Here is a 72,089-nt window from a genome sequence, read left to right on the forward strand (position 1 = left end):
CCCAAACTCCTGTTTTCTTTAAAAAAACATTTTTTGACTATATTACATTTTTTTAAAAAACAAAACATAAAAAAATGCATTTGAAAAAAAAATGTTCTATCCTTTTGACTCAAACCTTTTGTCATTCGATCCTTTGTATTCGATCAAATGACTGGACACCAACTTTGAGAAGGAAGGGGACAGTAGTGATATGGCAGTTATTAGTCAGGATGGTGGGGTCTAAAATGGGTTTTTTGAGCAGTAGGGTAACCCAAGCTTCTTTGATATTGGGCGGGATAGTATTGGTGCTGAAGGAGGCATTGACAAAATTGGCAATGGTTGTAGCTAGTATGGGAGCGCATTCCTTGACTAATTTTGCAGGGAAAGAGTTTCCTTTACAATTCGATGGTTTTAGTGACGCTATTGTTTTTAGTACTTGTTCAGTGGTTACTGTAGTGAAGATCGTAGATACGAATAGCGAGTGTTAGGCAAGATTGTATGTAGTAACCCTGTGGGAGACTACACCAGCCTTGTCCTCTTGGCAACAGGTAACCCTAACTTTGGTATAAGTCTGTACTACACAAGTTGGCACAGTGACTGAGTAGCCAGGCTTATCTCAAGAGGGGTCAATGTGAGTTGTAGGGTTGCAACATAGAGTTTCACAGTGACAAGTATTCAAATAACACTTATACTCAAGGTTTCTTCATAACAATAATTATTGATTAATATACCAGTCAGTTTTAAAATAAGCCTTCTTTAGAAGAATACAATTGGCAACAATAAACTCATTCAGTTCAGTAAAGTAAGTAGATACCCTTTTGGGGTGGCACACAGAATTTCCTCCACCCTCAGGTGACTTCAATAACTAGGACACTGTGGACATTAATATATCACTTATTATACTTTAACTGTAATACTGATGTTGTGAAAAAAAGGAAAAGGTTAGGGAAGGAAACAATGGTTAACACGTTTCTCAAAGAGGTAAGCAGTTTTGGACCTCCCAATGCAATGTAGATTAACCCTTTCCCAGCTATACCAGTAAGGTATGTATGACATTTTGGAGGGATAGTTAAAAAACAAAGTCAGAGGTTAGAAGAGTCTTCAGGGAGCCAAGAGAGCCAATGTCACTTGAGCAAAGTCTAGAGGAGCTGAGTCACCTCTTGAAGGTAAATAACAGTCGTGCACAATGTTATAAAGAGTTTTGTTGAAAAAGAAATCCTTTATTGTGCCACAAGCTGGGAGGCTTGTGTAGGGCAAAGATGCAAAAGGCAGCCAATGCAAGTCTCAAATGAGATTAAGCAAGCTACACAGATTAGAGGTAAGTAGCCCTTAGTTCACAGTACCTTAGCTCTGAATAAATGCTCCCAGCTGGCTTCTATTCCTGTTGTAGGTCCTGCAGATCCTGCTGTTCCTGGGCCTCAGTCGTGGATAGAAGAGGGAAGACGTCTGGGGACTCCTGCACTATGATTCGAAGATTGGCAGCAGCACTGGGCAAAGTTCAGATCAGCAGCACTTCGCGGTTTCAGCTTCTTGCGAATAGCACTACCACGGTACTCAGACACTTGATGGACATTCCTTGTTCTGGGGTCCAGCACTCATTTGAGGTGGCAGGCTTGGTCAATCCTGCTTCGAGGGAGTCTGAAGATCTTCCTGGAGCTCGGGTCCTGCTTAAAAACAATGCACTTGGTTCTGGTGTTCCTGTCCCCTGCCACTCGGTTCCTGCAGCAGCAATGGAAGTACAGCCAGCAGAGAGAGGGGTTCCAGTCGAGTTAATCTTGGGGTCGATTGGTCCCATCATCCCAAGGGGAGAATTCGTCCTTTGCAAGGCTTCTCTAGTCGAGGCGAATTTGGAGCTTCACCACTGCAGTAGGGTTTCACTGGGCAAACCAACAGTCCAGGAGTTGCAGCAAGCTTCTTTTCCAGGTTCTTCTTCAGATTCCTTTGTCCAGTGGTCGACTCTGCCTTCCTTGCAAAAGACCTCGACTTTTATGCATTTCACTCCCATTCATTTGCAGTCTAGCTGTCACTCACACAGCAGGGTTTCAGGAACCTCTCTTGCTTCCTGACCTGCCAGACATGCTGTCAGGGTCCATCCATGGAGACTGTGGCATCAGTGGAAGTTACCGTCACGAAGACACGTTTAGGAACGGTCTAGTCCTCATCCAAGATGGCGGACGCTACTACATAAGCAGGCTCCGCACATCCTTCGGTGCGTTGTATCTGTGCATTTCTTCTGATACCTTCGCTCCCCAGCCTTCTACGTCCACCTATTGTTTTCATCTCTCGCTAAGTCCGCCTTCTGCCGTCCTTATTGCTTTCTATCCATAGCTTTCCTAGCGTTCTTTCTTTCCTTCTTCCGACTTGCGGTCTCGGTCTGCCTCTCCTCTGCGTCCCTTCGCGTTCAACTCTGTGCCTATTTACTACGTTGTTTTTCGGCTTTCACTGTTCCTACTTGCGGTCTTCGGTCCGCCCCTCCTTAGCGTCCCTTCGTGTTCAATCCTGAGCATATCTATTACTTGTCTTTTGCTTTCACAGTTCCTACTTGCGGTCTCCGGCCCGCTCCTCTTGCGTCCCTTCGCGTTCTGACCTGATCCCACCCTATACCTACCATTATTCTGGTTAACCTTCCTTACCTTTAGTCCTGTGATTCTCCCTTGCACCCTCTACTTTCGTGGACTCCTTTCAGCTACTTATCTTTGCGGTTTGGATCTCATTCCACGAATTACGCCTGCCGAACTTGGATCCTTACTTACCTGTACCCGCTGCAGTCCACAACATCTGTACAGCTTAACAGGACAAAATACTCACCGAACTCCACCTTGTATCTTGGATTCATCTGGATTATACCATCAGTGTTTACCCATCAAGTGATCTACCTCCTGGAACTGCTTCACAGGGTTTTTTGTCCCGTGGTTTGGCTTTTTCCCTGTCGCAGAGCCTGGCTCCTCGGGGCCCCCCCCCTAGACAGGTTCTGCATCCTGTCGAGGTGGCCTCCGAGGGAGCCAGACCCTATTTACATGACAGGAAGACCCGAGAGAGACCCACCAAGGAGAAGTCCAAGACTCCACGAAAGCAGTCTTCACCAACAAAGGAAGACCCAGAGCAGACATCAGGTAAGGAGCAGGCGGAAGGAGGGGATAGTTCTGACAGAATACAACGCCCAACTAGATCTATGGCCTCCATTGAACAATATCAAGAGCTGGTAGCCGCAGTTCAGAGCCTCACCCTTGAGGTCCAATCTCTCAAGACTGAAAATGCAGCACTGCGCCAACAGGTGGTCCTACATAGAGATGACCAAGGAGACTTACCTTCTATGCCCCTGTCTTTTGGCAAGTATGATGGCCATCCAGGGGGGCACAAGGACTATTTAGACGCCTGTCAAGTATATTTTGCCTTCCGACCCCACGCTTTCGAAACTGCCAAGGCCAGGGTGGAATTCCTGATAGCCAATCTTAATGGGAATGCCTTGGCCTGGGCCACTCCATTGGTGACAGAGAATGATCCCTCCTTGACGAACTACGATCAGTTCGTTGAACGCTTTAAGGGAAGGTTCGATCGTCCTGAAGTGCTCTACACATCATTAGAAGCTATTCTTGATGTTAAGCACGGAAATACTGATGTACAAACTTATATTTCTCGCTTTCTGAGGTGGCAGCACGGTCGGATTGGTCAGACTCCGCCAAACAGACGATATTTCAGAGAGGTCTCCATGACGAATTGAAAGATGAACTAGCCCGAGTAGCCAGGCCAGCGTCCTTTCAAGATCTCATCACACTCACTCTGCAGTTAGAGTATCGACTAAATGAACGCCGCCAAGAAAGACGACCCCGTCAAAGCCTTCCATCTCCCAGCCTAGTTCCTCACATACCAAGGGTAGAGACCCCCTCGGAAGAACCTATGCAGATTGGGGCAGCCCGTGGCCCGTTGAAGCCCGCGGAACGAAGGAGACGAAGAGATTTGGGACTTTGTTTATATTGCGGCTCTTCTAAACATCTGCTTAGAGATTGCCCTGAGGTTCCCCCACGAAGGAAGGAAAACTCCAACCCTCGGGCCTTTGCAAGGAAGGTCTCGAGGGAACAAGACACAGTCCTTGCAACCTTACCAGACAGTTAGAAATGAGAGAAGATAACAGTCTGATGGTATTCCGAGTCAGACTCTGGATAACTGAATCTATTCAAACTGAAGAATACTTGACTGCGGGGCGGCAGGAAACTTCATGGATGCAGAATGGGCTAGGGAACATCATGTTTCTATCAGACGGAAGGAAAGACCTATTCCAGTTGAAGGTGTGGATGGTACTCCCCTTTCCTCTGGCCCCATCCTATTCGAAACTGTGCCTTTACGCCTGGCCTTGGGAGAACATAATGAACTTATGGTCTTTGATCTCATTAAGGCAGCGCATTTTCCCTTGGTGATAGGGATCCCATGGCTGAGGAGGCACAATCCACAGATCAATTGGACCACCAACTGCCTCCGTTTCGACTCTGCGTACTGTGTGTGCACATCACTGTAAGATGCAGGACTATGACTCGACACCAGTCATAGAGAGCGGACCATCCCGACTCAAAGTAGTCTCATCGGTTCCCAGACAGTATTAGGAGTACGCAGAAGTATTTGAAGACCAAACACCCAAACTCTTACCCCCTCACAGACCAGAGGACTGTGTAATAGAACTCACTCCAGGGTCGGCCGTCCCTTTTGGTAGGATGTACCCTTTGTCCCTTCCGGAAAGACAGGCTCTCAGATCCTATCTGGATGACAATCTACAGAACGGACTCATTCAAGAATCCAGATCATCAGGAGGGGCCTCGTTTTTTATTCCTAAGAAGGATTCTATCGAACTACGACCTTGTATAGACTACAGGGGGTTGAACAGGATTACCATTCTAGACCGCTACCCCATGCCCTTGATTCGTGATATACTAGAAGCAGTCAGGGGGGCCTCGTTCTTCACCAAATTGGACCTCAGAGGGGCTTATCACCTCCTCAGAGTGAGGAGTGGAGATGAATGGAAGATGGCATTTCAAACTCCTTTTGGGTTATATGAATATAGGGTGATGCCCTTTGGCTTGGTGAATGCCCCCGCGGTCTTCCAGTGGTTCATTGACAAGCTCTTCTCAGACATGTTGTATGTGTCTGTGGTAATTTACTTGGACGGCATCCTCATTTTTTCTCAAAAACTCCAGGAACATCGGAAATAGGTCAAGAAGGTACTACACAGACTCCGAGAGAATCATCTCTTGGTTAAGCCGGAGAAGTGCCAGTTTGAAGTGAATTCGGTGTCATATTTGGGTTTTATCCTCTGGAATGAGGGTATCAAGATGGAACCAGGAAAGATAAGGGCCATACTAGAATGGAAACCACCAAGAAGTGTTAAAGAGATCCAGACGTTCTTGGGTTTAGCCAATTTCTATAGGCGGTTTATCCCAAATTTCTCTAACCTGATATTACCCATTACTGGTTTACTCAAGAAGGGAGTTAAATATGTATGGGGTTCTGAACAAGAAGTAGCCTTCTCACGCCTTAAGGAAATATTCACTTCAGCTCCTATTTTGATACAACCTGATCAAACAAGGCCCTTCATACTGGAGACTGATGCCTCTGGGGGAGCTGTAGGAGCCATTCTCCTACACGAAGCTGATGACGGACTCACTCATCCTATGGCATATTACTCTAGAACGTTAACCAAGAGTGAATGTAATTACTCGGTTCTGGAAAGAGAACTATTGGCCATAAAATTGGCATGCCAAGAGTGGAGACACCTGCTTCAGGGAACCGCTCACCCTTTTCAGATACGAACGGATCACTGGAACCTAAGAGTACTGCAGCAGATGGAGTGCACCAATGCCAGACGTGCCCGTTGGGCATATTTCTTTTCCCAGTATGACTTCACCATCTCGTACATACCTGGAACCGAAAACAAGGTGGCCGATGCACTCTCCAGATGTAATGAAGAAGAAACAGACCACAGTCAGAACCATGATCTCTTATTCCTTAACCTTAAGATCATGGCAGGGGTTACATCATTTCTTCAGGAGCTCACCACTCAATACAATCTACTGCCAGCTTTCCCCACCGCAGTAACTCAGGCCGATGACGGATTGTACTACCATGGTACAGGGTTATTCCTCCCATCTACAGAGCTACAGGAACAGATCCTTACATGGTGCCATGATACCCCTCTTGCAGGTCACCCAGGTATCAGGAAGACCCAAGATCTTATAAGCAGACGGTTTTGGTGGCCGGAACTACACAAGGATGTGGAAAGATATGTATCTTCTTGTCCAGTTTGTGCTGCCAACAAGTACCAAACAGGGAAGCCTCTGGGCAAACTACAATAACCAATACTACCGACCAGGCCTTGGGAACATATCTCTATGGATTTCATTGTAGATCGGCCAGAATCCGAAGGAAAGACTGCCATCATGGTGACTGTGGATACTTGCAGTAAGATGGCTCATTTTTCTGCATTGGAGGGCCTTCCTTCAGCACCCAAGACGGCTTCAGTTTTTCTCGAAGACGTGGTACGTCTTCATGGTTTACCCCGGACGATAATCTCTGACAGGGGTTCCCAATTCACCTCCAAATTTTGGACACTGCTATGCCAACAACTGAGAATTGATCGAGCACTGTCATCTGGTTTTCACCCATAAAGCAACGGCCAGACTGAAAGGCTCAGTGCCGGATTGGAACAGTATTTAAGATGCTTTTGTAGCAATCAACAGGAGAAGTGGTCTTCTTTCCTCGCACAGGCTGAGTTTGCCTATAATAACAATTATCATACTTCCATCCGAATGAGTCCCTTCTATTGTACATACGGATACCATCCCCAACAGATGCCCTGGACCGGAATGTTGTCAACTAAATCTCCAACCCTAGATGACAGATTGTCCGAACTCACAAGGATACACAAGCTGGCTAAGGAGGCTCTGGAAGACAGTCAGCAGTCACAAAAGAGATGGGCAGATCGAGGTAGACGATCCAATCCTGAATTGAAGATCGGCCAAAAGGTTTGGTTATCAACAAGGTATTTACCTAGATGGGTACATACCAGCAAATTCGCCCCACGATATCTTGGTCCCTATCCAATTTCAAGACAAATAAATCCAATAGCCTTTGAATTATAATTGCCTAAGGCTCTCTGGAGGATACACCCTGTTTTCCACACATCGCTACTCAACCAATATAAGAATGATCCATTTCTACGCAAGACTCCGAAGACCAAGACACCAACTATTAGAGAACCACTAGAGTACGAGGTAGACTACTTGGTAGATTCACGTTATCACCGGGGAGGTCTTCAGTATCTTGTCCACTGGAAGGGTTATTCCACAGATGAGCAAACCTGGGAACCCAGTCATCACCTACATGCCCCCAGGTTGCTGAGAAAGTTCCATTTAAAACACCCGGATAAACCAGGGGGTTCCCGTAGTGAGAGAGGTTATACTGTCAGGATCCGTCCATGGAGACTGTGGCATCAGTGGAAGTTACCGTCACGAAGACACGTTTAGGAACGGTCTAGTCCTCATCCAAGATGGCGGACGCTACTACATAAGAAGGCTCCGCGCATGCTTTGGTGCGTTGTATCTGTGCATTTCTTCTGATACCTTCGCTCCCCAACCCTCTACGTCCACCTATTGTTTTCATCTCTCGCTAAGTCAGCCTTCTGCCGTCCTTATTGCTTTCTATCCCTAGCTTTCCTAGCGTTCTTTCTTTCCTTCTTCCAACTTGCGGTCTCGGTCTGCCTCTCCTCCGCGTCCCTTCACGTTCAAACCTGTGCCTATTTACTACGTTGTTTTTCGGCTTTCACTGTTCCTACTTGCGGTCTCTGGTCCGCTCCTCCTTAGCGTCCCTTCGCGTTCAATCCTGAGCATATCTATTACTTGTCTTTTGCTTTCACAGTTCCTACTTGCGGTCTCCGGTCCGCTCCTCTCGCGTCCCTTCGCGTTCTGACCTGATCCCGCCCTATACCTACCATTATTCTGGTTAACCTTCCTTACCTTTAGTCCTGTGATTCTCCCTTGCTCCCTCTACTTTCGTGGACTCCTTTCAGCTACTTATCTTTGAGGTTTGGACCTCATTCCACGAATTACACCTGTCGAACTTGAATCCTTACTTACCTGTACCCGCTGCAGTCCACAACATCTGTACAGCTTACCAGGACAAAATACTCACCGAACTCCACCTTGTATCTTGGATTCATCTGGATTATACCATCGGTGTTTACCCATCACATGATCTACCTCCCGGAACTGCTTCACAGGGTTTTTTGTGCCGTGGTTTGGCTTTTACCCTGTCGCGGGGCCTGGCTCCTCGGGCCCCCCCCCCTAGACAGGTTCCGCATCCTGTCGAGATGGCCTCCGAGGGAGCCAGACCCTATTTACATGACAGGAAGACCCGAGAGAGACCCACCAAGGAGAAGTCCAAGACTCCACGAAAGCAGTCTTCACCAACAAAGGAAGACCCAGAGCAGACATCAAGTGAGGAGCAGGCGGAAGGAGGGGATAGTTGTGACACATGCTGTAGTCAGATGCAGGCTTCACCAGTGAATCCTGACAAAGACAAAATGAACAAAGGGACCAAACCTGGTTTGGCGCGCTGATTAAATCTCAAGAAGGACCTTTCCAACAAGAAATGGCAAAAAAAGAAGATCGGGCCATTTTGACAAAACGGGGCCCCCATGGGTGCTTTACTGTAGCTGCAAACTGTCAAGAATCGGGGTCCGCGTAAACTATGAATACCTCTGTCCCCAAACATCAGTCAGTGAGATATAAATAAATAACTTGCTGACCGGTTATTGAGGCCACAGGTGACTGGAACAAGAGCACCGGGTTCCCAGGTAGCTTCAATGGAAACAGGCAATTTTAGTGTTAGGTAATGCAGGACAGTACAAACAGTTATTTTTTTTTTTATTATTATTATTTAAGTGTATTTGGTTTATTTCAAACCTTTCACATCAGTAAAACATTGCGTTTCATGAAGAGATCTGTCGTAATGAAATCACATCAAACTCGACAAAGCAACGGTCCAAGGAATAAGTAAAAGGTAAGAGGTAGCAAAAAAATAACTAAAAATTAACTCAAGAATAACTAGAAAAACCAGAGAAGCTGAACTAATTTAAAACCCCCATTCGGATTCGAGTGGAGTACTTAAAATAGATTTCGATTGACAACAATATTAATTAAGATAAAATTATTAGATCAATGATTTGGGGTAACAAGTGAATATCTAACATTAACTCAACACATCCTTTCAGTCGTTCAAATTCATTGTTTACGATGTGTTTCCCTCATCGATATGGTCTAGCCTTTTTAGGGTATTTTCTAAGAATTTGACCGTTGCAAAGTTTATTTTTGGGGATTGGCAACTGTAGATTTCTCCGCATCTAGATCGCATAAGTCAGAGATGTTGCTTGCTAGAAACAAGTTTCGCAGGTCTCTTAATTCTGTGCAAAATAACACTAAATGAATTAGAGATTCTTCGCTTCTTTTGCACAGTCTGCATTTTGTACATATTTCCTCTTTCGTATATCTTGCTTTTGTTGTCTTGTTTTGTAGAATATTCAGTCTGAAACGTAATAACAGATCCCTTTGTTTCGAATTTGGGAACTTTTTCAAATAGGAGCCTGCCAAATTCCCACTGGAAATTGGAATTAGAGAAAGAAAGGGTTTGCTCTCAAACTGCGCACACACATAGAATAATAAACAATTGCAAATTAAATGAGTGGTTTTAATCAGAATTGGTGCAGCCTGACACGTGTTTCGAGCTTCCCGCTCTTCTACTGAGGCTGCTTGTGCAAAATTATAAAACATTGATGTACAATGAAAACATTTGTTAAGCATGATTCAATAGCAAAACAAACCAGTCCCCAGACCCAGGGCAAGGAGGCAGTTAGGGTTTGCCAAACCAACACATTGAGTATATGGTTTAAAGTAACAGACAGTTGCAACGAATGCACATATCAAATCAACCCAATTCAAAGAAAGAAAATGAAAACACAAAAAGTGCGTAATTCGGTGGAAAAAACATAACACATTATAAAACAATGAAAAGAGGGAGGAGAGAGAAAAAAGACAAAAGAACAACAACATTATTCAGTGAGAGAAGATGCTCATGGTAATCAGCCAGAAATACATGTATAAGGCCACTGACTGTTAAAATTGTACCTTAATCTTGGCTAGTGTGTATTGTGAATACTAGAGAAAAATGCAAAATTAAAAAATGTTTTATCAAGTGGCAACTTAATGAATCGAATACGATAAAAAGAGGGGTTGCAAATATATTGCGTCATAGAAAATTGTTTTAATATTATATATATAGTTTTATCCCACTTACCAAAGGTAGAAGTTGAGTAATCTGACAAAGTTAGGCGTGGGCTCCCTATAAAGCAAAAGACGGGATGGCTATTTATGTAGGAATCTGACTGACTAGATTTCCACCTAGCAGTCATTTGAAAATAAAGAAATGACATACCATTATTTTGCAGTTGCACGAATGAATTTTCAGTAAATTATTATCTTGCTGCAGCACAGGCAGGAAACGAAGAATGCAGGTGCGGCAAGAGCCAAAGAAAACAAAGCAACAAAAGGTCAATTAGCTAATTGAGTGGTTTATCTCTGTGGACATCTGAAGCAGCAAGAATTCTTGCTGGAAGGGTACGTGTACAAATTGTCAACGTTGACTCACCAGTACTTTCACTGCTATGTGGGGAACTGGAGCCAAACGGGAACCCTCTGTGTGCCGAGTATAACTCGGAGATGTGAGGGAAGCAACAGTGAAAACGCCCGTGCACAGGCGAGTCACCACAGAGTTAATGGGAAAACAAGAGCGCCATGATGGACTAGTGTAGATATCATGTAAAGGAAATCATTAAGGCTACTCCATATAGACAAGGATATGTTTGAGGTGTGCGTATGCCGGAAATAAATTGCGCATGGTAAATGCACAAATAGAATTGGAATTACAAAAAAATAAATAAAAAATAAATAAATAAATAAATAAATAAAAAAAAATTTTAAAAAAAAATTGCGAGACAGAAGGACATAGATCCGGAAGACATTAGTTAATTAATTGGAGTATGAAGTCACTTGAGCTGTCCACGTGTGCCTGCATCTATAATAAAGAGTGTTGCATGTACTGAAAAAGATGCTAAATAAAGGAAGTGCGCCTCGACCTGACTGGATATGCAAGGATTGTGTTAAAACGGTTGCGCCCATGCTAGCAAGTGTATTCATTAAAAAAAAAAAAAAAAAAAAGGGGGGGGGGCGCTGCACCCGGGTAGATAGCATGATAGTTGAGTAATGACATGTAAATAGCGGCTGATTACCATTGACATCCATACAAATAATCGGTACCTATTGGCATGACATGTGCGAAGACCTTAAAAAACACACGTGTACCATAACTTTTAAACAACATGTAATCACAAAAAGACAGATAGTTCATGGTCTGTGTTCAGGCCAAACTCTACAGTACGGTATTGACAAATCAATCGGGCTTCCAATTGTCTAAGTTTGAGTATCTGGTTGCCTCCACGTTGTGGAAGTGACACCTTCATCATCCCAGCAAATTTGATCATTGTCTTGTTATCCATTTGATGGGATCTTTGCCAATGCAAAGCTAGGGGATATTTGGAGTCAGATTGAGTAATTGAGTACAGATGTTCCCTGATACGAATTTTCAGCGGGCGTATTGTACTGCCAATATAGAATAGGCCGCAGACACATTTAATACAGTAAATGCAGAATTTCGAATTACAATTAATAAAAGACAAAATCTTATGTGTACCTAAGTGTCCGAAGTCGATGGAGGTAGTCTCCAGTGCATGTGAACACGTGGAGCAGCCCCCACACTTGTAAAAACCAGGGCGTGGGGGCTGGTGTAACCAAGTATGTTGCTTGGGTGGGATTGACATGAATGAAGGAGAAAGTATGTTCTTGAGGTTGTTTGCCTTAGTATAGATAAAACTTGGTGAGTTGTCCACCCAAGGAGTAATATCACGATCAAGTTGTAGGATGTGCCAATGCCGTTTGATTATATTGTAAAGCAGCGAACTATCGGAATTAAATCTAGTAATAAATTTGAGTTTCTGAGAATGAACAGTCTCGTTCCTTATTTTCGGAGTGAGTAGATCGCATCTCTTCATGGTCCGTACATCATGTTCTGCTTTTACTACTGAACGTACGTCATAGCCTCTAGCTATAAACCTTTGGCGTATCAATGAACATTCCTGGTCGAAGTCTTTCGTAAGCAGACAATTCCGTCTTGCCCGAATGAATTCGCCTTTGGGTATATTGGAAACTACAGTTTTCCTATGACAGCTAGTAGCATGCAGAACTGCATTCACGGATGTAGATTTTCTAAAAGTTTTAGCTGAATACATTCTAACTAGAGATGATGATATTAAGGCTCTATTTGCCCCTAGGGGCTCGACATTGAACCCTTTCAAAAGGATGACCTCTGAAGTAGAGGACTTACGATCTAAATTTATTAAGCTTGAACGCCTTAGCATCAGAGAGATCAACAAATTTTGGGAAAAGACTACCCTTACCCATTATTTACAAGAAAATAAAATACCTAGAGGCCTACGTATATTAATTCTTCCGGACTTTGAAGACCCCTTAGATAATGACCTCGCCACGGACTGGGAAAGCAACCTATCCACCAGTTCCAATAATATGCTCAAGTTACTTATTGAACATGCTAAAAGAGAACATGCCAGAATTGTCGTCCAAATCGATAGTTTGAAAGAAGAAATTGCTCTCTATGATGCACCCAGCACTACGATCGACAAGAACTATAAAACTTTATATACTCGTTTACGCAAACATCAGGATGAAGTCAAACTACGCAAATCACGGAAATTCTCACGAGATGATAGAGATTACCGTGATAACAGGGTATATACTTATCAACCTAAATATGATCAAGTATCTCGGTCTCGTACGAGTAGTCTGGCTTCATCCCTTGCTAGCTCTGAAGTCGATAGCGACAGTGACAAACCATCTTCTGAGACTAATTCGGAAACAGGTATTGCTACTTCTGAGCCTAATCTCTCTGATGCTACCGAGTCCAGAGAAGGGGAACAAATACCCATTATTCTGCCCACGCCTTTTTTAGAACAAATACGCAGGTACAAAAAAGGCAACCGCCAAGCCGCATTAGCTGCGGCCAAACAGGTTCGATTTCAATTACCTCCACCCGTCAATATTTCAACCCCAGACCCAAGCCCAGGGGCACAAGGGGCGGCCAACCAACCAGGCGCAAACGCCCCGATCGCCCAACGCAGAGTCACCCGGGCATCATACCAACAGACTCTCAGGAATCAAATCAGATAGATTTAATTCATAACTTGAGTAGTTATTCGCTCTCCTCTGACGAACGTTCAGTCCTTAACCGAGGGCTCTCTTTTGCGCCTACTGGTCTCAATGAATATGTTCAAATTCAGATTGATTTATTCAAATTTGTTCGTAAATTAAAACTAAAGAAATTTTTTGCTACACAAGTTAAGCTTTATACAAGTAAGCCCCAAGAACCACAACCATCTGACATCACATTACAAACCATGTTGAGCACTCATGTACTCATGTCTATTGATGAATATGGATTAGACCCGAACATGAATATAATGAACTTGATGCATGACCTCAATATTGAACAACAAACTTTGAAAATAAAAGAATTATCAAACAAATCGAAGTTCACTCCTGTATTTCCTAAAGATAACTTGATTGATACTTTCCACCAAGTCGTAACCAATGACATCCACAAATTACAAGACTCTGTCAAACAAAAGAACACGAGATTTAACCTCTCTATCAAAGAACAACAAGCTCTGCACACTCTGGCTTCAATTGATACGATTATCATAAAGGAGGCAGATAAGGGAGGCAATGTTGTGATTCTGGACAAAGTAGACTACATCACAATGGGCCTCGCCCACCTTGATTCTCCTGGTTGTTACGAAATTTTACCTGGTAACCCTACGACCTCCCTCCGTGCAACAATCAAATTAGTGGTGGACAAATGGCTTACAGCAGGCCTGTTAACCGATGTGGAAAGACAATTCTTAATTGTTGATGGGCCAACAATGCCAACTGCTTATTTCCTGCCAAAAATTCACAAACCGTTTGTTAAAATACCAGAAGGGAGACCTATACTGAGTGGAGGTGGTGGTATCCTGGAGCCCACCTCCCTGTACATCAATGAATGCATTTCACCATTAGTCAACAACATACCTACTTTCATTCGTGACACAATGCACATTCTCCAGATGCTTAACCAACTGCCTATGTTACCTAATCTTGTCCTGGTTACACTTGATGTAAAAGCGCTTTACACATCCATTAATCATCAGCAAGCAATCAGCAGTATAGACTTTATCTTTCGTGCTCATTCAGCCTCGTTTTTCGAACATATCGAAATGATCAAAGATTTACTATCTGTTGCCCTTACCAACAATGTATTTCTTTTCAATAACACTTACTACAGACAGTTGATCGGAGTTGCAATGGGGGCAAGTTATGCCCCAGCGTTAGCTAATATTTTCATGCATAATTATGAACAACAACTCGTTTTCTCTAACCAGCTTTTCACGCCACATATTCACATGTGGAAACGTTATATCGATGATGTGCTTTTGGTTTGGAATGGTTCTATTGAGCTTTTAAATGAATTTGTTGCTTATCTCAATTCCAACAATTGTGGCATTCAATTTACACACACGTATAGCCCCATATGTGTTAATTTCTTAGACCTTACTATCAGTATCTCAGATAATCAGTTTGTAACTAAAACTTTTAGAAAATCTACATCCGTGAATGCAGTTCTGCATGCTACTAGCTGTCATAGGAAAACTGTAGTTTCCAATATACCCAAAGGCGAATTCATTCGGGCAAGACGGAATTGTCTGCTTACGAAAGACTTCGACCAGGAATGTTCATTGATACGCCAAAGGTTTATAGCTAGAGGCTATGACGTACGTTCAGTAGTAAAAGCAGAACATGATGTACGGACCATGAAGAGATGCGATCTACTCACTCCGAAAATAAGGAACGAGACTGTTCATTCTCAGAAACTCAAATTTATTACTAGATTTAATTCCGATAGTTCGCTGCTTTACAATATAATCAAACGGCATTGGCACATCCTACAACTTGATCGTGATATTACTCCTTGGGTGGACAACTCACCAAGTTTTATCTATACTAAGGCAAACAACCTCAAGAACATACTTTCTCCTTCATTCATGTCAATCCCACCCAAGCAACATACTTGGTTACACCAGCCCCCACGCCCTGGTTTTTACAAGTGTGGGGGCTGCTCCACGTGTTCACATGCACTGGAGACTACCTCCATCGACTTCGGACACTTAGGTACACATAAGATTTTGTCTTTTATTAATTGTAATTCGAAATTCTGCATTTACTGTATTAAATGTGTCTGCGGCCTATTCTATATTGGCAGTACAATACGCCCGCTGAAAATTCGTATCAGGGAACATCTGTACTCAATTACTCAATCTGACTCCAAATATCCCCTAGCTTTGCATTGGCAAAGATCCCATCAAATGGATAACAAGACAATGATCAAATTTGCTGGGATGATGAAGGTGTCACTTCCACAACGTGGAGGCAACCAGATACTCAAACTTAGACAATTGGAAGCCCGATTGATTTGTCAATACCGTACTGTAGAGTTTGGCCTGAACACAGACCATGAACTATCTGTCTTTTTGTGATTACATGTTGTTTAAAAGTTATGGTACACGTGTGTTTTTTAAGGTCTTCGCACATGTCATGCCAATAGGTACCGATTATTTGTATGGATGTCAATGGTAATCAGCCGCTGTTTACATGTCATTACTCAACTATCATGCTATCTACCTGGGTGCAGCGCCCCCCCCCCTTTTTTTTTTTTTTTTTTTAATGAATACACTTGCTAGCATGGGCGCAACCGTTTTAACACAATCCTTGCATATCCAGTCAGGTCGAGGCGCACTTCCTTTATTTAGCATCTTTTTCAGTACATGCAACACTCTTTATTATAGATGCAGGCACACGTGGACAGCTCAAGTGACTTCATACTCCAATTAATTAACTAATGTCTTCCGGATCTATGTCCTTCTGTCTCGCAATTTTTTTTTAAAATTTTTTATTTATTTATTTATTTATTTATTTTTTATTTATTTTTTTGTAATTCCAATTCTATTTGTGCATTTACCATGCGCAATTTATTTCCGGCATACGCACACCTCAAACATATCCTTGTCTATATGGAGTAGCCTTAATGATTTCCTTTACATGATATCTACACTAGTCCATCATGGCGCTCTTGTTTTCCCATTAACTCTGTGGTGACTCGCCTGTGCACGGGCGTTTTCACTGTTGCTTCCCTCACATCTCCGAGTTATACTCGGCACACAGAGGGTTCCCGTTTGGCTCCAGTTCCCCACATAGCAGTGAAAGTACTGGTGAGTCAACGTTGACAATTTGTACACGTACCCTTCCAGCAAGAATTCTTGCTGCTTCAGATGTCCACAGAGATAAACCACTCAATTAGCTAATTGACCTTTTGTTGCTTTGTTTTCTTTGGCTCTTGCCGCACCTGCATTCTTCGTTTCCTGCCTGTGCTGCAGCAAGATAATAATTTACTGAAAATTCATTCGTGCAACTGCAAAATAATGGTATGTCATTTCTTTATTTTCAAATGACTGCTAGGTGGAAATCTAGTCAGTCAGATTCCTACATAAATAGCCATCCCGTCTTTTGCTTTATAGGGAGCCCACGCCTAACTTTGTCAGATTACTCAACTTCTACCTTTGGTAAGTGGGATAAAACTATATATATAATATTAAAACAATTTTCTATGACGCAATATATTTGCAACCCCTCTTTTTATCGTATTCGATTCTTTAAGTTGCCACTTGATAAAACATTTTTTAATTTTGCATTTTTCTCTAGTATTCACAATACACACTAGCCAAGATTAAGGTACAATTTTAACAGTCAGTGGCCTTATACATGTATTTCTGGCTGATTACCATGAGCATCTTCTCTCACTGAATAATGTTGTTGTTCTTTTGTCTTTTTTCTCTCTCCTCCCTCTTTTCATTGTTTTATAATGTGTTATGTTTTTTCCACCGAATTACGCACTTTTTGTGTTTTCATTTTCTTTCTTTGAATTGGGTTGATTTGATATGTGCATTCGTTGCAACTGTCTGTTACTTTAAACCATATACTCAATGTGTTGGTTTGGCAAACCCTAACTGCCTCCTTGCCCTGGGTCTGGGGACTGGTTTGTTTTGCTATTGAATCATGCTTAACAAATGTTTTCGTTGTACATCAATGTTTTATAATTTTGCACAAGCAGCCTCAGTAGAAGAGCGGGAAGCTCGAAACACGTGTCAGGCTGCACCAATTCTGATTAAAACCACTCATTTAATTTGCAATTGTTTATTATTCTATGTGTGTGCGCAGTTTGAGAGCAAACCCTTTCTTTCTCTAATTCCAATTTCCAGTGGGAATTTGGCAGGCTCCTACTCAAGCTCTCAGCCGCAGCCCTATCACAGCCACATAAGTTACCGTTCTATGCGCTGTATCCTGCTGGCCTTTTCTGCCACTTTTTCTTCAAACTTTTTCAAATAGTCTGGTAAGATAGACATCACACCACAATTGGATTTCAGAAGTGTATGTGTTTTTGACAAAGCTCGTTTCATTTCAGTATTCGACCAGTCCTCAGCCCAAAGCGCTCTTTTTACAGCTGTTGGTTTCTCCGCTAGTGTTTGAGTTTTAATGCCAAATTCTGTCAGGGTTTGTTCGTTTCCATTTTTCCAATCTTCTACTACTTTTTCTTCATAGTTGTTGGATTTGCCCAGTATTTCAAATTGGGGAGGTGTCAAATTAATCATTGTTTTTCTGTACAGCATCAATTGATTGTACCGGATGTGTATATATATTGATGTTAGGCCTAGTTCATGGCGAATTACCGAGATTGAGATCGCTTTTGGTATCGGGAGGACGGTTTTCCAAAAAAGACCTTCTAGAGTGGTCCAGAATTTCTCTGGGATATTTGTACCAGTTTCTGCTCCATATATTAGTGTAGGAATTACTTTGAGCTTATAGAATGTTATCACTGGACAGAGAGATAATTTTCCGTATCTTTTGTTGATGATGATTGCTTGGGCTGTTTAATTTTTGTCTTTAGCATCTTTTTCCAGGGCTCTTCATTTTTTATTCTGCTTATTTGTAAACCCAAGTATCTCATTTCATCACATGGTTTTATCCAGATTTCGTTCAATTTCCATTCTTCATTTTTAGTCTTTTTCCATCTTTTATCACCGATTATTATTATTTCGGTTTTATCTGCATTTATTTCTAGGTCATTATTTTTTATGTATTTTTCAACCTGATTTAATGCTCGTTGCAGACCAATTTGTGTATGGTCTAAGATTATCAGGTCGTCAGCATAGAGCAGATGGTTGACTGGTTTACAGTTTAATCTCGGTGGAAAAGTCCTGATGTTTTCAAAGCATTGTTGCAGATCTTCGATATAGAAGCAGAATAAAGTGGCTGCTAGCGGGCATCCTTGTTTAAGGCCTTTTGCTGTTTTTATATCCTCAGATAAGTTTCCGCCTTGATCTAATTTAATTCTTATTGAAGTTTCGGCGTACAGTTCTTTGATCGCTTTTAAGAGATCAGAGGGGCACCCTTTAGAGGCCAGTTTTTCCCAGAGCCGACTTCTGTTCACACTATCGAAGGCTTGTCGAAGATCTATACTGGCTATATACAGTTTTTGTTTATTTGTGTAGGCCCTTCTTTTCATCAGACCTAGGATCAGGAGATTTAAATTGCACCCCACATTTTCGACAAAGCCTGATTGTCTTTTGTCATAGGTATTCGAGGCCTTTATCCAGGTCTTTAGTTGTTTTAGCAAAATAGTGGCAAAAATGTTCCCAACACAATCTAACAGGGCGATTGGTCGGTAATTTTTAGGATCCATTCTATTGCCTTTTTTAAAAATAGGGATGATGATAGCCAACTTCCATGATCTTGGTATTTGGCCTTGCTTCACAATTCTCTTAAAGAGTCTTTCGCAGAAAGTTGCCCATTTTTCTGGATCTTCTTTTAGCACTGCATTTGACAAGCCATCTGGACCTGGGGCTCTTGAAGAGCTTGCTCTCAAAATCAAGGACTTTATCTCTTCCTTATCGAATTCAATTTCCCAAGGACATGGTGGTTCTTCTTTAATATTGTCCTTATCCGGAGTTTCTGTCTCGTTGAATAGTTTTGTGAAATGTTCTGACCAAACATTTTCTGGTATTGGATTCGTGAGCGCTGCCATTGATTGTTTCTCATTTAGCAGGTCCCATAATGATCTACTATTTGCATTGGATATTGCTTTCTGCATGACTTCAGCATCTTGTTGGAGCAGTTGTGATTTGTGAGCTTTCTGCCAGTTTTTGTATTTTTGTTTTCTTTTTTGCATCAGTTCTTTCAGGTCTTTGTTCTTTTCATTTTTTAATGCACATATGTCTTTCCTTAGAAGTTTCTTTTGTATCACTACTTCTGGGTCATATACATGTAACTTTCTGACTCTTGGTTTTATATTTTTTCCAAGGCTTTGTTTAAATATCTGTAATGATGTCTCATATTCTACGGACATTTTTTCTTTAGATTGCCACTTTTCTAGGTTCTTTAGTACAACATCAAAGTCGCTTTTTTTCAGCCTTAGGCGATTTAGGCCATGTTCTAACTCTATTTTCGTATCCCATATTTGATTTGTTCGAGTTTCCCAGTGTAAAAATTCAGCAATGATTGGTTCATGATCACTGTAGTTCGAAGGTGATATCCTAAAGCTTTGTGCCTTTGCTAGTAATCGTTTGCACACAAACATATAGTCAAGTATATTACTCATATTGCCATTTGACCACGTCTTTGCAGGTGGGGTATCACCCTTCATATTACCATTAAGTCTGTGCAATCTTCTTGCTTCCATTTCTTCATTCCATATTTTCCCACGTTTACGTTTATAGTCGTTTTTGTTTGTGTCAGTTTGGGGAGCTTTGTTTTCTTCGAAGCAATTCGCATTCAGATCGCCACAGATGATAATATTTAGGTCTTTGTGTGCTTCTGTTTTTCCATCTAAGTATTCCATTATTTGGTCTATGAAGTGTTCATCTTCATTTTTTGAGGGGTTCCAATAGACATTTAGTATTAACATTTTTTGGTTGGCTTTTGGAGCTTCTAGCTGAAATTGTATGACTGTTGCTTGTGTATGCGAATTAACATTTTTAGATTCAATCGCCTGTATTCCTGACCCATTTTTAATTAGGGTTAAGAGACCTGCAGGTGGTCTTCCAATCGAGCTTCCTTTAGCGGGATTGCATAACACAGTGAATCCTTCCTTAAAAGGGGCTATTTTTAGCCAGGATTCCTGTATGCATATAATATCTAGCTCGTTTAGAAGAGGATTGAAATCATTAAAAAGATGTCGAAAACCTCTGGTGTTCCAGCTTCCTATTTTCCATTGGTTAGTGTGAGTTTGTTTGAGTGGCTACAGTTTTGGTTTGGTGACGAGAGAGCCTGCTAACCAATTCCAATATTTCAGATCTTCTTTTGTCGTTTGTTGCATATTTATTAGTTCGCTTGTTTTTCCATTTCTTCTTATTGTTATTTTTATTTTATTTAAATGCTCTTTTTCGCGCATTTGTATTTGTTCTTTATTTCCATTTTCCATCACTGTACTGTATGGTGGTTCTATAGTCAATCCTGATTTGTTTTTATTTTCACTCATGTTACTCTGGTCATGTTGATAATTCTCTCTTTGATTTGCCTTTCTATTTTCGATTCTCGAATTGATAAGGTGCGAGCCTTCATCTCCAGAGAATGTTCTCTCAAAGTGTACGGTGTTCTTTTTTTTTCACTGGTTCCAGGCTCTTCATATATAGTTTGAGCATCAGCTAGTTCAGAGATCGTAAATCCCAATGCTCTGAAATTCTCATAGGCCTCTAGCATAATCGAAGAAAGTATCGCTGAGTTTGTCACAATTTCTACCAAGTCAACACGCGCTTCATCCGGAAAGCTTACTGACAATAGTTCCTCTGATTTTATTGTTTTTAATTGAGGGATGTATTGAAGAAGTCTCATAATTGCTGATCGGTTTAATGTCAGTCCATCCGAATTTTTTACCGTTTTTTCAATTATTACAACCGTGTTTTTCGGTGGTTTTGGTTTTTGCTTCATCCATTTGGAATTCAGGCCGGTGTTTCTGAAATGTCCTTGTTTTCCATTCAGGGGCCATGGCTCCTTTCTTATATCATTTTGTTGTGCATTTTTCGGTAAGGTGAATTGCAGTTCTTTTTGTGAAGAATATCCCTTCGGTTCTTTTGATTCGAAGTATTTAGCTGTGCATTTTTTTAGTTTATCGCTTAGGGTTAGAAAATCTTCTTCATCAAGTGCCTTGGGATCAATGCTTACTTCTTTGGCTTCGTATGCATTGAAATCCATGATCACTCGTTCCTGTATTTCATCTGTTTGGACATTTTCATCATCGTATACCGAACAGTCTAGGAGTTCTTGTATACTTCCGTCTTGTGAACTATCTTCTTCTGATGACACAGAGACTGTTGGGATCTTTTTAGGGATCAGCTGGTTAGGTGACTCTATGAGTTTACTGCAAGAGGCGGCGCTAAGCAGCTCTTTTTCCACTATGTCTTTTACATTTCGTAAAAAGCTCCTTGATCCACATTGCTTCTTCTTTTCTTTGCTGGTCACGTTTTTTGTTTTACTTAAACTTTTTTGGCTTTTCTTTTGTGTGTTATTTGTGTTTACTACTTCTGACTTCTTATTTGCATTTGGATCGAATATTGGGAAAGCACTTGTTTTTGCTTTCTCTCCATTTTCAGTCGATTTTTCAGCAGTCTCAGATGTGGTATTTTGGCCAATTTCATTTTCAGTTTGTGTTGGAATAAGGATTATTCTTGCATTCAGAGGCACGATGTCAGAGGCTCCTGGATGTATTGATTCAAGTCCCGTCACATGTGGAGCACATTGGGCCTCGCTCTGTTCCTCGCATGTGCGAGGCCGCATAAGGCTCAGTCTTGGTTCAGTCCTTTTTATTGAGGGGCTAAAGTTGTAACAATTTCTCGAATTCCTTCTAAGAAATGATGTTTGTCGGTTTTAGCTTCTTTTAGTAAATCAATCAAGATTTTTAGGAGCACTCCGTCCATTTCTTTCTCTCGACATCGCTTTTCTTTAATTTGCTCCATGACTGATTCCACGTAAATCATTTTGCTATTCATTAAAGCAATCATTGTTGATTGGTCTCGTTGGTTTTCATTTAAAGCTTCATAAAGTTTTAGGAAAGGGGCCAATGTTATTGATACAGATGCTATGATTGCTTCCTGTGTCTCTTTTAACCACCTAACTTAATTTGTTGATCCATGGATAGTACTGTTTGTACGTCTTTGTAAATTTGTTCTTTTCTTTCTATCGCTCTCATTTAGACTGGACTCTGAAGAGGATGAAGAATTGTCCTCTGATGTCATGGTTTCTATTGGGCCTTTTTTTGTGTGTGGTAAGAAGTTTTTAATTTGATCTTGTAATGCTTTTATTTCCAGATCACGATTTTTGTTTATCGCTCTCTCTTCAAAAGTCCTTTGTCTGTGATTTTCTAGTTCGAGCATTATTTTAGTTGCAGTGTCACTAGTCGCAGGTTCTTTATTAACAGAATATGCAGGATCCTCCGGTGTATTGTGCAGAGAGATTTTCTCTGGTGAGTAGATTCGAGGGCGCTTAGGTGCCCAAGAATCATTTACTTCATTCTCTGTGCTTCGTTTTGGAGTAGATTCTTTCTGATTTATTTCCACTGCACTTTTCTGTGCGTTAGTATTCATAGCATTCAATTTTTCTATGGTTGGGTTTATCGTCTGTGTGTCTATGATCTCTACTATGTTGTTTAATAGGTCATCGTCTGTTATTTCAGTGGTCACGTTTCCTATGAGAGGTGTATGGCTTTCTTTTGGCGCGGTTCTTGCACTGGCATCTTCGTTGCTCTTTTTAGTCATTTCGATTTTGTCACTATTTGCAATTTTGCTTTTTTCCAAGGGTGCAATTTTTCCATTAAAGTGCCATCTAAGAGTGCCAATCTCTGATGTAGAATAGCACCTTTTTTTTGTCTGCTTCTTCAGGTTTTGCATGCCGTAAGCTTCCAGTCCTTTATCTTTGCCACCATCTGCACCAGTGACCAACTTTTTTATGCTGATACTTTTTTTTGGAACTTTAGGATGTGTGTTTTCTTTTGAAGATTCAGGCACTTTATTTTCGTTTAGGACATTTGTTGGTGGGGGGGGGGTTGAGAGGCTGCTTGAGCTATCTCCGGAGATATTTGAAAGGTCAAGTTATTTGTTTCAGCTAGGCCTGTTTGCCTGTGCTTTTCTGTAGCTGGGAGCCTTTCATTTTGGCTTTCCTCGTCTCCGGACACAAGAGAGTTAATTCCTCTCTCTGCGTCCGCAGCACACAAAGCCAGTTCGGGCTCCTGAATGACTCCGCCCACGCCTGGTAACGAGCCGCACGGCCCCTCGCAACTATGGGGCTCAGCGTTTGCCTCTTTAGGGCTATCCGCTTTAGCTGGCCGGGAGGCCGCGGCAGAGCACAAGGGCTCCGTGCACGGCTCACAGCTAGTCTCCTCTCTCCCGCGGGGAGCCACATGGACGACGCCCGCGCCAACACTCGCCATTGACTCGGCGATCGCAGGCGGCTCTTCCACGCCCCTGACTACAACCCGGCCCGCTTCTCTCGCTGGCCGCGCCGCTCACCGACCACAGCCTCGGCGAACACCTCATCGCAGAGGGCGCCGGAGCCACGGCGACAGTCACACGCCTCTTCAAAACATGCCGGCGACCCTCCAGGCGCTGCACAAGCATCCGGAGAAGGTGGGGAGCAATTGTTTAGCGGGATTGGGGAGGTGTTTCCATTTGTGATGGTATTACAAACTTTATTGAGGCTTGAATTAGATGGCAGTTTTTTGCATTGTTACCCAATGCCTTTTATGCCAGTCTTTGTACTAGATGGGATAAGAATAGTGGCTAATGATGCGTTAAGAGACTGTTTTTCTGCCAAGACATCTAATGCACGTACCTTACTCCGTGTTCTTGAGTGCATGTCTCCTGATGTCTCAAGGTCCATTTGCTCGCACATCGGTGAACACTCGGCAAACACTCCGCTACGCTTCGCGTCTGTGGGTGGTTCTTAAGGGTTCCAGTTGTAGAAACAAAGAACAGACTCCAACAGAGCTTCTCCTTCTCCTTCTTTGCTGCCAAACACTCGGCAAACACTCCGCTACGCTCCGCGTCTGTGGGTGGTTCTTAAGGGTTCCAGTTGTAGAAACAAAGAACAGACTCCAACAGAGCTTCTCCTTCTCCTTCTTTGCTGCCAAACACTCGGCAAACACTCCGCTACGCTCTGCGTCTGTGGGTGGTTCTTAAGGGTTCCAGTTGTAGAAACAAAGAACAGACTCCAACATAGCTTCTCCTTCTCCTTCTTTGCTGCCAAACACTCGGCAAAAACTCCGCTACGCTCCGCGTCTGTGGGTGGTTCTTAAGGGTTCCAGTTGTAGAAACAAAGAACAGACTCCAACAGAGCTTCTCCTTCTTCTTCTTTGCTGCCAAACACTCGGCAAACACTCCGCTATGCTCCGCGTCTGTGGGTGGTTCTTAAGGGTTCCAGTTGTAGAAACAAAGAACAGAATCCAACAGAGCTTCTCCTTCTCCTTCTTTGCTGCCAAACACTCGGCAAACACTCCGCAAACAGTTATGTGTTGTAATACCAATAACAGCCACCTACCAGTGGGCTACTTGGGAGATGTATACCTGGAGAGGGAAGGTGGACCTGTCCCCTCCTAGGTGATGCAAGGCTTGTTTCCACAAGATGGCGGAGTGCAACTGTAACATAAAGGGACAGTTGGATTAGGTCCCAGAAGGCACTTGCTGGGTAGTCACCCTAGATCTATATTCCAGAAGGATGGCCCCAATGGTAGTAAGAAGAGCCAACGTGGTACCAATGAAAACAGGATATGATGCTGAGAGCAAACAAAGTTCAAGAGTGCAAGTCGTAGGAAAATCGTAATAACAAGGCAGTCCGTGAGGCTGTGCAAGGGTCGAGCAGTTTGTGTAATCCAGGAGAGACGAGAGCCGTTGCCGAGGGTTAAACATTAAGGAAATCCTGAACAGAAAACCAAAGGTCGAAGTCCATAAGTACAGAATCGAAAACACCACTTGCCGGAAGGAATCATAGCTGAGATGCGCAGTGGTCTGCAATAGGCATTCTCTTAAGCAGTTGATATGGGGGCATGACTACGTGAGCAGGTCCGCGCCAGAGCTGGGCGATCACGTGAGCGGTCCTGCATCACATGAGCATGCCTTCGCAATCAGCGAGTGTTACACTGGGCCTCATTACGAGGCCTGCAGTAAAGGGTTAACGTCACCGGTAAGGATGCCGGTGCTGTTAACCCCCTACCGCCGCATTCCGAGGTCCCTTAGCGGGTCCCACTACGGCCGGCTGGTTTTACCAGCAGTCCTTAGCAGGAGCCGCTAAGGGAACAGGGAGCTAATAACGGGCCCGCTATTTGCGGGCCCGTTATTAGCTCCTTCCCCATTCCCATTGAGCCCTATGGGGGCTCGAATGGGAATGGGGAATGGTTTTCAGAATGGGGACTTACCGGGTCCTCCAAGGTTGGACTGACCCGGTAAGTCCCTATTCCGACTACCCGGACCCGGACACATCTTTGGAGGCAGCCATGGTGCTAAAAGCATCATGGCTGCCTCCAAAGTCGTAATGACCCCCACTGTCTCCATGGTGACTGCCAGCGCAGCCAGAGCCGCCATGGAATCTGTCTCTGTGTGGTCGGAGCGTACCGAGCCATCCGGAAACCATGTCTCAGCTGGATTGGGCGTGGCTGACCCTTGAGAATAGAATTGTGTACTGTGTGCCTGCTAGTGATGCCCTGATTTGGCGAGTGTGTGACTGTGTGCTGAATTGCTGATTGCGTGACACAAACGCAGCTTGGGGTAAAAACACACAATGGTAGGAAAAAGTATACCACTGCCACCAGCCATTAATTGTAGAAAGGGTAACATAAAAATGTTACATGAGAAGATAGACAAAGGGGATACTAAGTAATCCCTCCAGCACCCTATTGTAAGACTGTGTGCTGGGTCTATAAAGTTACACATGTAAGTAAAGTCAATTTCACTTCACTGTTCTTGGAAACAGTAGTCATCCAAGACAAGGTATTTAAACCTTAGCAGAAATCCAAAGGACTTCTCTGTGACACTGCACTGAGGGTGCAGTGTGTCACAATATAAAAAGATGATGCCTATGGAGTTTGTCAGACTTTAAAACCAAAGGAAACACAGAGCTCAAATCAAAGAAACATACATGAGAGAGTGGGGAAAAGGTCTCACTCTCTCCAGGATAAAAATGTAAAGTCCAGCTGGGGGTCTGTAAGGTAGAATGGAATTGGCACATTCCTGAGAATTCTCTCTAAGAGCGAGGCTGTCTGGCCTGGTACCAAAGGTGAAACAGACAAGGCTAGTTATCTATTCTTCAAGGCAGTGAACGTGAGAAGCTAAATCATCCCTTGTTAAGGTGCAAAGAAAGAACACCAAGCGTGCCAAGTTTTATTCTTTTAAGACATGTAAATGCTGAAAAATGGTCCAAATCGTGGTCTCCTGTCACGTGAGCCAAGGATGGAAATAGAGTTGAGCTTGAGCTTGGAGTTCTAGAACAATGATAGTGCATGCTCGCACTCCCTTACATTACCAGAGACAAGAATACTCTGCAAGGCCAAGTTCAAAGACAATCTTCATGGCAGAAGACATGGGTGATGAGAGACGCTGGGCTAATTGGGTGAGGAGGTAAAGTCAAGTCCACCTCCTGGCACCTGGGTCTGAGATTACGTGCTGCTAAGTAAACAGAATGTTCCAGACATGGCATGAGTGTGCCAACCAATTGTAGAGGGCCATGTAATGAAGGGCCTTATAGTTTGAGTGCCAGTGATATAACGTGTACTTAATATTATTGACGATGACATGTTTTAGAGGTAGGCATAAGTTGTCCACCTGACAGTAGATATCCAATCAAAATCCCACCCCTTATAGAAAGTATACTTAGTTGTTCCCCTATGAGCCTATCACACCTCCTCGTAGCTTTTTCTCATTTGCCAAGTAGTATGACATCACTTATGATGAATTTTTAGTATATAAATGTGTTTTTATGTCAAATGTATTGAGAGCTCGAGCGAATGTCCGTTGATGTCCGTTGTAACTGCCTGTTTTAGATAATTGATATTAAAACAGCAACCTTTGCCATCTTCCTGAGTTGGTTCGATTATTTGGTGTCACAGTTATTCTGCATCCCCATTCATTGCATGCATGTTATCCAAAGGGCTCTAAGTTCAAAGTGGTAGGACAAGGACTAGGAGGCCATGTCCCTCCATAAGGCATTACCAGCATCACAATCATCAATTGTAAATGTAGTATTTTTTCTTTTCTCTTTGTAGATTTATATAGACACAAGTGAAAATCTGGCTGTTATTATTTTATCCAATTCTCCTTTTCCTTGCAGGTGTAGGGGACATAAATGTAATTAATTTTATTTTATGTGTTGGTCATTTGCTAGGCGCTTATACAATTACCAAAACTGTTTCAAAGCGACCACAGGGCAACAGGGTGGGGACAGAGGAAGGTAGAGAATGAATTACAACAATGATAAATAATGTAATTAATAGTACAAACAAATAATGAGAATAAAAAGGGAGGGGAGACAAACCTACTATGCCTTCTGAGTGTTCAGAACGTGCAAGTGCAAAGGGGAGGAGGGTGAGGGATAGGTTCTGTGATGCTCATGGAGAAGTGCTCAGGGTAAGTGCTAAGAGGAGAAGAATGTAAGTGCAACCACCCGTGGGTAGCGTAAGTAAGTGCAGTAGAAGACAGTGGCTGGGATGAGAGATGTGAGAGATGTGGGGGGTCAGGGCCGACACACTGTGTACCTGCAATGCCTGTTCTCTTCACTTACATGATCAGGAACCAGCTCTGGAGGGTGCTCTTTTTTTCAACTTTATTTTTTGGGAGCGCAGGACACCCCTGCAACCCCAGAAGCCATCACAGTGAACAAGGGCGTGGGGGACAAATCCCCAAACCCCGCTCCCCTTGTTCACTGTAATGGCACCGAATAGGAGACTCGATTGAAATTTTCATACAGCTGAAATTTGATAAAATCTCCCATATTTTTCTTTATTCGATCAATTATACGGATTACAATTGGTGGCATAGGTTTACAGGAGTCAGTTAGCATATTTTCAGAGCAGGAGCAATGGTCTGACACATGATTTGAGGCCGGGGAAAGTCACAAATGAGTAGTGGAGTTAGCCCCTATCTCAAGCCTTATGTGATTGTGTCCCTGATGAGTTTTGACCCTTAGCTGTTGCACAATTATATGTGCACAACAAAAGAGGTGATGCTGGAAGGTTTGGAATTAATCCTTACCTCTGGCATTGCTCTCGGCAACCCCCCAGACCATAGTTCGTCAGCCTAGCAAGCCATTACAGAACGGGGAAATACCATATACAAATCAGGCTTGGTCCTACCCCAAAAGGGGCCGTCCAGCCTGAACTGCTAGATCACATCCATTCTGCACAAGACCACAAGCATCACCAGGCATGTTTCGGCCTCTAGGCACAATTATCTGTTCCTTTTGTTTCCAATTGTGATGCTACTACTGGGTTTGCCTACCATTTTGCCTCACCTATTGTGCTGACAAGTGTGAATATGCTCGTTTCAATTTACCAGCATGAGCACTATGATATGTGACCCCAGTGTGATTTTGTTCTCATGTATTACCACTAAGATTTGCCTAATTGGTTTACTCCACTGGGTTGTGCTCCATATGTGATTTAATCCTAAATCTGTTCCAACATTCTCTTCCACTAGGTTTGTCTCTTGGCTCTGCCCACTGGACTATGTACCACTGCTGGGCTATTTATTTCTGCCTATTGCATCCTAATATATTTTTGCCCCCCAACAAGATCTAGCCCCTGGGTTGTGTACTGTTATGATCCTGCAATTAGATTTCTCTATCTGTACTTCGGGCTGAGGCAATCCCGAGCGTATGGCAACAAAGCTTGCCTTGCTGTACAGTGGCTCAATATGTCAGGTTATGCATCCTTAACATTGAGCAGCATAAGCAAGACAGTCCTGCACCTTCAATAAAGGGGTAGTTTGGTAAGAAATTGTATTGGCCCAATCGATCGGGCATGTATTTTAGAGCATACATTGATCGTTCTTAAAAAATGTTCAATGCAACTTACCCGAGTTTTTCTCACTTTAACACATATGAAAATGACAGGTCGGGTACCGCCATCTTGTGCTTATCTTATCCGTTGACCCATCGCACTAAGCTCAAGTGCCCTTGTGCAATAATTTGGATCACCTGCCTCTAATGCTGACATCACTAGATGCTCTCAATCAGCTCCACCTATTTTAATGACGTTAATGGGCAGCGTAGCCAAACGTACCCTGTTATCACCAGCATCATAACGTTATCTAATGCAGAACCAGGAACATAAACACACACATCCACAACAGATGCAAAATATTTGTTTCTTTTCACAAAAATGATAAAAATAGTCAGTAGCGTAACAAGTACTTTTAATTTTGACATAACGCTGAAAGAGGTCATTAAGTCCACAAAAACATGGGTACGTTTCGCAATAGAGGATATGGCTAGCGAAGATTGCATGCGTCTCATTTTTTGTTTAAATGTGAATAGTGATCTTATAATGCTGATTCCGTTCATCGATCGATTAATCCCAGTCTTTGCATTCTTCACAGGAAGTTATCTTCCATCATGGATTTCTGATAGACGCACATGGTTTCCATTACAAAGAACAAATTAGTGGTTTAAATTTCAAATGCAACACTTTCACATCCGCACGTTTGTAGAACCTATAGGCTGCCATGTTGCTCCTTATCACTGCAATCGCAAAAGGATAGATTGGTATCTGGTGATCATCCTACAAAATGGTTATCACAGATGCGTTGTTGATGATTATTGTCCAATGGCGGTTAAAGAAGTCGTCGACCGGTAAACTGTACCCATGACAGGCGCACATCGGTATAATATAACTATGGAAAATCCAGAAGGCAAATATATTTTCACTACCCACATTATAATTTTATATACACAGTACATATTTATGTTAACTATCAATTTAGTGTTACAATTAACACGTACAATGTCTATTATTTGCATCAAATTGAGCATTCATCCGTCATAATGTAAATCATGTAGCATGCAGCATACTTGCCATCCTCACTTGCATAAACATTATTTAAAACTGTGCTTACATTATGCCTTGTGTTTCCATTCTCCTTATGTGACTAACCACTTTGAAAGACAGGTGTCACTAATAGAAACTTAACATTCCTATGTCAGGTTTCAATATAATGAATCTTATCTCTTCTTTGTGGATATTTGAGACCTTTTGGCCTTCCAATTGTTAGTGCTGTAGATCCAATGACACATAACAATATGACCCTTCATCCAGCATTCACAGCGTGTCAGAGGGAGTTTCGCTTTGGGAAAACATGCCACAAAATTGAGCAATATTAATCACAAGCTGTGCAGTGAAAAACAATGAAATATTTCAAGTATCTGACATATGAAAATATTTACTTCCATTTCAACTGTATAAATGCGCCTGGTCCCACAAATATACATATTCTTTCAAAGATGACCCTATGCGAGGTGCAGACAGACTCGGATTTCCCTATACTTCAATAGGGCAATGCCAGAAAAATAAAGAATAATAATAATAATAGTGTGGGGCAGGTTTTTTTTGCCAAAGTGGGACACTTTTTTTCTAAAATAAACAGATTTCGAATACAAAAGCGGTAGGTTAATATATAGAGACGGCACAAATGGACCGGGAAGGGAGGAGGGGGGGCGATTTCACACCAGGCTGGGTGGACTGTTGAAGCCAGGGCAACATGTGCAATGTGGCATGATCCCAGTGAAGGAGCACAGTTCCCATTCAGAATACCAGGGAGGCAAGAAACTTTATGTCAGTCAGTGGGTCAACAGTGGCTTCAAGCCAGGCACAAATCTAATTCATAGAATTGCACCCATAGGCATACATAGCGCTTACATTGGTCTTTCCTATTCTCAACATGGGTGCCGCCAAGTCCATTCTAAATTTACAGTGCATACTACACCTATTGCAGAGGGAGCTACTAAAAACCCTGCCTCCGCTGGAGCGCTAGCTTTGCGTCTTCTCCGCTGACAGCGGGTAAAGCTTCCACCGATCTCCTGACAGAACCTGTTACAAGAAAAAAATGAAGTTAAGAGATATTAGTATATTAGTTTCCACAGAAAATCAACAGAATCCCATGGTTTAATAGAAAAGACTTACCGAACCAAAGTTTTTCGGAACTGTTTCTTCAGACAGCTGTAATTTTCGTAGTCTCCACATCTTCTGTCAGAAGTTCCATCACAGCTGCAGCATCTTCCTCACAGCAGTCTTCGTTCACGGTTGCATTGCCTTCATTCAGAAGTTTTCCTCAGCTGACTCTTCATCGCTCAAAGGTATTTCATCCACAGCTTTCCGAAAACCTGCAAAACAAAAGGTATTTTGTTAATTAATGAACTCATAGAAATAAGAAAGAAGAAGTTTAAGCATACATTGCTTACCTGAAGTCCCAGCAAGTTTTTCTTTGCTAAATTATTACCACGCAAAGAAGAAGTTTAAGCATACGTTGCTTACCTGAAGTCCCAGCAAGTTTTCTTTGCTTAGTTATTACCGTGCAAAGAAGAAGTTTAATCATACGTTGCTTACCTGAAGTCCAAGCAAGTTTTTTTTCTTTGCTTAGTTATTACCACGCTCGTCTCTGAAGGCTGCAATTAATCAGTTAAGACAAACTCACGTTTATTAAACGTTTCTTCAATCCGAGTATAGTCAGCCATACCGCAGCATCTAACCTTTCTCTGAGAACCAAGAACCTGCAAAATAAAAGGGAACATTTTAGAAAGAGAGACCTCTCCAACATAGGGACAGCTCAGAATCTGATGAACTATATATTTTTGCCCAAAACTTACCCAAGATAACGCTAAAGAAGACAAGGACATTATTCTGACAAGAATCTTTAGAATACTGCCGCCTCTCAAGTTAAAAGATTTTAAATCAACGCGCCCCTGTAGAATACAAGGATGGAGAGCTCCACAAAACATAAACACAGGTGAGCAAGGAGGGATTTATCAAAGGCACACTGCAATACATTTTTTCTCAACAATTAGAAATTACAGTAGTTCTATTGTTATTAGTGTTGTGTTCACAGAATAAGAGCCCAGATAACAGTTCATCTAGCTGAGAAGGCATTACGCTGCCGCAGAGTCCCAGGTAAGCATTACACAATGAGCAACAATAAAAAGAAAAACAAGTTTACAACACAAAAATTCCAGCATGCCTCGAATGAGTGAAGTTTTGAAAGGCTTACTGGTTTCTGAGTATATCTATTCCAGCAATTATATTGATTTCTACATTGATGCATGCTTGACTAGTTGTCCTCCACATGTGGGCCTCCACAGTAAGATGTAAATGTGCAAAGGCCGCAGGCACACATTCATATTGCACATTGGCAAGACATATTCCTTCGCTCGTTATTTCAATGTTGGCTAACACTGTGACACATAAACCTTTGGTCTTTTGCTATCTGCAACCACTTATCAAGATTCCTACTTTCCAGCGAGGTTAGACTTAATTTATTTTATTTATTTAATGGTTATTTGTAAGCTCCTATACAACACTTTTTGTTTCAAGGTGCCACAAGACAGAAAAGGGGGGGCAGGGAAGAAAGAACAAATAATGGTCCTACTAGGCCTTGTGTCGTTTGGATCCTGCAAAAGCAGTAACAAGAAAAGCAGGGGAGGGGGCAGATGTGGTATACAAGTAAAGGGGGGAAGAGGAGGGGAAGACGAGGGCCAAAGGGGCTAGGCAAGTGCTAAGGGGAGGGCAGGTGGGCAAGTGCCATGGAAAGCAGGGAGTGAGGACCACATGCAAACCACGAGGACGGGGTGTACCAGGCTCGGTAGGGATGCACACCCCACCAGGCTTGTCAGGGAAAGGCCTTCTAAATGACACTGATTCATATATTAAATTGGGACATGACCCCACTGCTATATTGCAGGGAGGCAAAAAGCTTGACCGCACACGCACAAAATCAAGAGTGGATCTGCGAAGCTGAATGGCGTTTTCTCAACAAGATGCATCCCAAATGTGCAGCCTTCTATATCTTGCCTAAGATGCACAAGCATCTGACCAAGCCGCCGGGAAGACCCATCGTCTCAGCTATTGACTCATTGCTGGAGCCCTTGTCGATTTATGTGGAATATTTTTTTAAGCCCTTTGCAGAAAAAATGGCTTTGTATGTAAAGGACTCAACGGAGATGATCAAAATCACAGAGAGGCTTGAAATAAGATCTGGAGACATCCTTGTAACTATGGATGTAGAATCGTTAAACACCTCGATTCCCCAGATGCCCTGCCTAAAAGTACTGGGCAACTTCCTAGATATCAGGCCTATTCCACAGTGTCCTCCAACCAGCTTTATCCTAGAATGTGCATATTTAGCAATGACAGAAAACTTTTTTCTGTTCAAAACTCAACTTTACAAATAGAAAACAAGGTGTGAACATGGGACAACTTTCGCTCCAGACGTGGCAAATTTGTTAATGGCGGACTTCGGGGAAAAATATATCTCCTGGATCAACAACATGCTCAAACAACTACCAGAGCTGTACCAGTGTCTCATCACCTGGTATAGGTACATAGACGACATCTTCCTAATCTGGAGAGGAGATGTCAATTCCCTAAATGCTTTTCTGGAATGGGTCAATAAATGCAACCCTAACATTAGATTTACCTCTGAATGGAATATGAAAGAAGTAAGCTTCCTAGATTTGAAAATCAGGATATTTGGAAATAAGCTAATTACGAATCTCTTTAGGAAGCCGACAGACAAAAACACGCTACTGCATTTCACGAGTTTCCATCCTGTAGGGGTGAAAGAAAACTTGCCATATGGACAATTTCTGCGGATTGACAGGAAATGTACCATCAAAGAAGACTTTGTCGAACATGCAGGTCAATTAAAAACTAGACTGACCGAGAGGGGGTACCCTCGGAAATTGGTAAATAATAACTTAATGAGAGTGGCCGATACTCACAGAGAGGAATGCCTGAAACCCAGAAAAAAGAAAAAAGAAGAAAGAATAGTGTGTGTAACAACTTATAACCCGATAAGCAATGATATTAAAAAAGTTATCAACCGCAATTGGTACCTTATTAAACAGCCAGGAAGCTTGGTGCAGAAACCGCTATTTGCTTTCAAAAGAAATCAAAATTTACAACAAAGACTGGTACATACCTATGAAGAGACGAATATTGAACAGACCATTCTGAATCAGTGGGGTTTGCCCCCCATTATGGGACACTATAGATATTGATATTGATATTTTATTTCTATCGCGCTCGTACACAAGTGTTTCAGAGCATGACAAGGCAAGGGAGGGGAACAGGGGAGAACAAAACAGCGATCTTACTAGGCCCAGTGATATTGAGAACGCGCAAGTGCATGGGAGAGGGGGAGGGGAAAAGTGCATGGAAGGGGGGAAAAGTGGAAAGTGCGAAGCAGAGGAGAAACAGATAACAATAAAAAAATAATAAAGGCAACAAACAGTGGTAGTGCAACCAGCAATTTGCAAGTGCTAGGTTTAAGGCAGCAGACAGGGTAGGTCTGATAAGTTCAGGAAGAAAAAGGGGGGTGCTGTATGGGTACAGATACAGACCCCAGTGCAAGGGGTGGCCCAGAGGCAGTGCGGGAGGGTGGCAGGGTGAGCAGGTACCTGGGCCCGGAAGACAGAGGGTGGCCAGGTGCACAGTGCCAAGAGAGAACAGATCAGCAGGGGGGATGGGGAGCGAAGGCAGAAGAAAGGAGGAAGGTCTTGAGGTACTTCCAGAACCGGAGATGGTTCTCCTCAAGTTTTAGAGTGGTAGGGAAGCTGTTCCAGAGGGTGGCCTCAGCCGAAAACAGAGATCTACCCCCAGCTTGTTTCTTTGAAAAACGACTGACCCTGAAGCATTTGGAGGTAGATGAAGGAAGAGCTTGAGAGGGGAGATATTTGCGGAGGGATAGCTGAAGGTATTTTGGACCCACGCCCCAGAAAGCCTTGTGGACAATGCAGAGGGTTTTGAATTTAATCCTTGCATCCACTGGGAGCCAATGGATAGATTTCAGAGCTGGAGAGATACGATCCCAAGGCTTGAGGCCAAGGACAAGTCTCGCAGTCCTGTTCTGGATTAGTTGCAGAGGGCGGAGAGTAGAGGCAGGTAGATTTTGAAAGAGGCTGTTACAATTGTCCAAGCTAGAGAGAACCAGAGCTTGGGATACCATTAGCTCCTGGGGGAAGGAGAGGAAAGGCAGAGCACCTCTGAGGAGGTGCAGTAGGAAATGTGACTTTTTAGAGACCTCAGAGATGTGGGCAGAGAAGGAAAGGGTGGATCAAAGATAACCCCAAGGTTCTTAGCCTCACAGGTGGGGGAAGGAGGAGGGCCAAGGGTGGCCAGCCAGAGGGTGAGGGGAAAGGATGATGAAGGTGTGACGATGATGAGGATCTCCGTCTTGCTGGCATTCGACAAAGATCATTGGCGGCACACCAATCTTGAATGGCAGTCCAATCTTGAATGGCAGTTAGGCAATCAGAGATGAGAGAGGGAGAGGAGGTGGCAGAGGGCAGCCTGAAAATGAGTTGAGTGTCGTCAGCGTAGCACTGGAAATTTGAGCAGAAAGTGGCAATGCAGTGGGCGAGAGTTGCCAGGTATTGGTTGAAAAGCCAGGAAGAGAGGTTAGACCCCTGGGGAACACCACAGGTACAGAGGAAGATAGATGAAAGGAAGGACCCAAGCTGGACCTGGGAGGGTCGATCTGAGAGGAAAGAGGTCAGCCAGGCCAGAGCCTGATCAGTGATACCCAGGTTTTCACAGAGACGGTTGAGCAGGATGGTATGGTTGACCATGTCGAAGGCAGAAGAGAGATCGAGGAGGATGAGGACAGAGGGAATGCTAGAGTCAAGGTTGGAGGGCAGATCTTCAAGGATATTCAGGAGAGCAGTTTCCGTGCTTCTGGCAGCTCTGAAGCCAGACTGGAAGTCATGGAGACAGCCAACAGAATTGGAATGAAGGTTAAGCTGAGAGATTGCCAACTTTTCCAGGGGTTTGCCCAGTAAGGGAGTAATGGAAATTGGGCGATAGGTAGCTGGACAAAAAGGATCAGCTGTGGGTTCCTTGAGAAGAGGATGCACAAAGGAGTGCTTCAGAGGGGAGGGGAAGGATCCCAAGGCAAAGGAGTGGTTGAAAAAAACAGCAAGGGCCGGAGCGACGGTGTCAATGTGGTACTTGATGGTTTGAGAGGAACAGGGATGAACCTGTTTCGACGAGGCTTTCATAGATCGGACTTGTCTAGCGACCTCCTCAGGGGAGAAAAGAGAAAAGGACAAGAAGGATGGTGGGGGGGTGGCTAAAGGAGGGTCAGCAATCACAGATGGAGAGGGGAGCGGAGGGGTGTGGGTGGAGAGGGTGGACAGGATGTCCTGGGTTTTTTAAATGAAATGAGAGGCAAGGGCATTGCAAAGCGCCTGGGAGGCAACAGGAAGGGTAGAGACTGCAGCAGGGTTGGCCAGCTCCTTGCAGATTTGAAAGAGTTTGGCCGAGTTGTAAGATGCCGCAGGGACACGAGCTTGAATGTGAACTCTCTTCTTGGTGGGGACAGAGAGTCGGTATTGCCTTTGTAGCAGGCGACAGGCCAGTTTGTCAGACGATGAACAGGAAGTCCTCCATTTCCTCTCAGCAGCCCTACACTTACGTTTAAGTGTAGCTAGGTCAAAGTCATACCAGGAATTGCACTTGATTTTGGACTTCAAACTGATCCTCATGACAGGGGCAAGCGCATCAAGCGTATCAGAAATTGAAGAGTAGAGCAGAGACAGGGCTGTGTCAGGATGTGAGACAGCCAAAGGTGGAGGGAGGGAGGGAGAGAAAGTGGCGGCAAAAGCCTCAACTGACACATGCTTCATGGGCCGGATGTCCGAGAAGGTAAGTGGCAGTGTTGGGGTAGGCTTGGCTTGGGGGAAGAGAGGGAGAGATGAGAGGAGGGAGTGATCGCTCCAGGAGAGAGGAGTGGTCAGAGGGATGGAGAGGGGGAGGTCAGAGGAGATCAAGACATCGAGTGTGTGCCCTGCAGAGTGAGTCGGGCCAGAGGGGAGGAAGGACAGGGAGAGGGAGTCACAGAGGTCACGGAAAGGTACAGAGGAGGAGCAAGGAGAGTCTAAATGTATATTGAGGTCCCTGAGGAGGAGGAATTGAGTGGTAGAGGCCAGGAGGGAGGAGGAGAGGTCTGCCCACTCAGAGAGAAATTAGGTGATTTGACCAGGAGGCCGGTAGATGGTAACCACAGTAAGAAAATGGGTAGACAAGAGAGAAAGCCTACAGACAAGGTATTCAAAAGAGGAGTAGGTCTGAGTGGGAATGTTAGAGGCAGGAATCCACTCAGGAAAGATCAGGGCTACCACCCCACCGGACTGGATGGATCTGGGTGCTGAGAGGATCTTGTAGCCATCAGGGAGGAGAGTGTCAAAGCTCGTGACAGAGATAGCTGTGAACCATGTCTCAGTAAGACCAAGGACATCAAGGTCTAGTTCTTCAAGGAGGTATCAAATGTCAAAGCAGTGTTTGACAGCAGAGCGAGAATTGAAAGTGGCAATATGAAGAAGGTTGCCAGCCTTAAACACCTTCTGGGGAGAGGTAAAGATCAGAGGTACACCCTGCGGAGGAGAAAGAGCCCTAGGAGGGGCAGAGGAGGAGTAGGAGGAGAGAGAGGGCAAGGTAGCCAAGGGGGAGAGGACGGGACAGCAAGAGATGAGAGGAAATTGATGAGGCGAGGGAAGCGCCTATCAAAGAGGAGGAGATTGGCCTGAGGGCCTTGGACCATGAAAGTGCCATTTAGGTAGACATTAATGATGACTTTAGAGGAGTCGAAGGAAGCCATGAGAACTTCCCAGCGAGTGCCACCATTAATGGGAGATGAGGAGATAGGGCAGAGCACAGAGACCATATGAGGAGTCCATAGATCTGGCAAAGGAACGACAAAGAGGATGTTGGTGAGGGTCTGTCTGGCGGAAGCATTGGAGTAGGTGTCGGCGATAGGAAGACCAGGGTTAGAGGCCAAGATATCATTTTTGAACTTCTTCATACCACACTTAGTGATAAGGGAAGGATAGTCAATGGAGAAGCAGTTGGAAAAGATAGGAGAAACAGAAAGCGCCAGTGGGGTGGAAGAAAGGAGAGGATGGAGATATTGGGGGCGCTACGGCGGTGGGACTAAAGAGAGTGGTGAGGTCACTGGGCTGGCAAGTTACAGAGAAGAAACAGTATACAAGCAAAATACTGAGAATTTCGCAATGGGCAGCAAGATTTGACTTTTTAGCACAAAGAAAAAAAAGCAAGATTTGACTTTTTAGCACAAAGCAAAAACAGCAATATTTGACTTTTTAGAACAAAGCAAAAACAGCAAGATTTGACTTTTCAATCTTGGAATCAGATGTTAGCAAAGGGTTTTAGGAAGCACTGCGCATCAGGATGACAACATGGGAGTAACAAGCAGAAAGAACAGTGATAGTCAAAGGTGGTAGGAATGAGTCCATAAGGAGGGAACTAACCCATAGTTCTGGAGAAGGCAAAGTCAAGGCATTCCGGATTTCTTAGAGGAGTGAGGTGGCAGCATCATTGTGGTTAAGGTGCAGGGAGGACCCCAATTAGCATTCCGGAAGCAGACAGGGAGCAGACAGGGGCCTTAAAAGTGGGCCTTTGCTGAGAGGGCCGGCTGAAGCCTGCCGGTTCCTGATTGGATGGAAGAAAACACTCAGCAGCCAATGGGAGTGCAGCACTGGGAGAGGTGGTTCAGCACAGCCTGCCTACACAACAAAGAAAACCACGGTGGCCATCTTGGAAGGGCCAAAACAGAAAAATAAGCAGACAATGGTGGGAGATGTGCCAGATGTGTAGCATGTCCCCTCATAGAGAAAAGAACTGAACGTAATCATGGGAAAATCAAGTGGAAATTACTGACACATACCAACTGTAAATCAAAAAAGTGGTCTATATAATCCAGTGCCCATGTGACCTATTTTATGTAGGTAAAACAACAAGAGAAGTGTGACACGCATTGGAGAACATAGATCGTGTGTGAGGAATAAAGTTCCAGACAAACCTCTGGTTGACCACTTCATGAGATTGGGACACCAAGATACAGATATAAGGTGGTTTGTCCTATAACAAGTAAAAGTACCAACACGTGGAGGAGACATTTCATCTATCCTTCACAGTATTGAACAAAAATTTAAATATACATTAAATACAGTGAAACAGGGACTCAACGTTTCCATGGAGTGGAATAATTTGATCAACCAGAAGTGAGTACACGCGATATGATATCACCAGAAATAATGTGAGACCTCTCTAATAATCAAAAATCAAAAATTTTAAAAAACTAAACAGTGACATTCCACCTCAATCAATTCTGAGCTATTCATACATCAGTGTGTGTCCGACTAAAGCTAACTATGGGTTTTAGAATAAAAAGAGGGCTTCCTAACAATACTTTTCCACCCTGTTGATGCAGCTGAACATCAGTGTAACTCCTATACAGATTTGACAGCTGAGAGGTACAATTCGTATCCATATAAGTAAACCACTCCAGCAAACATAAGGACGCATGGAACCTACTTGGCCCTCCTATGAAAATTATTCAACCAAGTCTGAATATAATCATATGATGCGCATCCAAACTGCGGTGATGGAATGAAGGTTGAATGGGGACGGAATGCATCAAGATTCACATAATGTGAGTGTAGGTTTAACCGAGTACAGTGGTTCCAATCATCATAGATATGAACATATATGGGCATATGATGTTACAGCAAGAACACATAGTCCTATCTCTATTATTACATTTGTCGATTGCATTGGTGGCGCAGAACAGAGTAAGCCCAATAACGGGTAAGGGACATACATGAGGAACGAGCACACACGGAGTCCCCTTTCTATTACTATAACTGTGGCTGTGAACAGAGCCAGCCGATACAAGAGGTGCTGTATTGAGCAGTCCTCTTTTTAGGTGCATGACAAAACGCATTAAAATAGCAATCCGGAAATGCAGGTGCTTCATTCCACTGAGTGAGGAAAGAAGGATCGAGTGCGGACTGCAGATGAAAAGCGAAGACAGGTAACTTTTCGTACATACACGCAGACGCAAATGCAAGGTGGGCGTAGATGATTACAATGATGAATAACAAAACGTAACATAGGCACACTGACAAGTGCAGGGAATACTGCTCATGATCTATTAAACAACTAAAAGCGAGTCAAAAGGGGCAGAGTTTAGGACAATCTTAATAATTAATGATTAATAATAATAACGCAATATAGGCGCACAGACAAGGGCAGTGAAAACCGCTCAGGATCTATTGAATAACTTAAAGTGAGTCAAAAGGGGCGGAGTCTAGGACAATCCAAACAACAAAATAGATCAGAAAAAGGAAAATGGAAGCTGTAATCGCATATAACAATTATCCACAGATATGTGGATAAATGTGTTTGTTTACTTAACGTGATGTAGTGAAGAAGAGAGAGACCTCTCCTAACAAGAGGAGGCACATAGATTTAGCAATAAGGGTGTTTAACATGGGTCAGTGACCTGACACTGTTGGATCTCTTCACAGGTTTGTGGATGTGATCCAACAAGGATGATAAGAAGAAATATCCACCTGGGCAAGCACAAGAAAACTCCCAGTGCGAGTTCCATATAACTACAGAGGGCGTAAAGTGAACACGGACCCTCGTAGAGGTCTATGTAGGTAAAAATAAAAACAAAATCATAAATCTCACAACTTTTTCGATCAAGATACTAGGGTGTTAATTAAAATATCGGTATCTTGCTCCTACCGGTCGGACCATTTATGGGATATTAGGACCTATGTAGAGATGTGGATTAATTCCAGAATCTGAACCACCTGTGCTCAATATTAAGTGGAGGTGAGTCAGATCATGGCGAATCATGAGCCATTTCACAAACATTGATTGTTATAACGAAATGATGAGAGGGATGACAGGGACACTGAGATTGTCTTTTAATTGTTTTTTTAGGGATCATGGCACACTCTACCCAAACGGACAGGACATAGTTGGGTTGCTGTCTGTTCATCCTGATGAAGGTTGCTATATGAAAGGACCGGAATAGAGGCTCAGAGACAACCGAAACACGTGTAGACGTTGAACTATGTGGGACTAAAATTCACATAGACTGGTGTATTAGTAATAGATCAGAACCCCTGAAACAACTAGTGACGCGAAATAGTAGCATCTAACCAACAAATGGTTAGAGAAAGATGAGTCGATAAGTATGAATGGAATGAAGAATGAAAGTGAATGAGTCGTAGTAGATTGGAAAAGTGAGCTTTGGTGTCCTATAATCAATCCTGTAGTTTATACAGAGCTTTGATGATGAGTGTAAACATCTATTTTTGTATTTGTCTATGTATTTTATCATGTGTTTGATATAATTAAATTGAATTCATTTAACAAATAATAAGAATTGTTGGTTGATATTTATAAATAAGACCATACAGAATATTTAGAGATCACCCCTCTTCCCCCTGGTCCACCCCATTTTGTTTCTTGTATTGTCAGGGAAGGGCAAGTTCCGGGTGTGGGGGTGGTGGCAGGAAGACAGGGTGCTGGGGTACACTGGACGGGGTGGGTCTGGTGCCCTGTGGAGCTCAGAAGGGACCAGGTGCGGTCCCTGGGCTTAGGCCAAGGCCAAGGATAAGTCTTGCAGTCCTATACTGAATAAGTTGAAGGGGGCGAAGGGGGACTTAGGCAGATTTAGGAAGAGGATTTTGCAGTAGTCCAGCCTGGAGAGGACCGGAGCTCTGGAGACATTGAGTTTCTTTATGTCTGCTAATTCAATTTTCTTGTATGATTCTTCAACTTTTGTGAGTTCATCATAACAGGGCTCGAAATTAGGATTGGATAAGCAGGAGTTACAAACACTGCCTGGGTATCCAGCAGTAACCGGTCACCAGGAGCTACCACTGTGGAACAAGGAGCTAGTTTATAGCGTTACATTAGTTGGCCAGGGGGAGTCAAAAGTAGCTCCTGGTGACTGTTGGTTTTAAGCTCACCAGTCTCTTCTACATTTGATTTTAATTGATTTGAGTCACATACTTGAAATAATCAGACTGACATTTATCGTTCTAATATAGATCAATTATATTGATGGTAATACATACACAAATCGATGAAAAATAGACATGTTAAGGTATATCTAGTGACATTACTTCACAAACACTAATTAACTTAAAAAAAATATTTTACAATTACATCTCAAGTGACATACTATTCCATTTATTGTAAAATGCAAGCGATTTCCAAACACTGTGCAAAAGCTTGAAACTGGTGTTGTTAAACATTGTGAAGAGAGCCACACATCATTTGAATCTTGAAGTGAACCTTTCAACAAGTTCAAGTTTGGGAGGGCAAACCTCTTTTGTAATGTTCCACGGCATGGATGGGGCCCTGGAAACAAAATCTGGATCAATTCCATGTGTTTGCATGGCCAGCACATTCAATGTCAAATCTTTCACAAATTCAAAATCCATCTGCTGGAAGATTGACTTTGCCACCCACTGTTTGCTTCTTTTGGTAAACTCCTTGTTGTAATGAGGCATCCTGAAAATTCCTGCAGTTTTTGCTTGTTCCCTTCAACGTTCTCCTTGTGTACAGCCAGTCGTGTTCTGGCCTGCATACCGTCTATGCCAAAATGCAACCTTTTAGGCCTGTACTTTAGACACATATTATGGAACACCTTCAAATCTCCAGTGAGGCAGAACTCGGAGAGTCTCCTCACGTGTCTTGAAAGCATTTTGTTGTACAAAATCTTCTCAAGTGCTGTATGAGGAGGGGAGACTGGAACCAACCACCTTTTCTTACGCTCCTGCTACTTGCTCAATGGTCCATGTGCACATTTGTGGAAATGTTTGTTTTCTTTCCAATAGTGTATGTTAGAACAATGGTGCATCAATAAACACCATTTTTCAAGCAGAATATCTACAGATCCATCACAAGTTTTTTGAGCTCCACCAAAGATGATTGTTGATAGACTGTGACCAGTGTAAAATGTTTTCTGGAGCCTTTTTCTTTCCAGCAGCTGTAATTGGTTTCTAAATTGGTTTTGCAACATGCCATACATGATATTGATGCTTTATGTCTGGGAACTGCTCTTGCATGACCTTGGCTATTGAAATGTGCCTGTCAGTGGCTATCAGGTTTATTTGCATTCCTCTGGGTTGCAGAAGTTGAATGATTTAATTAAACCATATTTTTCCATTGCAACAGAAGATGTACATCCAGATATTTGCATAACAACTGAACTCACTATTCTTCCCATGTCTTGAAAGTGCAGCTTTTAGCAGAAAAACCTGGACTGTCACCCTGTCCATCCCCAACAAGCCATTGCCTTTTGCCAGCGAGTGCATTGTCCATTGACATCCATTTGAGTGTCTATACCTGGCTAATAGTGGGGAACAAGAAATCCTTCTGCAATGTGTAGTAATGGGTTTTTGAAAGGAACTCGAATCCCACAAAGTTAGAAAAACTTGAAATTGTACTCTATGTTGATCCGCTAAACAACAAAGCAGATGAACAAAGTACATTTCCAGCATTCACTTTTCCAAGTATAGGTTGAGCAAACCATGAAAATGAGTTATGGTGGTGTACACAGCTACCGTTGATCTTCAGGTTGGTGTCCTTGACTACATGAGCCAACTTCACCAATGCCTCCCCACAAATCCTCCTATGCAATTTATGATCACATTGAATCATGTTCATAATTAAGATCAGGCAGCAGTCGAATACAATGTATTTTGGTTCCTACAATAGCTAATCATCCAGAAGTATACTGGTTTGCGATTACATGGTGGTGGATAAGTCCTGGTAAGTGAAGGTGAGCCCTCTGGGCTAATTGTGGGGCTTTTGCTTCCTAATGCGCACAGTGCGCCCTCACGCAATTTGTTTATTTCGTTCGACATCACAAGAAATGAGGAAGCATTTCCTAACTTCAACTTGCTATGGCGACTAATTCATCCTGCGCATGGTTGCGCTTGGCACCATTACCCCCACACAATCCAGGCCATCCAACATGGCTGATCCCTTTGTTGCTGCACTGCCGGTTTCACCTGCCCTTGCCTGCTTGCCTGTGGTTGGTTCCTTGAATGCTCTTCTACACCAATCAGGCGAGCCGGCAAGTGAATGCCGGCCCACCTCTAGGTCCCATGAAGTTGGTCCACGGTGCCTGTCCTCGCTCTTCACTCTCCTTTCGGCATGATGCTTGATGGGCTCCTTTTTCCATCCCATGCACTGCAGGCCTGGGACTCAACCCCCCAGCAACCAACTGAAGGTAAGCCCTCTGGGCGATTGTGTGGCTTTTACTTCCTAATGCGCACTGTGCGCCCACACACAATTTGTTTATTTGGTTCGACATCACAAGAAATGAGGAAGCATTTCCTAACTTCAACTTGCTATTGCGACTACTTCATCCTGCGCATGATTGCGCTTGTCTCCATTATCCCCACACAAACCAGGCCTTCCAACATGGCCGATCCCTTTGTTGCTGCACTGGCGGTCTCGCCTTCCCTTGCTGCTCGCCTGTGGTTGGTCCCTTCAATGCTCTTCTAGACCAATAAGGCAAGCCGGCAGGCGAATGATGGCCCACCTCTAAGGCTCACGATATAAGGCCCCTGTCTGCTCTGTGTCCGATATCTGGCCGGGTTAGAGGGCCCTCATCTGACACCATCTGGTGTACTCGTTGACTGCATTCACCTCCAGCTCCCTGGACTTACTAACTTCCTGGATCCCCAATCACTGGTTGAAGGTCAGCTTGCCGCTTCTAACTTTCTCTGAACTCTTCTTCCTTCATCTGAAACTGTACCTCTTTTTTCCCTCCCGCCCAGTTTGCTGCACATTTTTGCCTGCTCATTACCAAATTCGAATCTAGATGTGCCCAGAAGCCCATGTTTTACCTGTTCCTTGCCTCAGTTCCTTGCTGTATGTATATGCCCAGTTTGGAGGCACATTTTTGCCTGCTCATTACTAAATTCGAATCTAGATGTGCCCAGAAGCCCATGTTTCACCTGCCCATGCCTCAGTTGTTGGGTATGCCTCCTGCTCCTCCACTGCCCTGCCCTGTCTACCCTCCGTCTTCCCACCCTGCCCCACCCCTATCCTCTTCTTCCTTACTTGCTTCTGGTCATCTGAATCGTGCCGCCTTTATCGCTGATCCCCATACTCTTCCGATTCCCAGGCAATCCCTACGCCTCTCCTTCCCGGCCTACTTCTCCTTTACTCCCCTTACCCAACATAGAGAATGCACTTACACTATCAGAAATGTGGTCAGGCTAGCTAGAACGATAGTTTTATTTGCCCATTATTAATGTCTCAAGGGCTTGAAGAATGTCATTGTATCTTCCCTTGCTCTCTTCCCTTCCTTGAAGCGCTTTGAAACACGTTGTATATAGGCGATACACAAATAAACTATCATATCATAACACTAGGAAGAGTGAAGTCTATATCACAAGCACAATGATCAATCAATAGTGAAGATGCTTTGGTTATTTCTGTGTGTGATATTTCTGATTTTTCCACATGTATTGGGGAAACAGGGAACATTGTCTGTTTCTTAGAGGGTGCAAATTGTGTGAGTGGTTCTGCAAGCAATTCAGAAACATCTTTGTCTGTTTCTTCTGGGTGATGCTATGTGTTGTAACAATGATCCAGGGTTACTTTCCATGGGCACTGCTGATATTCAATTCAAATTCTGCCCACTGGACATCTGCATCACGACACTCAATCTAGTGAGGGCCATGCTGAGCCTCAAAATGTAGCTGGTCCCAAGAGGCAACCGTTTGGCAAGTAACATCATCCGTTTGTGCAGTTGTCTGAGTCTTTATACTCCTCTTCTTCCTAGGCCTCTAATCCGAGAGAAAAAAATGCTTAAGTTATAGCACACATACAGAATATAAGAATGAGAACATGAAAATGCAATATTAATGAAATAACTGATAAACAACTTATATTTTTTAAAAAGCTTTCTGTTATGTACCCTTTTCTTTCGAATTTTCCTTGAAACAGTCAAATTGGATTTGCCGACCACCAGATCAGGCGGACAAATAGTATTTTGAAATTGTATAAACTGTGAAATGTGCTCTTACACTTAAAGAATCATATATAAATGTATACATAACAAAATATCACTATGGAAACCATTAGAACATATTAAATATTACATCACAGGTAAAATGGATAACTGATATTTTACAATATTTTATATATATCTCTTGTCGTGTGTGTCTTCAGTAGTACATTCCTTGTACATAACAAATTCAAAGAACATTGATTAAATTGTTAAACAAATTAATGTTAACATCTATATAAGTGAAACTACGTAAAAAGATATGTCTGATTAAAATGTTTACATTAGTATTGACATAAAGTCAAACAATGTGTGCATGTAACATTTTAAAAAGACATATTTGAAAACTGTACCTGATATCCTTCAGAGATGTCGAACATATTGATTAAATTGTGACCCCTTAAATGCGTTGTAATTTTATTTTGTTTCAATGATTCAACTTTTTGCTGAGCAGCTAGAGTTTCTAAGCAAAAACATATACCACTCATATAGTGAAAGGGTCTATGGTATTCAGCGACAAAGTACATTTTTCTGAAGGTTTACTTTCATTGATGCATGTGTTTCTGCGATAAAAACATCAGGGCTGTTGATCGAATGCTTTGCAATTTGCTAACAGTATTATAACTCATCAGAAAAATAAGTTAGCTTAAATGTAAAAAAGATATTTTAATCAATAACTATTAGTATAAATCAATAAAGTATTACTTCTCATACCTCATCCTTCAGACCGGTTGCAGTAGAGGAATAGTACATTGTTGAAGTTCCAGGCTCCGCCTGTATAACAGTAATTATAATCATTAAGATATAACATTAAAAAAAGATTACTTGTAAAAGATGGTTGATATTGAAAAAGAAGCCTACAAGCCAGTTTGTATCAAAAGCTAATGTTATACATAACAATAATCAATATGTTTTAAGTTGAACTTGAACAAATACATATTTTATATAGTTGCATCTAAAGCAATTTTCTAAAACAAATTCTTGAAAGGTGAGTAAGACTGCTGTTAACTCCGGAATAGTGGTCGATGTAGCATCACGGTCCTTTAATCGATGTAAATATTCATACCATTGTTCAATAGAAAATGGACATTAGTATTATAATATAGACCACATAAAAAATGATAAAAAAAGGTTTGTATGCAAGTTGCTTTGTCTCACCATTAGGTTGTTGGATGAGTCTGTGGTTTCCTCCATGGTAACGGTCTGTAATTCCATCAATGTGGTCTACATGAAGAAAGGCATGGTAATTAAAAAAATAATTACTTAGAATTTAAAGGAGGCGATGTGAGTGTGTGTTTGCAAAGGCTCCCACTGCACTGAACTATTCTAGTATCTCTAAAATAGGGATACACAAATGTCACGAAGGAAAATTGTGCAATAACATATCAATGGAAATATTCCCCAAGAACTGAAAACTGTTCATTATGTTACCTGTTCACAGACTATTTCAATATATTGAGTGGCCATTTATAAGACATATTATAGAGGAACATTGTCAAATACATTCAAAAATTCTCCATCCACTACTCACCTGGGTCAACGTGCACTGAAATTCAGTTGGAACTGCATTGGGAAGTAATTTGCAAAGGAGTCTGGGACGCTTTTTAGTGCACTGTGATTGTTCGTACATATCTTCTGAGAGGTGCATTATGCAGACGTGGAATCAATTGCCCCTCACATCATCCAAGACATCCTTGGCTTTGCTTTTAATTTTGGACACTGGAAATCTGCAGTTCAAGAGCCATTTTCTTATTAAATGTATATCCTTTGGAAATACATGCAGGACTGTACTCTGACCTTTAGCATGGCTGTTACTAGTGCAACCCAAAACGATATAAGAAGGCATTGTCGGATTGTCCCTATGATCTGTTAAAGAAATATAAATACATATTTCTATTAAAAAAAGTATCACAGTGAGTAAATCAAACATCATATTCCTGTGATAAAACAAAGGTACTTTTTTTAAAAAAATGGCACCTAAAGCAAACATGCATTGAAAACATGCACTACGAAAGATTACATTTGGAAACTATACACTGTAATGTTGTGTGATAATTACAGAGGTACACATGCGTAGGACGGTTGATAAAGGTGTAGACATTTTGAATAAAACAGAAAAAAGTGTGTACATTAATTATGAAGAAATAGAAAGTGGCCTAGCAGAGAACGACACTACAGAAAACAATAGTAAAAGTAGACGAACCGTTACTTAGAAGAACAGATGAGCTGACTCAGCAAGCAAGGTAAAACTTGGAGAGCTGGCGATATCCGTACTGGATCTCACAGTTGTTTTCTTGTTAACTCCCACAGTGTTTATAAAGGACTACAGAAGTGGGTGTGTGTGATGTCTAACGTGTTTGTTCACACCCACCAGCCCTCTATGACAATGTTTGAACTCAATACCGCCAGCGCAGTCCCCTTGTGATCGCACGCCCACAGGTGCAAACTGTCATAGATAGCGGAGGGGGATGGAAGTGGATGGGGCGAGCGCAATAGGCCGGAACACAGTCAAAGGACACAGGCATATGTTGATTGCAGGGACGGGGTCTTCAAAGGGGAGTCTGGAGACACCTGGTCTGGGGGTGTCATGTGGATGAGGGTGCCCATGTTAAAGAACCCTTTGTGGTGTAAATGGTATTCAGCGCCTTGAGTGTTCCCATCCTGGAGTATTCTTGATTTAGTGTTAGCCAATGAAGATCTACTGACCACTTTTCTGGTGGAACCAGTACTTTAGTCTGATCACCATCTGGTTTCATGCACACTTTTTTTTTTGTTTATTTGTTTATAACCTCATAGGTTTTTACAAAACATATTTCGAAATTCACATTCCCTGTTGCGCAGTTTGTTTACTACCTAAGGACACCACTCCTGGGGACTCCTTTCATTACTCTAAACTCGAGAGCAGGCTTAACGTGGGTGCCTCCTCAGGGGCTCCCTGGAGGCTCTTGCAATTTGGCCCATTAGCTCTTTGCAGGGCGACAGTCAAAAATTTCGCGGCTGTCCTGGACCATTTAGCCGAGTCCCCAGCTATCAGCCGTGACCAGGAGGTTTCCTCATCCAACATCTTGGCTTCGTTGAAGAGTGGTGTCAGATAGGATTGTCTCTCATAGGATAATGCTGGACAAATCATTAACAGATGTCGGATTGATTCTCGGTTGTCCGGCACACTGCATAGACGGCACTCCGCTGATGGAGACAGCGCTCTATTAGATAGAATTTCTCTAGTAGGCAGTAAGTTCAGCCGTGCCCGCATAAAAGTTTGTCTTAGATTTTTTTCCGGGAACTTGTCACAGTGCTTTAAGGGTTCCTTTAGGCGATTGTGCGAAGGAGGTAGATGCTTTAGTGATTTGTAAGAAAGAGCTTTTTCGTTTGTACAGATCCAATCTTGCTGCTCTAGCTTAGTTTTGACACGGCATGGATTTGAAATCAGTATTTCTTCATCACACACTACCGCCTCCATAGCGATCTTGATTTTTTTTCCCCAATCTACCAAGGCTTTGCAGTTCTGTCCTTGTAATTCAGCCGCCACGATTTTGAAAATCGGGGGGGAGCTTTGGAGCAGGATTTTCCTGTATAGTTGCGTTGCAGATATGGTCACCACCGCTCCAAGAGATAGCAGACCTAAATCTCGACGGATTGCTGGAAGGGGAGCTGACTTAGGCAAGCCTAATACTGATTTCCAAATGAAGCCTTCTAAACGCGGCCATAGTTCATCCGGGAGATTAAGGTTTGCCGCCATGCCATAAGTAATAGTTGGAACTACTTTCGTTTTGTAGAATTGTAGGGCGGGGAACCACGAGAATTTTCCAAATTTCCCATCGACTGCCCGCATTTGAGAAGTTAAGTTTCGCACTTTTGACCAGACCGTGTTTTGGAGTGAGTTGTCACGGAGCGTGTTGTCAAGCATTACTCCGAGATATTTATATTCGGTTATGACTTCGATTTTAGTTTGTCCCAAAGCCCAGCCGAAGGTTGATTTAGTGCTCTTTGTTGATTTTGAGAGTATCAGGATTTTGGTTTTCGTTTTGTTGATTTGCAGATTGTTCGTGCTCATGTAGGCTGCCACGTTGGTCAACTGGCGCTGAAGGCCGATTGCTGTTTGGTCCAGTAGAACCAGGTCGTCGGCATACCAAAGCCTGGACACTTTCTCCCCTCCTACTTTAGGAGGGAATGCTCGCACCATTTTCTCAGACTCTTGATAGTCTCCAATAAATGCAATAAACAGGGCCGGGGCCAGGGGGCATCCCTGTTTGACTCCCCGCTTGGTGTGAATCATGTCGGAGACGGACCCTTAACGATGTTTCCGTGTGGAGTGCCAGGATGGGGTCGAGAACTGGTCGCGGACAGTTCCATGCTGTCAGTTTGTCCCATAGCTTAGTGCGATCTACTGTATCGAAGGCCTGCGAGAGGTCTATTAGTGCCATGTATACTTTAGTAGCTCCCCTCTTTGCGTTGGCTTTGATTATACTCAGGATCAGAAGATTAATTGCCGTTCCTGTACCTTTTTGGAATCCTGTCTGGAAACAGTCCGTAAGTGGGGAGATGGCGGCCCAGTCCTTGAAGTGTTGTAACAGCAACGAGGCAAAGATTTTGCCAATTATATCTAGAAGTACAATCGGTCTGTAGTTAGCCGGTTGGTTTCTATCGCCCTGCTTAAAAACTGGGACTAAAATTGCCTCTGTCCAGGATTTTGGAACTTGCCTCTGGCTCTTGCATAGGGTAAAGAGTTCGGAAATTGCATTTGCCCATGCTGCTGGATGCCTTTTAATATCCACATTTGTCAGTCCATCCGGGCCCGGTGCCCTTGAAGTTTTTAACTTGGCAATTGTTCTTAAGATATTTTCCTGATTCGCTAAATCGATCTATGGGTATTCCCCTCCTTTTTGAATCTGGTGGGGCGAGTCCCCTGGTACGCGGTATAAGTCTGAGTAGTGGGAGATCCAATTTTGTTCAGATACTGAACTCGAGAGTGGTGGCGCTTTTTGGCAATTTCTATTTCTGAGCAATGTCCAAAAATCTTTGGTCTTTCTCGTCGCCCCAATTACCAGCATGGCTTCCGCATCCTTCTGGTACAGTGCTTGGAGATGGTGTTTTAGCCATGCCTTGTAAATCTTCTCGCCAGTGCGGTATTCAGTCCATGCCTCCCTCTTCCCTGCCTTGATCGCTTTCTTTTTTAGCTTTCTCAGCTCCAGTCTTTTTGTCACCACCTCTTGGTTGAACGTGTGGACATGGTTGGGAGGGTTTTTCACCTTTCCTCCAAAACTTGTTTTGTAGGGCACAAGTAGCGATACATATTCAGGTCTTCCCTCTATTAGGTTTTCCGGTGGGACCCTCCCTTTTTGCTTTAGAGCGATTTCCAACCCTCTCACGTTGTTAGATGAGAGACGAAGTCGGTTTTGCTGCATATTCGAGCTTACCACTGGTAGGTAGTGCGCTCTTTCCTTCATAAGACCGCCCCAGGACATCTGCAGCAGATTGTGGTCACTTTTTGGTGTCCGGTATACTGTGAAGTCCGTCAGATACGGGATCAAACCTTCGGTGATGAAAATGTAATCGAGAGTAGCCTCCGCACCCGACCTTTCCCATGTTGGAATTTGGGATTTATGCTCCACCAGTTCTGCAACATTGTACAGCTTACGTGATTTCATTAATTCTGACCACGCTTTACCTCTTTCGTCGGCCACGGGATAGGAAGGCTTATCATCTTTACATTTACCGGTCCTACATTTTGCGTTCAAATTGCCGCATATTATTACGTGGGGGACCTTTAGGTCGATTGTAATTTTATCGATGATGTTCGCAATCTCCGTACAGAAGCCCTCAGTGGAGACTCTATCCGGGTTCCAGTATAGGTTGATTATTGCTACTTCTGATGTAGCGTCTATGGCTAGATCCCGGGGACGATGATTCCAAGATACAAGAGTTGTTAACATGCCATAATCTTCAGCTACCTTCTTTATACTCGAGATTCCTGAGCCTACCCGGGTTGCCGTCAGTAGGCCAGCCGATGGTCGTCCCTGTAAGGACCTTGTTGCTGGGGAAACTTCAATTTCGTAGCCGTCTAACGCCGGTTTTCCCAGGAGCCAGGTTTCTTGAAGGCAAATAAGATTGAAGGCTCCTAAGTTAGTCTCACTTTCGGTCATTAGATGGCGATGACCTCTTGTGTTCCAGGATGCCATATGAAGGGGTAGTTCTTTTTGCTTAGTGGGCGGCATTTCCTCCCGTCCCATAGTGGCGTTGGAACACGATGGTGATTGCTATGCTTTGGGGGGGGCGGGCAATAAGGTCTTGAACCCACTTCCACGGTTTCAATTGGGTTCCCTCTTTGTTCGGCACTGTTTTCGTCTGTTTGCCTAGTTCTTCCTGGTATTGCTTCTCGTCACTCATTCCTTGAGCTTTCGGTGGATCTGTGGGTCGACTGTTCCTGTAATTACTGTGTTCTTTATTTTCATAATGGTTAGACGGCCTGAATTCTCCCCTTACATTTGTCCTTGAGGACCACTTGGGTTTATAGGGTGTCTTTTCTGCAATGTATTTTGCGGCATGATGTAAGGTCGTGCCATTTTTCTCTCTCTCGCGGGTTTGGTGTAAGGGCAGTGGGGTTCGAAGTTTTTCTATTTTCAAGCCCATACGGTGGAGATCCTTTACAACTTCTCTGGAGAGATCGAAGGCTGCCTTACTATTCACATGGAGGTAGGCTTTGGCTCTGTGGTCCCGATGGTATGGTTCCACAAGTATAAGATCGGCTGATCTTAAATTTCGCAACGTGCTTATCTTCCGCAGCAATTTCAGGACTGAGCCTCGGTTCAATACTAGATAGGTATCCTTTGCAGAGGTTTGCTCTAATTTGAAGAGTATTGAGTCGTGTAACTTTTCTTGTATCTTTTCCTTTGACTTTTGGTGACTGCCCATCGATTTATGGGATTGTAATCGAGTTTTATCCTGGTGCTGCCGTTGATTTGGCCCGCAGCTTGTGTCTTGATCTGGTTTGCGTGTTCTTGGTATTTCTTGTTCTTTAAGGGTTTTTAAAGCCTCCAGGGCAATACTTGGTGAGTTTGCCGGCGAACTATGAGTGCGAGACCTTCGGCCCCCCCCATTAGTGTTTGTTACCTCATTCAGTTGTGGGGTTGGTTTCCCCGACGAGGGTTTTTGCGAGCTTGTCGTTGGGGAGCTGATTTTTTCCGATGTTGAGGGCCTCACCTTTTCACCGACAAAGTGTTGCGAAATGTTCAATAGATCCTGATCTGACTCATTCCCACTACTTACATCAAGAGTCAGAACTGGTCTCAAGATAGGTGAAGGTTTCTCTGGCTGTACGACGTTATTGGGTTGAGGTTTTAAGATCCCCTCATCTCGACTTTTCTGTGATTCTGGTAGTTCCCTTTGAGTGGTCTTTGCTTTTTTGTCCATTTCCAGTACGCTTTTCCCCTTTGTTTGCTTTAGATTAGTCGTGAGCCGTCCGGCTATGACCTGTTCCTGTTCGTGGTGTGCAGTTTTTTTTTACTGACTTTTTGAAAATGGGGGCAGTACCCCTGCTGCTGCCACTTTCTGTTGTCTGTATAGCCTTAGAAGAGGAAGTGGTCCGGCTGTTTTTTGCTTCTAACTCGCCTCTCAGTAAGTCAATTTTCCCCTCAAGGTCTGCAGCAATCCTATTTGAGTTTCGCTCAACGGCCATTACATATCCTTCAATGAAGGTTAGTTTTTAACTCATTGTACTTATCATAGACGAGTTGTCCTTGAGTGCTTCATGAATTGACTCATACAATTTGCAAAAGGGGTTTAAGGCTATTGTCACCGCCGACATTATCGACAGTAAGTCAGCTTTATTTTTAGAGGGGGTGTCTTTCTCTGTCATGCTTGGAATTTCACTTAGGCGCCTCGATTTCTTGGGGGTTTTTGTCTCTCTCTCGATTAAGTGATGAACCGTCCTTTCTGTTGTCCTTCTCTTTGTTGGTGGCGGTGCACCGAGAGTCGTTGAGTTGTTTTCTCCTAGTGGCCTCCCCGAATTTCCAAGAATGTGTGGGTGTATCCATGCATATTGGTCATTCGCGGTGGATGAAGTCTGCTCTTCTCTTTCACTAGGAGTGGGTGGGCCACCATCCCGAGGTTTTGGGAGAGCCTCCTCTGACTGTAATGCTTTTGGAGATTCGTGTACTTCACCTCTCTCAATCGCTTGGTGAGCGGAGGTTTCTTTAGCACTTTGCTTTGACCTTTGATGGGGCGAGATGTTTAAGTCACTGCTCTCCTCGTTGTCTATAGGTGGGGCAAGGTTCGCTAAGGTGCTATTTGCGAACCCTTGAGGGATGCCCTCGATTTTCCTAGATTTCAGTCTTGGAGAGGGTTCTGTGATAGCCTCAAGTATTTCCGGCTCCATCTCGTGTTTCCTTTTGTGCTGTTGGATGAAATAGTCTTTGAGGGATGATGATATCAGAGGAGTTGCTAAGCGATTGATTCTACCCTGTGCTCGTGCCGGGGCTTTGCGAGATTTCTTCCCTGGCGCCTTTACCATCCTTGCTTTTGCTGTTTTTCTTTGCTTTGGTGGAACTGTTCTGCGTGGTACTGGGGATTTTACAAGTGGATCATCCAATTTAGGGATCTCGAACTGAGAGGCCAAGTTCTGTTGGCTGGAGCCTCCACTGCCACTTTTATATAGTTCCTGTGTTTGTGGCATGAGCTGTGGGACCTTCTCTTGTGTTTTCGCCTCAACTGCTGCAGATGGGGTGTGTTGGTCTGGATTTTCGCAAGACGAATCATCCTGGGGTGTAGTCGCCTCCTCCTCGGGTACTTCATGGTCAGAGCTCTCAGCCAGGTCTGAGCTGTTTGCCCTACTTTCAATTTGGGTTGCCTTGGCGTTAGGTAGATTTGACTGGTTGGAATGGCCAATATGTGAGTGTGTACTTTTCAGTGATTGGTACATTTGGACGGTAGTAGAGACTTGGGAAGTTGGAATAACTTGGTGATTGGAGGCGCCCTCCGCATTCGACTTACGGACGACTGCGTGAAAGCGCACTCCTGGCTCTGTGAGTCGATCAGCGGTTCTTCTGTCTTGAGAGCATTTTCGTGATGATAGCTCAGGGCGTATAGATTCCTGCCTCGCCCATACTCCGACAGTCTCTGGCGGGAGGTCACTCGCCATAGCGGTCGGACCGCCGGGCGTTCTGTGCTCAGCATTTTTGAGAGGGCTCCGCGTGATAATAGGGGGGGAAGGACCCCCTTCCACACTGCACCGTTCTTCGCCTCCCCTTCCCTTTTGTCACTTTGATCTGCTACTGGGAGCAAAGGACCATCCAAATACGTGGGGTCCACAGTGGGACTCTTGGAGCCGCCTAATTTCTTTAGCCTGACGTCGGCCCGATGCCTATCCAGGGGTGAGTTCATCTGCGTAGGAGGCACGGGAGGTGAGGGGTGTGAGCAGGGAAGGTGTAAGGGGGAGGAATTACTCCCAGTTTGTGGTTGCCCCTCTCGTGGCACAGCTCTCTGTGTTTTCAGAGAGTGCTTATTTAACAGGGTGTGCTCCTGGCACTCTGGGGGGTCAACAGTGTCGAGTGCCAGTTTGCTGCTGCGCAGACGGCGACTTATGTCGTCTTCCGAGGGGGGTGGACAAGCCATCCCACACTGGGCGAGTTTGTGAGTGGTTGGTACACAGCTTTAAGGCTAGGTGGGGGAGGGGCTTTCCACGTATGCCACAAGAAGATGTAAGAAAGTGGCTTACCGTCTGTTGCTTCCCGACACCCTGCACCGCACACTTGCCTATTCCTCTTCAGGTACCCGCGCCGTCCAGAGCCGAACAGCAGCCAAACAGCTCTTTACATGTGAAATGCAGTGCCCTTTAATCCGCAGTCGGGCTTAACGCCGCGAGGGTGTCTGGGGCTGTTTATTAAAGTTGGTAGAAGTCACGTGACAGCACACGTGACCGCAGCAGAGCTCCACCTCCTCCAGGAAGTGGGTGAACGCCGGCAGGCTACTCAGCGTGTAGCAGAGGTGAGTCAGGATGCGAGCGTTCTGGAAAAACACCTTAAGATGGCATGTACCTACCAAAAGACAGTACCCATGAAAAAATTGCAACAGAGCTGGTGTTCAGCTGACCTACCAAACTTGATATCTATTGTCAAAAGGAAAGGGTGTGAGGCACTGGTACCCACTTTACGAGGGCTTACCAATGTGCTGCGTATTGCGGCTGATTTAGTAGCCCCTCTACGGCTTATGCAGCCACGAAGACTCCCTTCGCAACCTTGGTTCACAGAAAATCTTAGATCACTTCGCCTTACCATGAGACAAGCAGAACGTAAATGGCGGCGGACATATGATCCTTGTCTAAAAGTGTGCTACAAATCATGTGCCAATGTTTACTTTGCAGCCATTTTGGCAGCAAAAAAGCATTTGCCAGCCTAAATCACGTTTCACTGTGATGAGATCTCTCTCATCAGCAGTTAGATCCACTCCTTCAGTTCCGCCCACTCAGGATTTCTGTGATACTCTGGTGCTATCCTTTATTACCAAAATCGAAAACATACATACTAATATTGCTAAGACTTTAAAGCATCCCACTACTGCGGTGCCTAGCCCCATTGTGGACCTTAATTCTGTGCCTGGAACCCTTGCGCCAGTGCACCAGTCAACCTCGGAGGAATGGTTCTTATTTCCCTAGTTTACTCAGTCAGATGTTCATGCTGCTATTCGTCGTACTAAGTCTGGGTCTCCATCTGATGCCATCCCCTTGGCTGTTATGAGAGACATTTCCTCTGAATTGCTTGTTGAGTTTACTGCTGCAGTAAATAATTCTTGTCAAACTGGCGTTATCCCCTCTGAACTCAAGGCCGCCACAGTGATTTCCTTACTTAAGAAACCTTCTCTCGATCTCTTGGTGTCTTCAAATTACCGTCCTATTTCACTTCTTCCTTCTTTTATGAAATTTCTTGAGTCTCTTGTTTCTCCTATGCTATCATCTTTCATGGAATCTACAAGGCTTTTCGATCCTGCCCAATCTGGTTTTAGGCCAGGTCAGGGGACCGAGAGTGTACTGGTCTTGTTTCTTGACGATATGGCCAGATTGGTTGATGCAGGAGGGGTGGGTGCCCTGGTTCCGTTAGATCTGTCAGCAGCATTTGATACCGTTGATCACCCCATCCTGCTCAACCACCTGGCCCAAGCTGGAAGTTCTGGCCAGGTTCATGCCTGGTTTACCTTCTTCCTGGCCGACAGAACTCAGATTCTTTCACTTCCCCTGTTTTATTCTTCTATTTTATCACTTCTCTGTGGTGTCCCTCAAGGCTCCACCCTGTCCCCTATTCTCTTCAATATTTAATTCTGGCCTCTTGTGTGTCTCATCTGCTCCTTCGGCGTCAGGTGCTACTCGTACGCCGACGACACTCAGATCCTGATCCATCTTGATCTTGTTCAGGCTGAGATGTTGTTGCGCCTACATGGTTGCCTGGCAGCCGTGGGAGATTGAATGAACCTCAATTGGTTGAAGCTGAATGGGGACAAGACGGAGGTGTTAGTGGTAGGGTCCACTCCTGACCTTTCACTTTGGGTGTCTTCCTTCTTGCCTTCTTCTCTGGGTCCCCTTCCTGTCCCGGCCGAAAAGCTGAGGAATCTGGGGGTAGTAATCTTGGCTTCTCTCTCTATGGAGTCCCAGGTTGCCGATGTTTGTAAAGCAGGGCATTTTCATCTAAGAATTCTCAGGAAGGTCCTTCCACTGATTCCGTCCCATCTTCATCCTCCTGTTGTGGCTGCCCTTGTGCTAAGTTGTTTAGACTATTGTAATTCCCTTTACTTATCCCAACCAAAGGGACTCATTCAGCGGATTCAACGACTGCAGTATGTGGCTGCTCGGGTTGCCACTGGTTCTCCCGATGGTGCTCACATATCTCTGGTGCTGTGCGCCTTGCACTGGTTACTGGTTGACCAGACCATTGTTTTAAAACTCTTTGTTTGGTCAATCGTGCCCTGCATTCCCAAGGGGCCGGATATTTGTGCGCTAAGTTTACACGCTACCTCCCGACGCGGTTGTCAACTGTATGAGGTTTGTCAATAACAATGTCTTCAGTGTCTATTGACTCCCCCTCCTCCTCACCTGAATCCTTTGAAGTAGCCTCAGGTCCCTTGTCTTTCTTTCATCTAGTGGCTTTTTCTTCTGATAGAGATACGGTCGTCCCCGGAGGGAAGCCACTGTGGCGCCGACAGGAGCTGGAGAACACAGGACTCCCTCCCGAGAACACCAGGTCAAGAGGAAAATAGCCAGAGGCTCGACAAAAACCTCTTGAAGTGACCACTGCTTATCCAGAGGTTGTTGAAAGGGATCACACCGTGATGGTAAGTACTCTGTGAAGGAAGGCTCGTAGTCGCGAGGAAGGGCAGCGCCAAAGTCGCAACAGGTAACAAAAGAGGAAGGTAACAAGGGAGAGAGACCGCAAACAGGGACACACCGTAGCAGAGGAAGGAGGAAGCGGAGGAAAACAGACGGAGGAGACCCAGGCAGAAAGCGGGAGGCGGGGCTCTGAAGAAGAAATCTAAAGAGCGGAAGGAAGAACAGCAAGGAGAGGGAACGGAAGAAAGAAAAGAGGGAACGGCAAGGTAAAGAGGCAGTAGCAACTGCAAGCGGAAAACTGGAGAGCGTTAACCCAAAGCACAAGACGAGTGAACGGGGTTGCAAAGCACAGAGCGAATGAAAGGCCGGGCTACAGTAGGAAGTGAAAGGAAGAGGAGAAAAACACTAGCACGCTAACCAGGAAATATAGGGAAGCGTGCCAGCAAGATTAATGGCGGCCTAATTTCCATGACGACCACAAGCGCCAGGAAGGCAGGTGCGTGACAGCGGTCTCTGCATTCGGCAACAGCTGGCTTACTTGCCGTTCCTGTGTTTCAACGCTCATACAGTGCTGGACGTGCCTTCTCTGTCGCCTCAGCCCTGCTCTGGAATGGCCGGCCGCTGTATTTAAAAAAATCCAGTGAACCACCTTGCTTTTAGAAAAGCACTGAAAACTTACCAGTTCTAGGAATATGGTTATCGGGCACACTGACTTCTCTCCTTTTAGCACCATGATGCCTTAGTGCGAACGTGCGCTTAACAAATGAACCTAACGTAACATCCTCCCAGCCCCCTTGCGAGCGCACGCTGTGAGAAAGCAGAAGGTGGTTCACCCACTTGTCCCCGCGGATCAGTCATCCAGTTGGCCAGAACACGGCCATCACTTTTGGATCCAGTTCCTGGGGGTGGAAGAGTGCAGGAGGGTCCCCTGGGTGAGGGGTCTTTGGGGAGTGGGACACTGGATGGTAAGACGCGGTATCCCATTCTCTGTAACACCTTTACCCCATCCGACCAGGTAGGATATTTAGGAACGCTACCCCCCCACCTTTACAACACAAACACTTTCTCACGGACAGCCCACGATGAGGGAAAACTGACTAACACCCGAGCAGTGTACCTGAAGTGTCCCAATACAATGGTCAGGCGAGGTCAGGCAATTGACCATCACACACACCTGCCTTCCATTACACTTCCCCCCACAGATAAAATGCGGAGCATGAGAGCACACGCTGAGTGAGGCAAAGCACACAAGGAAACAGCAGTTTCGAGTCGGCAGCTGAGCAAGAGAGGAAAGACAGCAAAACCGAAGGGGATCGCAAGGAGGGAAATTCCCTTGACCTTTTCGACAAGGAACCGTGACTTTCCCGAAACCTTGAGAATAAAAAGCGTAAGACCAGGAAACCAGGCTGAAGAATGCATTCTGTGTCACAGATAACCAGGGCCCTTCTGCATCAATAATCAAGGCGAGGAGAATCACCAGCCGCGGTGGTATTGTCCTTGGCACCAAGAACAAAGCTGCTTCAGTGAAATCAACACAGCTGGTGAGTTGGGGAGACCGATACAAGACTGGTCTGTGTTGAAGCCAAAGTTGCAAGCAGCAACACTGTATGGCAAGCGCTGGAATGAACATTGTTAAAACACGTGTGATAAGAGACGCAAGTGAAGTTGAACTGCTGATGAGTGATTAAACTTTAAAGCAAGCTACAATACCTTTGAGAGAGTGGTCCGGCACCGCATGGGTGCTCAACCGAAGGTCTCTGTAAGATATCCAGCTGAGAAGTGACGAAAGTAGATACATTTGGTCTGAGCTCAGTGGAGGGAGACCAATTGAAAGAGAAGAAATACATGTGAATCGAAGTGGTCCTGTGATGGGTCAGGAAAAATCCTGCACACAGTCGAAAGTCTTTGATTTTGATGAAATAGAAAAGTTCGGAAAAGTACATGAATCTGGTCCGAGCCTGGCAGAGGGAGAAGAATTAAAGGATCTGGTGTAAAAGTGGGTCAGAGCCCGGAGGAGGGAGACCCGGGGTGAACACTAAATCACCCGAGAAGTTTAAAAGTGAAAATCCTGAGAAGAAAGGAATTTTAATGATTTGTCGTGTTGCATCAGACCCTCTGAAATAAGAGACTTTGAATGATGAAGAGACTTTGGCGCAGAATGCCGGGATGTTGAATTCTTGAACTGCATCCTTTTGCTAGAGAAGCCAGAGAGTGTGCTAAGCTTGAGTGGGCCGCCTTGTCCCATGCAGAATACGTTGGGAAGGGAAGCCAACGTCTTGAATATCCGGACATATCATCTCTTGAACACTTTTCTTTTCCATAACATTGTTTCCCACACTATTTGTATTCATCAAGTAAGGATTGGCAATAGGTTTATTAGTAAAGGCCCTTTTATTTTGACAGACTTGACTAGTACTACGTTATTATTATTTGATGGTTGTAGCTTGCTCCCATCTTTAGATTTTGGATTAGATAAGCATTTTTCAAACCCAATTGAAGTTCAATAATCACCCTTGAACTGTGAACACTTGTGTCAGTCTTACTGTTTAATACCATGCCTTCTTTACAACACCTACAGGTGCGAGCTGTCATTGAAAGAGGCAGGGGATGGATCTGGATGCGGCGAGCGCAATAGGCCTGGAACACAGTCAAAGAACACAGGCATATGTCGATTGCATGGGACGGGGGTCTGCAAAGGGGAGTATGGAGACACTGGGTCTGGGGTGACCATGGGAGTATGGGAGCCCATGCGAAAGAACCCTTTGAGGTGCCAATGGTATTCGGCAACTTGAGCGTTCCCATCCTCCCAGCCTCCTTGCAAGCGCATGCCTACAGGTGCGAACTGTCATTGATAGCGGAGGGGGATGGATTTGGATGAGGCAAGCGCAATAGGCCTGGAACACAGTCAAAGGACACAGACATAAAGGATACAGACATATGTTGATTGCGGGCACAGGGTCTTCAAAGGGTAGTATGGAGACACTGGGCATAGCTGGCCATGTGTCATGAACCGCCGATTACGTCCATTCTGGACTTCGTGGTCCATGATGCACCGAGGTCTGAACTCTGTGTTCCTTCCAACATGGCCGTCACTTTCGAAACACTGCTTACCAGCCTTTGCGCGTTACGTGCAACTTCCTACTAAACAGCCACGGCCCCGCTGCTCTGCGTGTCTCAACTCTACTGCTTGGAGTAGTCAGATGTGTGTTGCCGGAGTCCGCTCGGCGCTTCCTTTCTAGTCCTTGTTCCCAATTCCCTTATTATATTTCCCGTTCATTCCCTCTCCTTGCCCTACCTACTTACGTGCTCCCTTACTGGATCCTTTCTGTACTCGGTACTACAATACTTCTGTACCTCCGAGTCAGGACATTGTTTCCTTCCTGGTTCCTGATCTTGGATGTTTGAACGTTACCCAGCGCAGGACATTACAAACCTCATGCTGGAATCCGAAGACTCGCACATGGGCCTGTATAAATCCCGGACCGTGCGAAAGAAGGTAGTCACTTCCAAGAAGGTCGCAAGTAAATAAAAACAGGTGAGAAGGGGAGAGACTTCTGACAGATTAAGACGCCTCAAACCTGATACAAAGGCAGATATGGAAGCCGCAGTTCAAGACCTCATGCAAGGTATGCAGGAATTAACCACTGAAGTCCAGAACCTTAAGGCAGAGAATGCGGCATTAAAGCAGTTAGTTTTATCTCGTGACTCTGCAGCCAAAGAAAGTGTCTTGTTGGGAGGATTAGTGGACAAATACGATGGCTCATCAAAAACCCTCCGTTGCTTCCTTGATTCTTGTTTGGTACATTTTACCTTCAAACCGTACTACTTTTCCACCCCAAGAGCTAAGGTGGGATTTATGATATCACATCTCACGGTCAATGCCCTAACCTGGGTGATGCACTCCTGGATGATTAGGATGGGTTTGTGGACGCCCTTAAGGCCATGTTTGATCGCCCAGAACTTGTGTATAGTGCACAAGAAAGACTGCTTGAATTCCAACAAGGGTCCCAGGATATGCTTACGTATGTGACTCGCTTTAAACAACTAGCAAAGGAGGCCGATTGGTCCCAAGAAGCCAGCTTCACCCTCTTTCGAAGCGGTCTGAATGATGAGATAAAGGATGAATTAGCTAGGGTAGCTCGCCCAAGCTCCCGTGGACCTCTCCCTACAGATTGACTTCCGGATCCAGGAAACAAAGGCAGAGAAAAGGAAGCCTAAGACAACATCCCCAAAGGCAGTCACAGACCACCCCTACAAGAAAGAAGCTGTTGCATCCCAGGTCTCAGCTCCAGAACCCATGCAACTAGGCACCTTCCGAGGACCAATTTCCCCCCAAGAAAGGATCCGTCGGATCAATACAGGGCTGTGCATGTATTATGCCTCTGATAAACACCTTGTAAGAGAGTGTCCTATTGCGCCGCCTCGGCGTTCGGGAAATGCCAGCTCCCGATCCTAAATGGAGCACAGTTTCGGGAGAAAGATGTTTGCTCCTCATCAATTCCTTCCTTGAACTCCCCAGGACAGAACAATCTCGTGATTTTACAGACATTTCTGTCACCTCCCAAAAAAGAATCCTACCCAATCGTGGCCTTAGTAGATTGCAGAGCCATGGGCATTTTCATAGATTATGATTGGGCCTTCAGCCATAACATTCTCCGGGAAACGAAAGAGGTAATGAAACCTGTTGAAGCCATTGATGGCAGACCCTTGTCTTCGGGACCCATAACTCATCAAACCAAGGAGATTCTGCTTTCGATAAACAACCATCAAGAGATGATTAGATTTGACATCATAAGATCTGCCCACTATCCTATGGTTTTAGGCATGCCTTGGCTACAGAAACACAATCCATACATCAATTGGGCAGCAGGCTCCTTGTTTCTTGGATCAGAACACTGCATATCCCATTGTTTATCTCTTACCACCTTGCGAAGCCCCTCAGAAAATCTCCAGGAACCCCGGCAATCCACGGTAACTGTCTCAAACATCGTCCAGATTCCCCAGGCTTACCAAACATACTCAGATGTGTTTTCAACGGCCATTGTTCAATCTCTCCCACCTCACAAGCCTGAAGATTGTGCCATTGATACTGAACCTTCAGCAGTGATTCCCTTTGGAAGAATGTTCATTCTTTCTGAGCCAGAAAAGAGGGCCCTCCGAGAATATCTGGACACCAACCAACCTAACAAACGGAACTATTCGACCTTCCAAGTCCCCAGCGGGAGCCTCTCTCTTCTTCGTTCCTAAGAAAGATTCCAAGGAGCTTAGACCATGTTTGGATTACCGTGGCCTCAATCAATGCACCCTCAAGGACCGTTACCAATTACCTCTTATTTCGGACATCCTGAAGGGTGCAGTCATCTTCACTAAACTCTATCTCAGGGGTCTCTACCATCTCATTCGTATAAAAGAAGGCGATGAGTGGAAAACAGCCTTCAGAACTCCCTTTGGCCACTTTGAGTATCTGGTGATGCCCTTTGGACTTGCTAATGCCCCCGCTGTATTCCAATGTTTCATGGATCAGGTTTTTTCTGACATGTTGTTCCTTTTCATTGTATACCTAGACGACATATTGACTTACTCCAAGGAACCTCGGAAACATTCAGAACATGTCAAGGCAGTTCTACAGCGTTTAAGTGAACATAAGCTCCTGGCCAAACCAGAAAAATGACTTTTCCATGTATCAACCGTTCACTACCTCGGATTTGTTCTTAACCCAAAAGGCATCGGAATGGATTCTTTCAAGGTTGATTCCATCCTGTCTTGGCCTGTTCCTACTACTGTGAAACACATTCAATCCTTCCTGGGGCTCGCTAACTTTTACAGGAAATTCATACCCACGTTATCTGACATTGTACACCCTATTGTCACACTTTTAAAGAAAGACACTCCGTTTCAGTGGTCCTCAGCTCAGGAGTCAGCATTTCAACGATGGAAATCGGAGTTCACTCGAGCCCCTATCCTAGCTCAACCTGATAAAGATCGACCCTTCCTAGTTGAAACTGATGCATCCGACGACGCCATTGGAGCAGTTTTGAAACAAGAACTTGACGACAAGATGGAACATCCCATTGCCTATCTCTCCCGTAATTTGACTCCCAGTGAAATTCATTATTCCGTCCTGGAGAAGGAGTTGCTAGCCATCCGACAAGCCTTCACTGACTGGCGTCATCTCCTTCTGGGAGCCAAACACCCAGTACAAGTCTGTAAGGACCATCAGAATTTACAGGTCTTACAATCCCTGGAGTGCAGAAACAGCCGCCTTCTTTTTTGCCCAATATCAATTCCAAATCCACCATTTTCCTGGAGCACATAACCTCATAGCTGATGCCCTGTCCAGGCGTCCTGATTATGAACCCCTTGAGGACCGGACCTTTCCCAAGATGTTTCCTAACACAGTGTTCGTTGCTCAAGCCATTACACTACTGGAGGATATTCGAGCCAATACACCGTCTTCCGAACTTTGGAAGGAGTTTAAACAAAGCAATTTAAGGAATCTCAAGATGAAGGACAGATTTCTATCAAGGAAACATGGCTGGCTATTCACACACAAGAGCTGAGACATAATATCACAAATCTATGCCATGATACCCTCCATTCCGGACACCGTGGAATCACCAACACCCTCTGTCTTATACAGAGACAGTTCTGGTGGCCAAGGATGAAAGACGATGTAAGAACTTATGTCCAATCCTGTGCAGTCAGAATAAATATGATAACAGAAGACCAGCGGGTCTCTTACACCAACCAGCGATACCAACAAGACCTTGGGAAATCATCGCCGCAGATTTTATCGTGGAATTACCCCCATCCAGAGGATACACAACCATAATGGTTACCATCAATTTGTTTACACACATGGCTCATTTTACACCTTTGTACAAGCTACCATCTTCATCTGAATTGGGTGGGATTTTTCTGGAACACATATTCAGGCTTCCTGGACTACCTTCCAAGATCATTTCCGACAGAGGGCCGCAGTACATATCCCAGATTTGGAAACAACTATGTCGGATATTGGGGATCCAGCGTGCATTATCCACGGGGTATCATCCACAGACCAATGGAGCAACTGAACGAGCCAACCAGACCTTGGAACAGTACCTTTGCTGCTTCGCCACCAAGGTACAGGATGATTGGTCACTCTTGATTCCTGTAGCCAAATTCGCCTACAACAATTTGGATCATTCAGCTATCAAGATCAATCCGTTCTTTTGCAGCCAAGGATTTCACCCTTCACTAATACCCTCCGTTCTTCCACATCCTACCCCAGTTCCTGAGGTCCATTCCTGGATTGAAACACTGATCGATGTGCACAAGGAAGCCAAAGAACACCTGGAAAAGGCCCAAAAAGATGTTAAACACCATGCAGACACTAAAAGAAGGCCTAGTCCTTCTTATGCAGTAGGAGATAAGGTTTGGTTGTCTTCGAAACTCCTTCCTCGACATCTACGACCAAATAAATTGGCTCCCAGGTATTACAGACCTTTCTCCATAAAGGAAATTGTTAATCCAGTGGCCTATCAACTCCGACTTCCAGAGTCATGGAAAAGGATCCATCCAGTCTTCCACACTGGCCACCAGGGGGCGCGCGGATGAGTATCTCTCCTGCGTGAGCTCCGTCCCTGTGGCCCGAAAAGCGGAATGAGCCCCCGCTGATGGATCCCCCCCACGAAAGCTCGAAATCTCGTGATCTGAACGGACCCCCCCGCAACTGAGAAAAACCCGATGAAAATCGGACCCGCTTTGACCGAGAACTCGGCAGTCTCAGAAGTCTAATCACTGCGCCACAGAGGGCCTGAAGTCTGGCGTAGTCCGGCCCGTGTGATAGGCGTTACCCGCGGTGCGCATCTGTGACCTAAACTTGTGGTGGTGAGATAGCGTGCCCAAAGACTCCCAAGTATACCGGGCGAATGCACGGGGTGAGTGAGAGACTTTTACGCAAAACTCTGCGGCACCAGAGCCCGTGCTGGAGACCGGAGACAATACGGAACCCACAATCCGAGCCTCCTCATAGAGGGTAGAGCCCCCTCCTCAGGGGTGTGTGCCTCCTCTACCCAGGATTGTGTCGCATGGACCTACGCCACAAACTGGCCAGATTTGCCTACGAACCGTACGTCTCGCCTTGCGGATCTACAGGTGCAATGACCACGGACCCATCAGAAGCGGGTGCCGCCGCCACCAAAGGTGACATCGCCACACTATTGAACGAAATAAAAAATATGGGAGCTAACCTCAGCGGCAAGATCGATAAAATCACACAGAGGATGGACAGATTCGAAGAACGCTTGGAAAGTGTGGAAAATAACCAGGCCTCGATCGACACCCTTGAGGTTCAGATGGACGTACGGATCCGAAACATCGAAAAAAGAGAAGTTGAGGCGAGGCTTAAGATGGACGACTTAGAAAACAGAGAAAGGAGAAACAACCTCCGTTTTTTCGGCATTCCGGAACGCGAAGGCGAAACTGAAAAAGATCTCAAAGACACCATCCACGACATCATTAGAATATTGACCGCCGATGAAGACATTGATGAGCCCAAAACCGAACGCATACATAGAGCCGGTGGACCAACCGGCGGCCCGCGGTCTGTTCTGGCCAGGTTTCACCGATACCAAGACAAAGCTAGAATTCTGGAGAAGGCCAGGTCTGGAGGCTCGCTCACAATGGGAGGCGCTCAAATCACCATCTTCCAAGACCTATCCTCGTTAACTTTAGCCCTGAGACGCCTCTGCAGCCCCCTCACGAAATGGCTCAAGGATCAGGGCACAAGGTATAGATGGGGATACCCCTTCTCGCTTACATTCGAGCACGACAGCAGGAAAATAGTTCTACGCTCTGAAGACGAGATCAAAGACTGCATCGCCGATCTCCTCGGTGCGGACCCGCGGAGCAAGGAAGGCGGCGACGACGGACGACCGGGATTGCAGTGGGAGCTCCAGGGCCCGAGGCGCAAGAGGCTAAAGGGATCGAGAAAGTTTAGACGCCCCAACAACACCCCCGATCACGATTAACCAAAAGAAACAGCGCTGGAATTGTACTAGCTACAGTCACATCTAAAACACGTGGCAATGTCTCCCACGAGGGATGCAACATAGTGGAATCACACGCTGCGGACAAAGCACCCCCCAGGAATGGAAGATGAAGTGGACTCCTGTGGAAAGTCCTGAAAGCCACACGTAATGTTGAAACTTTCATAAGTTTGTGGTTATTACTGTTAAAATTGCATAATGTTTGGGGGTAAGGGAGAAGAGATGGGGGCTCACCCTTAAGCTACGATGGTAAATTTGCTCGGGACCATAGGTCAATGGTCCCCAATGATGGTCCACCGACGGACTGCAAATTCTTATCCAGTCTGTCCCGGACGCCGTCAACAGCTGCCAATGCAGCACCCCCTGTTTGCAAGCTCAAACGAGCACCACCATTTATGGTGGAATACGAGAAAAGGGGAGAGAGGTAACGAACACTTTGGACATGTACAGATAACAATAAGTTTGCTTCGAAGTATCACAGCCAAGATGACACAGGGCACCCACTTGCCCTTCTGCTCGCTGATGGTGAGAGACCCTCGTCTCCAAACCGCTGATGGCATCACATGAGAAGTCTAAGGGCAAGGGTCTCCTCAGAATTGGGACTATCAATGTGAAGGGACTGAACTCCCCTACTAAGAGATCGCTAGTGCGCAGAGAATTCCGAAGATCTGACATTGACATTCTCCTCATACAAGAGACAAAATTTGCCAGAGGAGAGGAGCGAGCGGTCCTGGGGAAACGGGGAGGATTGGAATTCTGGGGCTCTGGCCCACTCAGGAAGGGAGGAGTTGGGATCCTCATCAGGAAAGGAGTAGGCTTTGAGATAGAAAAGACCTGATGTGAGTGGACGAACCCTCCTGATAGTGGGGAAAATCGCAAGAGTTCAGGTCACGATCGCTACTATATACTCGCCTAATAACGGACAAGCTGCATTCCTTCGGAAGACAATTCCCAAAATAGTACTAGAGACTGCAGGCCACCTCATTATAGGCGGCGACTGTAACGCTCACCTGATTCCCGCAGAGGCGCCGGTCTTGACTGGGTGAATGCCGTATCTTCAAAGGTGATGTGTAACACACGGTTGGCTCTTTGGGCTGGACCTCTGTGCACTGTATGTATGACTCGAAGAGTAAGATGTCTGCAGATAGAAAATATGGGATTAATGAACTGGGGTTATTGGGTGCCTCTCTCCGCTTCCCTTTCTCTTCTCTTGTAGAACCCCAAAGGTTAACGCCCTCACCTTAGGTAAGTGAACGCCGAGCTCTCCATCTGCCTCGGGGCAGGGTACCGTAACCAGTTTCTTCACTGGATAAGGGTGCAGGCCTCTTGACCCCAGAGGACTGCTGTCCGTCGTTAACTGCACGAACGGTAAGTTCTGGGCACTTCAAATGTCTTAAAAGTCTTTTGTAATGATATCTCTTGTTTTGCAGGGTTCCGGCGATGGCGGATGGCGGGCTGATGAGAGTTGAGGATCGAACCCGCGTGAGGAATAGAAGCGCCTGGAAGCACGTAAGTAAGCGCTTGTAGCCTGCTTCACGATGCGCACTAACTGTCCCTTTTATCTTGCAGGTACAAGTTCGGAGCTTTAGAGAAGCTGAAGGGTGCTGGAATACCCACTGGATTCGGCATGGGAAGGAGTAATGGCACGTGAGTAATAAAGTTGCCCAATGTCTTTAAACGCACCTTCTTTTGTCTTTCAGATGCGGGATGCAGCGCCGAAGGCCTCCGGAGCGTGCGAAGAGCTGGTAAGCTTTTGTCTTTCAGATGCCGGAATGCAGTGCGAAGACCTCCGGAGCATGCGAAGAGTAGGTAAGCCTTTGTCTTTCAGATGCCGGAATGCAGCGCGAGGCGTTGGTGACAGCCGATGGACCAGGTAAGAGATGCGCTGCCACTGAAGACCGTAGTGCTAACCTGTTCTTTCTTTGTCTTTACAGGTGCTGCTGAAGACTGGATTCCAGGATGGTAAGCCTTTGTTCCCTTAGGCCCAGGATCAGAAGCAGAAGACACGATGAGCGTTCTGCTGCAGAGAATGCAGAATAACGCAAAGCAAGATTCATCCATCGGGTGTGGTTTAAATAGCCTCCTGTAGTGCTTAGGTGGCTCCTTCCACAGCCACGCCTAGGTAAGAAAAGAGTTCCTGCTTTCCAGAAGAGTTCCAGTGTTCTGAACCTAGGGAGTGGCTCCTGACCCACCCAACAGGAAAAGTAGTCCCAAACAGAAGAGGATCAGGGGTTCAACTGGCAGGTAAGTAAGCAGCATGGTCTGCTGCAGGTAAGTCCACCCAAGCATTATGAGCCCGGCGCTTCCAGCGCTGGGACTGGGCATCTTTATGAGCCTGGTGCCACTGGCGGCAGGACAGGGTCCAAAAGGTCCCAATTGGGACTGGCTGGCACTCGGAACCGGGGTTATGGGTCTGCTTCCAAGGGAGTCGGGCAAGTCCTGATCTTTTGGAAGCAGAGATCATGACAGCGACTTTAATCAGTGTGTGAACCCGACTGTTGACTGGAAGCCAGGCAACCCCGACACGCGGGCCCAGCATAGGAGGGATCGCACTGAATTCGCTGCCATGATGGAACTTTACGATCTACGAGACGTGTGGAGAAAACAACATCCTGGCGAAGGGGGTTTCACCTTTTACTCGAACCCCCATCGCACAGTCTTACGCATAGACTATATATTCCTCGCACCTGACCTTGCAAGGTCAACAAGTTATACCAACATTATCCCGACAACATGGACAGATCATGACATGGTCCTAGCAGACGTCGACTGGAACGACCTGCCTGCCGCTGGGGGATCCTGGCGATGCAACGAGTCCCTCTGGACTGACGCGGCGTTCAGAAGTGAAATGGAAACCGAGATTGAGGAATACTTCAAGACGAATGACAATGGGGAGGTCTCCAAACAGGTGATCTGGGAAGCGGGGAAGGCCACGTGGAGAGGTATCCTAATACGTGAGGGCTCCTCTAAAAAGAGAGAGCGTAAAATTGTAGAAAACAAACTCCGCAAAGAAATATACCAGCTGGAAGCGGGAATAAGAGACGAAACAACGGTGGACCCCTCCAAACTCGACAGGGCCCAACGTAAAAGAGAGGAACTACGGCTATTAGAACATGGACAGGTGGTGCGGAAGCTACAATTCCTGAAACAGACATATTATGAGAAGGGGGATAAGGCCGATGCACTCCTAGCCGCCAGGCTCAGGGAAAGGAGGGAAGAACGCAAGGTGAAAGAGATAAAAGAGCCCAGCAACCCCGCGACACATGCACCTCACTCGATACCCGAGAGCTTCGCCACCTTTTATGAAAACCTATATACCTCTGAGCTGCTTGCGGCTCACCCTGATATATCCGCTTACCTGTCCCCAATTACTATGCCCACAATAACACACATAGAGTCCGAACTCCTCGATAACCCAATAACCGAACATGAGACACGAGAGGCGATCAAACGGCTTACACTGAGGAAGTCACCGGGCGAGGCTGGTTATACGGCCGGCTTCTATAAGACCTTCGCCGAGCAGCTCTCGCCCTTTCTCACGGAGCTCTTTAATGAGATAATGAGCTCTGGGATCACACCAGATTCCTTTAGGAAAGCCCTCATAACTGTCATCCCTAAAGAGGGTAGGGATCCCAAATTATGTGGGTCATACCGCCCTATTTCCCTCCTCAACCTCGATGCAAAGATTTACACACGTGTACTAGCAGCTAGACTGGAAACTCTAATGCCCAACTTGGTCCACCCTGACCAGGTGGGATTTATCCTCGGGAGGCAGGGCACCGACACAATGCGTAAAACCCTACACCTTGTACACGCAGGGCACAGTATAGCAGACGACCCGGCCCTCCTATCGATCGACGCAGAAAAAGCCTTCGATAGGGTGGAATGGGAGTTCCTGGGTGCAGTACTCCAGAAAGTAGGGATAGGCTCAAAATTCCGTGATGGAGTGCGAGCAATATACACCTCTCCCAAAGCATCAATATTTGTGAACGGGGAATATTCCAGATGGTTTGAATTGCAACGGGGGACCAGACAAGGATGCCCACTCTCCGCGATCCTGTTTGCACTTTCCCTGGAGCCCCTAGCCCAAAAGATAAGGAACGACCCCCGAATAGAGGGAATTCGCCTGGGAGGGATGGAATACAAAGCAGGGCTGTATGCTGACGATATCCTTCTACACCTAACGAAACCGATGACCTCCATACCACATGCCCTAAATCTAATAAAAGAATATGGCCGGTTCTCCAGGTTTAAAGTAAACACGTCCAAATCCATACTCTTTCCACTCCAAGGTACCCCAGATGATAACGACACCAAGTTCCTCCCCTTAGGACTCAAGGTAGAACACACAACATTACGA

This window comes from Ambystoma mexicanum, chromosome 1p (genome assembly GCF_040938575.1).
Source record: "Ambystoma mexicanum isolate Mex_15411 chromosome 1p, UKY_AmexF1_1, whole genome shotgun sequence".
Lineage (NCBI taxonomy): Eukaryota > Metazoa > Chordata > Amphibia > Caudata > Ambystomatidae > Ambystoma > Ambystoma mexicanum.